The following is a 72089-nucleotide window of genomic DNA, read 5'->3' as shown; positions in this document are numbered from 1 at the left end:
TATTTACCCACCGTCATCTTCATATTTCCTCACGTTTTCTCTCTCGTGGACGCTTCTCCTTCTCCTTGTCATCGTCGGCGACCTTTCCCAGTAAGCCCTTTCTTTCTTTCTTTGTATCGTTGAATCCGTAATTTGCTTCTTTCTCAGTTTTCGATAGCCGTTTCTCCACAACCTCCTGCGCCCATCCCCGAGCTTTGGTATACATCTACCGAGTTGAAGTTTAACGAGGATGAGATCGATCAAATGAAACTCACATACCACTTCCCTTCTGACTATCAAAACGCTATCCCCTTTGCCTACGATCAACCTCATTTACCTCCCGTCGGTTTCTTACCATTTTTTAAAGACCAGTTTTGTGCTAGTCTTCGTTTCCCCGTTCACCTTTCTTCTCAGTCATGTGTAAATACTTCTGTATCTCCCTGCACCAATTAGTGTCAAACTCCTTTAGGTTGCTGTGCGGGGGTAGTCGTGCTGTTTCGTCTGCACGACATCCCTTTAGTGCCTTGGGTCTTCCATTATTTTTATTAACCTAAGCTATCCGAGCCAGAGATCCTTTTATTTCAAGCCCGAGTGGGCTCTGCCCTTTTTGATAAAATATCATCCTCTAATAAGCACAGGAGGGAGCATTATTTTTTTGTTCATTTTCCCGATCAGCCTGACTTCATGACTAGCTGGCAGATGGAAGTGATGAAGCCTCCATCACTTAGCAGATATTGAAGCCGATCGGACTATCTCCAAGAAGCTTCTAGCTTGGTCAGTTAGAAGTATCATATTCATCGGCTGCTGTTGGAGAGTGTCTTATATGTGTTCGAGCTAAGCCTAATTCGAACGTGGCTGCCTCTCCCACTAGGTATGTTCTTTCTTTTCTCAATCTTTGAATCTAACTGATTTTTCCTCCTTTTTTGTAGCTCAAATCATGTTGAGGGCACGTCTGAGTGGCAAGAGCAAGCTTGCAGACGCGGAGATTAATGCCATGGGCGTTGCCGAGCTGCAGAGTCGTGGCTTACAGTCGGTCGACCAATCCGACGATCTGACCTGCGGTGTGGGAGGGAGCCACATGGCGTCCAGTGAGGCCGGAGCAAGTCAGACAGTGGCTAGCGATGCCGCGGCCACCGTAGCTGAACTTCCTCTTGATTGACCTTTAATGTTGTCGATGGCGGTGCCCTTGGAGTTGGCCACCTCTAGCGAGCCTCTAATACAATGATGCAAGAGGCACTGAGGGGAAGCTTCGTCTCATTCGGCAACCTCTACCTTGCATACCCCCACTCGTACCGGCTCGTGTCCTTCCTCCGAGCGGGGTGAGACTTCTTCACCCGCCTTTTCCGAGTAGGGCACCATCACGATTCCTACTTCCATGTCATCCGACTGGACAACTTCACTATCCGGGTTGCTGTTAGGGACTATATGTGCGCCGCTCGTCACGTATATGCCACCACACTCCTCCTTGCCAACCGCCTAGGTATCCACCATCCGGTTTTCCCCCATGCCCAAGTCCACTGACCAAACAAACTCCGAGCCTTCTGGTCTGAACAGCCAGAGATACATAACGACCATCATCCACTTGCCAACTGATGAGTGGCGCCATCTGGACGACGCCGAGCCTCACTCCCCCGAACATCAAATCAGGATTCAAGGACCGCTAGTACAAGTTTTGGGATAATGCTCGAGCCCATGCGATGATCATTTCACTGGGGGAGCTCGTTGATGACCATACCTAGAAGTCCACTAGAGTATGTATATTACCCTTACGTTTACTTGCTTATTTCCCGACCGACACTTACTAACTTATTTCTTCTATAGTTCTAGGTTGAGAGCCTGACTATGTGCTAGAGGCTGGCCTTTCTGGAGCACAAAGTGCAACAGCAGTGTGCCCCAAGCAGCTCTTCCGAGGCCTCCCAGGATTATTTTGAACAACTAACTACAGAGGAGGCTCAGCTAAAGGCCGATCTAGAAAGGAGATCAGAGCAACTCCATGTAGAGAGGAACAAAAATGCTGAGCAGGCCCAACACATCGAGCGGCTCACCAAGCAGGCCAATTCCTTTGAGGCCAAGATCAACTCTGCAAATGCCAAGAAGCTCCGAGCCATCGAGGATTTAGATATCAAGAACAAGAAGGCTCCGGTCTTGATCCAAAATCTCAAGGAGGCGGATGCTGCTCTGGTGATAGAGCGGGATAACCGATCGGTTGAACAAGTGGCAACACAGCTCCAGCTCGACGTCAAAGATGCTGAGCTGGCTTCTTTGAAAGCTAAATTAGAGGCGTTCAGAGCGGCCTTCAAGAAGTACCAAGACGAAGAACCTGGGTGGTAAGAAGTGCTCAGGCACAACTATATCCGATTCGACCCTTTTAAAGATAGGCTCACCGATCGGGCTCTTCGCCTCTTTAACTTTGGCATCGATGTGACCATCCAACAGTTGAAGGGCGACAACTATCTCCCTCTCATGCTGACCAACAGATCATAAACTGAGAGAAGTTGGCAGAGTCGCTGCTGGATGATGTATTGGACTATCTCGAATAACCTTCTTTTTTAGTCTTCCAAACCGCCTTCTGTACACTTTTTGCTAGTTTGTAAAATTTTATAAAGTGTTAAAGAATGCGCTCCCATTCAGCACTTTCCAACATAGGTTGAATGTTCCCCGTGTTCTTCCATGCATTGCTATTATGATCCCGTGAGGCTGTCCAGCATTTCAACCATCTTACAATGTTTTGTGAAAATTTTCTAAGTATAAATCCTTGTGCTTCCGCTTGTCTATATAACTAGTCGCTGAGACGCCTGACTGACCATTTCAGTGTAGGTCGAACGACCTATTTAATTCTCTAATTGATCAAATTAATTGCCACTCAGTAGTAGAACTGGGGTTTATAGTCGCCGCTCGACTACCCAATAACTTTCTTCCTGAGTTTATAGCAGCTGCTTGGCTATTTGTAGTCAACTCTTGAGTTTATAGTCTCCACTCGACTTCAATTGACGTGAACTCTCGGGTTTATAGCCGTCACTCGATTTCATGACTGTCTATCTCATAAGGATTTATAATCGCCGCTCGACTCCTGATCCAGGGTTTATAGTCGCAGCTCGATTTTATTTGGCATAGCCTCTTGGATTTATAGTCGTCACTCGACTATTGATTTATCGACTCCCGAGTTTATAGCCATCACTCGATTGTTGATTTATCAACTCCCAAGTTTAGAGCCGCCACTCGACTATTGATTCATTGACTCCCAAGTTTATAGCCACCGCTTGGCTTTTGATTTAGGATTTATAGTCACCGCTCGATTGTTGATCCAGGTTTATAGTCATCACTCGACTGTTGAATTCATCGACTCAAGGGTTTATAGTTGCCACTCGACTATTGATTCATAGACTCAAGGGTTTATAGTCACCGCTCGACTTTATTTAGCGTAGCCTCTTAGGTTTATAGCCACTGCTCGACTGTTGATTTATCGACTCCCGAGTTTATAGTCGTCGCTTAGCTTTTGATCCAGGATTTATAGTCGTCGCTCGACTGTTGAATTCGTCGACTCAAGGGTTTAGACTTGCCGCTCAACTGTTGATTCGTAGACTCAAGGGTTTATAGTTGTCGCTCGACTGTTGAATTCATCAACTCAAGGGTTTATAGTCGCCGCTCGACTGTTGATCCAGGGTTTATAGTCGTCGTTCGATTTTTAATCCAGGGTTTATAGTCGCCGCTCGACTTTTAACTTGACCGAACAACACAAGAGTCTGGGACACTTGGGTTTTTTATTCATTGTCTCCCTGCACTTACATTATATATGTTTACACAAGTGTATCTAAATTCAATCACACACCTCTCACCCGACCCTATAGGGCTGGAGATGGTTTGCGCTCTAGGGCCGCTCGAGCCTTCTCTCATCTTTATCTTGCAGATAGATAGTAGACTCCCGAGCAGAGCTTCTGAATGACTTTGTAGGGTCCTCCCCATGGGGATTCTAATTTGGCGACATCCTCGACCGACTTCACTCTTTCCACACTAGATCACCAACTTGGAACAACCTTGGGATTACCCTTCGGTCGTAGCTCTACTTCATGCGCTACCTGTACGCCATGAGTTGGACAGCTGCTTTATCCTGTATTTCATCTACCATGTTGAGCTCTATGAGTCTTCGGTCAATATTTTCGTCGTTGTAGAGCTGCACCCAGTCGGAATCTACTCCCACCTCTACAGGTACAACTACTTCACCACCATATACTAGATGGAATGGAGTTTTGCCAATTGCCTCTCTGGGTGTGGTACGATGAGCCCACAATACGTTGGGAGTTCGTCGACTGAGCTGCCTCCCGCGTGACCTAGTCGAGCCTATAAGCCTCCGAGGATTTCCTTGTTGGCGACTTCTGCCTAGTCGTTACTTTGGGGGTAGGCCACTGACGTGAAATCTTGCAAGATGTTATAGCCCTCACACCATTCCTTGAGCTTCCGCCCGGCGAACTTCCTTCCATTATTTAAGACAAGCTAGCGAGGGATGCAGAACTGACACAAGATGTTTTGCCATATAAATTTGATAATAATGTGCTTAGTTATCTTGGCTAGCGGCTTGGCCTCCATCCATTTTGAGAAGTAATCTACTACCACAAGTAGAAATCTTCATTGCCCAATCGTTATGGAAAACAGTCTGACGATGTCCATGCCTCATTGGTCAAATGGGCAGGCCGACATGGTGGATGGTTTTATCTCTTCGGTGGGTCGATACGAGATGTTATGATACCTCTAGTATGATAAGCAAGTGACCATCACTCGAGCAGTGTCATCTTGTAATGTGGCCCAAAAGTACCCAGCCAGCAAGATCTTACGGGACAGCAATTTGCCGTCTGGATGACTACCACAGGAACCTTGATGAACCTCTTGCAAAATGTACTCTATATCCTTCGATCCGACACACTTGAGCAGTGGACTTGAGAAAGCTCTTTTATATAGCTAGTCTCCTATTAGGGTGAATCGTCTAACCCTCTTTTTTAGTAATTGAGCTTCCTCTCGATCGACGGGAGTCATGCCTGATCGGAGGAATTCTATCAAAGGCATCCTCTAGTCACTCGGGAAGTTTATTCCAACCATCCTGTCAATTTGTGCCACCAGTAAGACTTGTTCGACCGACTGATCAATGACGATCTGCGATAATGAACTAGCTAACTTAGCTAACTCGTCCATGGCCTGGTTGTTCGACTGGGGGATCTTCTGTATAACCACTTCTTGAAAACTTACCTTCAACTTCTCAAAAGCTTCGACATATAGCTTGAGCCGGGCATTACTTATCTCGAACGTGGCCAATAGTTGCTGAGCTGCCAACTTAGAATCTGAGTGGATGAGGACTCTTATGGTTCTTATACGCCGAGCTGCCTGCAAACCAGCTATCAAGACCTTATATTCGGCTTCGTTATTTGTAGCCTGATAATCTTGCAGTATGAACAATTGCATCCTGCCCTCCTGCGGTGATATCAAGAGGATGCCGATCCCGCTACCTTGTCGAGTGGATGAACCATCTACATATATCTTCCAAGTCACGTTCGGCTCGATGTTCTGGATCTTAGTGACTAAATCAGCTAAGGCCTAGGTCTTGATCGCCATCTACAATTGATACTGAATGACAAACTCATTCAGCTAGGTGATCCATTTGATTAGTCATTCGGATGCTTCTGAGTTAAGGAGAACTCTTCCTAGTGCACTGTTGGTCATCACCACAATTAGATGTGAGAGAAAGTATAGACGAAGCTTCTGAGCAGCGAGTACTAGTGCGTATGCTAATTTTTCGAGACTGGTGTAGTAGAATTTAGCATCTTTTAATATATGACTTAGAAAATACATTGGCTATTGATCAAAGAGGTTCTATCATATCAACGTCGAGCCAATCGCATGCTCCGTGGATGACAAATAAATCCAGAGTGGCTCGTTGATATTGGGTTTTCCCAATATAGGTAGGGAGGTAAGGTACTTCTTAAGCTCCTCCAGCGCCTTGCCATACTCCGCGTCCCACTGGAACTTCATCATGCGGCGCAGTACGTTGAAGAATGGATGACTCCGGTTGGATGACTTGGAGATGAATCTTGATAGTGTGGTGATCCGTCTGGTTAGCCATTGAGCCTCCTTCAGGTTTCGTGATGGGGGCATATCTTGCAACGCCTTCACCTTGCTCGGATTCGCCTCGATCCTCCATTCAGTGACAATATATCCACTCTTTGCTCCAACTAGGCACTTGTTCAGATTCAGCTTGATTCCATATATCCTCAGAGTTCGGCAGGTTTCTTCGATATCCGCACAAAGGTCAGCATCTCAGAGAGATTTTATCAAGATGTCCTTGACATATACTTCTATGTTACGATTGATCTGCCATCGGAACACCTTATTCATCAATCTTTAATAAGTGGCACTGTGTTCTTCAGTCCGAATAGCATAACGTTGTAGCAGTAGATCCCGTCGACCATAATGAAGCTGACCTTCTGTTGATTTTCACGGGCGAGCGACACTTGGTGGTAGCCTTGGTATGTGTTGAACCTGCATATCAGCTCACAACCCGCCGTGGAGTCCACCATTTGATCTATCTGGGGCAGATGATAGAAGTCGTTTGGGCAGGCTTTGTTTAGATCGTAAGTCAATGCAGACTCGCCACTTGTTGCCCGGCTTGGAGACCAACATGACGTTGGCCAACCAACTCAAAAATTGTACCTCACAGATGTGACTACCTTCCAGCAACTTTTATATCTCTACTCGAATAATATGATTCTGCTCCGAATTAAAGTCCCTCTTCCTCTGTTTCACCGGCTGAGCGTCCAGTCATACATGAAGCTCATGCTGAGCCACACTTGGCGAGATGTCTAGGAGCTCGTGTGTCGACCAAGTAAACACATCATGATTTTACCTAAGGCAAGTGACCAGTTTTCCCTTTTTCTCATCTGTCAGGTCGGCGACGACAAATGTAGTGGCTTCCGATCGGTTGGGATGGATTTGAACCTCTTCCTTTTCTTCATAGATCAGCGTGGGAGGTTCTTCCATGATGGTGTTCACCTCCAAATGCTAAATCTTTCGCGTGGCCCTCACCTCTATTTTGACCATCTCAACGTAGCACTACTGAGTGGCCATCTGATTTCCCTTGACTTCACCTACCTCATTGTCTATCGAGAACTTTATTTTTTGGCAAAAGGTAGACACCACCGCTCGAATCTTGTTTAGGGTCAGTCTAGCCAATATAACATTGTAGGTGGGCGGCGCATCCACCACAATAAAATTTGAGGTCCTGGTCCTCTTAAGAGGCTCCTCTCTGAGCGATATGGCCAATCGAGCCTGGCTGATTGGCAACACTTTGTTTCTTGTAAACATATAAAATATGGTCGTCATGGGCTACAGTTCACTCTTATCGATTTGTAGCTGGTTAAATGTCTTCTTAAAGATTATATTCATCGAGCTACCTGTATTAATAAAAGTTCGGTGAATAGAATAGTTAGCTATTACCGCCCGAATGATCAAGGCATCATCATGATGGATCTCCACTCTCTCTAGGTCTCAAGGGCCAAAACTGATCTCTGGTCCCTCAGCCTTCTCTTTGCTGCATCCCATAGCATGTATGTCACGCCCCAGAGGAGTCCCTGTCCGAGAAAATTTCGGCAGCATCTCCCCTGTACGGTGGACAATCTGAAACTTTTCTACATCTCACAAATACCTCAGCCACAGGCGGCTGGAATAATAACAACAAAATAAAACATCACCACGCAGTTATATATAATCTATTCAGCCTCTGGCTGTCACAACCACGCAGTTAAGATAATTAAACAGTAAAATAATACTCTGACTCCACTACACTCGTAAAGCTCAAATCCGACGAACTCACCTCTTCTGCCCTCCAGGCAGGCATGTAGTAGAATAAAAACCAAATCCAAATCCATCGATATAATAAAATCTATACCATGTCCATAAGTAAATAAATCCAGAACATAACAAGTTCAAACAGTCTAGAACAAAAAAGGGAACCAAACGAAAACCAATCACATCCTCGAGGTCTGCAGGGACCAGCAACGGGAACTCTCTCCTGACAGCATCAACCTGAAAATATCAACAATGGAGGCGAGGTGAGTCCAACACTCAGCAGGTACAATTGATATGCAAAGTAAAGAAACAACACCTAGCACTAATCATGCGTACAGTCTCCTGATAAGAAAGATAAAAATGCATCTGAAGTAACAGGAGAATACTGTACTAACCAGGTCCTGAGTATAAGGTCAAACAGTCCGAGTGGTATAGGAATACTGTATGCATGTCAAATATAGGTATCCAAACAATATGCAGCATAAAAATGCAGCAAGCACAAACACAAGCAATAAATGCATCATGATGCCAATGATGCGCCCTGGTCACCCCGACGCCATCGATCATCTCACACACAATAGTGAGGCCGAGTGGGTAGGGCTGTGACAACTGTGCACTCTGTCGTCACTACTCCCGATGGACCGAGTGGACGGGATGCTGTCGGAGTACACCTATCCTCCTACCCCAAATCATAAATGGGGGAGCGTAATGCTCTCAACTCCCGGTACACGATGACGGGGAGGAATCCCTGCCGGATAACACGTTGTGTCACACTACCCATGAGCGGACCAACGGTGCCTAACAGAGTCCCTGCTGCAACACACTCTGCCTGAATCGACCACTAACCCATGAGTGGTGGTGTGTGCAGATCCATATAACTGGCGATGTGCTCAACAATAATGGAGCGGACTATCGCATAGCATGCAATCATGCAAATGATGCATGGTAATAACCATATAAACATCCTGACCTAATCCATATATATAGAAAAGTGCACCCTAGGTCAACGAATCATATCGAATCAAAGGTACACACAAGGTATAAAAACCTAGGTCCTGAACATGGTGAAGCATGGTATATCACTACCCCTATAAGCATGTATAAACAGGTAAAGTATACATGAGATGCAAAACCAATCAATCAATCAAGCATATACCAAGATTTGGGTAGTGATTAACCGAAACAGATAAGAAACACAATTAATGCAACATGTTAATTTCATTACTAAGCATATCAAAGACAAAAAAAGTCAAAAGTACCCGCCTCCGAAAATAGAAAGGTCCAATCTCACTCCGAGATACTCGTCTCGTGTCAAAGTCCTGTATCCAACATAATGTCTAGTTTAGCTAATTCTATCATACAACAATTAGCCAAACTAAATTCTAATCCAATTAAATAATAAGTTCATCCTTAATTCCAATATCAACCCATAAACCTATTTCATATCCATCATCATAATAATCCAATTCCAACCTAATTCAATGTATTTACCAATCTAACAATCCTCTACATCATGCATCAAATCCCTAAATCTTACCTCAATTCATAGTCAAAGCTGATTGCTACAGGATGAAGTAGCTGCTGGAAACCCTCCACTGAGGTGATCAAACACCTAACAAAATGTATAAAATCAGATCCCAATTTCACACTAGCAGCTTACCCTTGACCGAAAATGGAAGAAACCCACCGTATAGGGGTGAACCAGGGTATCAACAACGACTTTGGGTCGAATCTGATGGCCCACGACAGTGCTAGGGCTCGGCTGTACTGGCTTCGTGCGGAAAGTGGGAACTCGGCCGGCGGCAGATTAGGGCAGAGAGGAACAGCCGGCGCTAAACTCGGTTGCCGGCACAAAGCTCCAAAGAGGGAAAGAGCCTCGGCACTGGGTGGTCGGCGCTGAGGCTCAGCACTATATGGTGGTCGACTTCAGTGCCAGGACACGGAAGAACACAAGAAATGGTACTCGGGTGCCAGCGATCGGGGATGGCCGGCGCTACTCGAGTGGCTGGCGACAGCACTCAGATGGCGACGGAAGAAGGGATAAAGGGTCGGCACAGGAAAGGCAGCCGGCTGTCGGCGCTAGGCTGAGGAGGAGCGGCGGTGCTACTCGGGTCGGCGGTGCTTAAATCGCAAGGAAGGGGGAAGAAACCGTGCGGCGTCGGTTAGGGCTCGAGAGGAGAAGAGAGGCGCGCGAGGTATTTTGGCGAGGAAAAGAAGAAAAAAACAAATAAAGAAAATAAAGAAAAACAAAAGAAAAAAAAGAATTTATAAAATAAACAATTCCTCGCTTAAATGGGTAGCCTAAACAGGCTTTCCCGGATCCCAAATCTTATCCCCGTTAACTCGTCCATACGAGCTTAGAAAAATTCCCGAAAAATTTCCAAAAATTCCGGAAAATTCCCTTATTAATATTCGCCTATTTTCCGGTATTTTACATTCTCCCCCACTAATAAAAATTTGGTCCCCAAATTTCATTATCTACCCTCAGCAAGTACTAACAACAGACAGAAAGTAAAAATGCTGAACGGTAAACTAAATCACATACCTCAAATGAAAAGATGGGGATATCGAGCTCGGATAATATCCTCGAGCTCCCAAGTAGCCTCCTCGTCCGAATGATGCTGCCATCCGACTTTAACCAGTCGAATAGTCTTGTTCCGCAACTGACGCTCTCTCCGGTCGAGAATCCGTACCGGAACCTCCTCATATGTAATATCAGGCTGAACTGGAACCGGAATATCTGCCAGCACATGTGTCGGATCAGGTACGTATCTCCTCAGCATCGATACGTGAAATACATCGTGAACGCCTGACAGGGACGGTGGTAGTGCCAATCGGTAAGCTACCGCTCCGATCCTCTCCAAGATCTCGAAAGGACCAATGTACCGCGGAGCTAGCTTACCTCTGAGGCCAAATCTCTTCACCCCTTTCGTGGGTGAAACTCGCAGAAATACATGGTCGCCCACAGAGAACTCTAGTGGTCTACGTCTCCGATCAGCGTAACTCTTCTGGCGGTCCTGCGCCTCTGACATCCTCCGTCTGATAGTACGGACCAACTCTGCATCCTGCTGAACTCTATGAGGTCCCAACAGCTGGGCCTCTCCAACCTCATCCCAAAGGACGGGTGTCCGACAAGGTCTACCATACAACGCCTCAAACGGTGCCATCTGGATAGCCGAATGGAAGCTGTTGTTGTAGGCAAACTCTACCAACGGCAGATGGTCCTCCCAACTGCCTCCGAAATCCATAACACATGACCTCAGCAGGTCCTCTAAAGTCTGAATGGTCCGCTCTGACTGTCCATCTGTCTGTGGATGGAAAGCTGTACTGAAACGGAGCTGTGTGCCCAAGGCCTGCTGCAGACTCTGCCAGAAACGAGACGTGAACCGTGGATCTCTATCCGAAATGATACTCAATGGAACACCATGTAGTCTGATAATCTCTCGGCAATACAGATCTGCCAATCGATCCAGGGAATCAGTCCTCCGAATCGTTAAGAAGTGCGCGGATTTGGTTAATCGATCTACGATTACCCAAATCGCGTCATGGCCTCGTCGTGTCCTCGGCAAACCCACCACAAAGTCCATAGTGATGTGATCCCACTTTCACTCAGGAATAGGAATCCGCTGAAGTAATCCTGCAGGTCTCTGGTGCTCAGCCTTCACCTGCTGACAAACAAGACATCTAGCTACGAAATCCGTGATGTCTTTCTTCATGCCGTTCCACCAATAGGAACGCCTCAAGTCTCGATACATACGGTCCCGCTGGATGGATCGCAAATCGAGAACGGTGCGCCTCAGCTCCTGTAAGACCGGATGAGACCGAGGTACGCATAATCGCCTCGGAAGTATATGATACCCTCCTCGTCTCGTGTAAACTCGGTCTGATGCCCGGAAGCTAATGAACTGTAAATGCCGATCACCAGCCTGGGCCTCTCCCTCGTCCCGATCGACGATCGAGCAACCATGGTAACAAGAATACCGCCTGCTCCCTCGCCTCCTGTGTCTAACTCAAAAACTCAATCATATCCGAATCAAACCGGGCAAGCCAAAGTCCTCCGACTTCGCCGAGTGCATCTGCAACCACATTAGCTTTCCCGTGGTAGCTAATGGTACAATCGTAGTCCTTCAGGAACTCCACCCATCTCCTCCGTCGGAGATTAAGCTCCTTCTGAGTGAAAATATATTTGAGACTCTTATGATCGGTGAGAATCTCAAATGTGATACCATATAAATGATGACGCCAAAGCTTCAGAGCAAAGATGATGGCAACTAACTCCAAGTCATGAACTGGTAGTTCTTCTCATGCTCCTTCAGCTGACGAGAAGCATAAGAGACTACTCTGCCGTGCTGCATCAGAACAGTGCCCAAACCCTGAAGAGATGCGTCGGTGTAAAGTACAAATCCATCCTCTCCAGAAGGTAAAACCAAAACTGGAGCCGACACTAATCTCCGCTTCAGCTCCTGAAAGCTGATCTCGCAATCCTCGGACCATATGAACTTCACGCCTTTCCTGGTAAGACGTGTCAGCGGCATAGCAATACGCGAGAAGCCCTCGACAAAACGTCGGTAATATCCGGCCAATCCCAGAAAACTGCGGATCTCCTGAACTGACTTCGGCTGCTCCCAACCGGTGATAGCCTCGATCTTCTGAGGATCAACTGAAATACCTCTGCTAGAAACCACGTGTCCTAGAAACCCAACTGAGGATAGCCAGAATGCACACTTGCTGAACTTCGCGTACAGCTGATGTCGTCGAAGAATCTCCAAGACTGTGCGAAGATGCTGTGCATGCTCCTCCTCGGAACGAGAGTAGACCAATATGTCATCAATGAAAACGATAACAAACTGATCCAGATACTCCAGAAAGATGCGGTTCATCAAGTCCATAAACACCGCTGGAGCATTGGTAAGCCCAAATGGCATTACCAAAAACTCATAATGACCGTATCTGGTACGGAAAGCTGTCTTCTGGATATCAGAATCTCTGACTCTCAACTGATGATATCCAGATCGCAGATCAATCTTAGAATACACTGATGTACCTCGAGCTGATCAAACAAATCCTCGATCCGCGGTAATGGATATTTATTTCTGATGGTAACTGCATTCAGCTGCCTGTAGTCAATACACAACCTCATAGTACCATCCTTTTTCTTGACAAACAGAACTGGAGAACCCCATGGTGAAACACTAGGGCGAATAAATCCCTTGTCTAAAAGCTCATGGAGTTGAACCTTCAGCTCGTTCAACTCTTTCGGTGCCATACGATACGGAGCTTTCGATGTCAGCGCGGTTCCCGGAATCAGCTCAATAGCGAACTCCACTGGCCTTCTGGGAGGCAAACCTGGCAGCTCCTCTGGAAATACATCTGGGTACTCCCGGACAACAGGAACGTCGGAGAGCTGCGAACTACTACTGTCCTCAGTACTGATCAACGACAACAGAAAACCATGACAGCCGTGAGACAGCAGCTTCTGCGCCTGAATCGCCGAAATAATCGAGATGTCGTCGTCTCTGATGCCAGTGAAACTCCACGAGGGTTGGTTCGGAGGCTGGAAGGTGACCACCCTCGTCTGGCAATCAACGGTAGCATGATATATTGACAGCCAATCCATGCCAAGTATGACATCAAACTCGACCATCTCCAATACTAGAAGATCTACCGTAAGTATCATGTTGCCAAAGTCTAATGGGCAACCTCTGATCTCCTGGGTGACATCTAAAGTATCACCGGATGGTAGGGAGACAGTCAATCGCCGCAACCTAACAGTAGGTAATCTACCAATCTCCCGCATAAAGGTACGGGATATAAAAGAGTGCGAATTACCAGTATCAATCAAAATATCAGCAGTAAATGCATAAATGGAAATCGTACCGCGGAAAACGGATCCGTCGGCCCGCTGAGCATCCTCTCTGGTAATCGCATGAACACGACCAGTCTCTGGCGGAGGAGGAGGTGGTAATGCTGCCAGCGGCTGCTGCGGCTGGGCAGAAGCCTGCCACTGAGGCGCTGCTGGACTATGTGCCAGATAAGACTGAGAGGATGGTGACTGATACTGTGCAGCTGGCTGGGACTGAGTCTGATACTGCCCCTGAGTCGGATAATAAGGTCCTGGAGCAAAACTCTGGGGTGCTACAGAAGCACTGGAGTACTCCTGTCCAAGCATGCCAAATGCTGCTGCTGAGGGAGCTGCTCCCTGCTGACGCTGTGAAGATTGGGCTTTCTGCCCTCCTCGATATGCCCCTGACTGACTAGACTGTCCCCTCTGACCTGACCCTCCGGAAGCCGTGTGCTGAGCCTTCAGCTGACAATCTCGGCTCTGGTGCCCCGGCAGTTTGCAATAAAAGCAAACTGACTGTCCCAGAGAGCAAGCTGGGGTGAGGTGATCTCTGGATCCACATCTGAAACAATGAGTATCACCGGAAGGTGGTTGCCGGTTCTGCTGAGAAAACCGGGAACGTCCTGAAGAAGACCGCCCTGATTTCTGAGGCCTACGAGACGCCCCAGAAGTACCCTGACCTGACTGTCTGCGACTACTCTGAGGCTGTCCTGTCGCCTGAGTCTGCTGGACCTGCCCTGATGTCTGACCCGTATGCTTTCTTTTCCTGTCCGGATATGCTGTCTGCCGAGCTAACTCTATCATCAAAGCTCGATTCAATGCATCAGAGTAAGATGAAATCCCTAATCCGGCAAGCTGTACATGCAGATAACCATCCAATCCCTGTATAAACTGCATCATGCGAGTTCTGTCCTCCGCAACTAACTCTGGACAAAACTGAGCCAACCGGAGGAATTCAGTATTATACTCGGTCACTGAGCGATTATTCTGCCTTAGACTCATAAAATCCTGTCGGCGAGCCATCTGATAGGACAGTGGAAAGAAACGGCTCTCAAAAGCCTCTCTGAATCTGGTCCATGTGACGTTGCGCTCACCAATAATAAAACGCTGAGTAACCCACCAGGCATTAGCTTCATCCCGTAAATGGTAAGCAGCCAGCTCTGCTTTCTCCCACTCGGAGCAAGCCATATAGAAGAAAGTCTGCTCCATAGTCTCTATCCATGACAGAGCCATACTCGGATCGAGATCTCCGCGGAAAAGAGTGAAACGAGTCTTCATCGACTCAGCCAGTGCTGGAATCCTAGCTCGTGCAGCGACAATATCAGTGAGCTGTGTCGGGACGGCTGCAGGAACTGGCGGAAACACTGGAGCTGATACTACAGGTGGTACCGCGGAATAAACCGGAGGAGGAACTCCCGGTGCTGCTGTATATACTGGAGCATAAGCCGTCGGTGGTACTGACTGGGGAACAAAAGTGGTGGCAGCTGGAGGTACGGTAGGTAATGGTACCGGATATGGTGCAGCTGCTGCTACTGTAGGCACTGGGGGCACAGGTGCCACTGGTGTCGGGTACACTGTAGGTCCAAGTGGCGGTGGTGCCGAGTACGTCGTAGGCTGCTCTGGAGCAAATGTCGGGTACGCCAATGGTACACCTGATGGTACCGTAAATACGGTAGGAGTGGATACCATCGGTGCGGCCAAAGTAGGTATCTCTACAGGAGCTATCGGGATTTGAGAGCCCGATGCTCCCGCTGCATCCTGAGTCTGTCCCTGACTGACAGGCTCACTAACAGTGGGCATCTCTGGCATATCCAGAGATCCCGTGGTCCTCGCACGTGGTCGTCCAGCACCACGTCTCGTAGCAATACGAGTAGATCGTCTCATATCTGTTAAATTAAATTACAAATATCAATACCAATATAACAATCATAAAATAACAACATACCTATTTGCCGTCTGGAGATGTTCCGTCCCCAGTCCCCAATTTGACCTCAAAATTCCGAACGTACATATCGCGGAAATCCAAATAAACGAAAATCCAAACATAACCATATCGAAAATCAAAATGCCCGCTTGACTGCAAACCGCTAACCCAAATATCCGTAATACCAACAACGTATCCGATAAATCTTAGAACACCAAAAGGTGTATTATATTCCGCCCGATACTAAATAAATTGGTATCAGATAACCCGAAAATCTAAAATACGAAACAAAAGATCGTAAACGTGCTCCGATACCACTAAATTGTCACGCCCTAGAGGAGTCCCTGTCCGAGAAAATTTCGAAGATCTCCCCTGTGACAATCAAACTTTCTACATCTCATAAATACCTCAGCCACAGGCGCTGGAATAATAACAACAAAATAAAACATCACCACGCAGCTATATATAATCTATTCAGCTCCTGTCACAAACACGCAGTTAAGATAATTAAACAAAAATAATACTCGACTCGAAATCCACCCTACTCCTCAAAATCGACGAACTCACCTCTTCTGCCGTCCAGGCGGGCATGTAGTAGAATAAAAACCAAATCCAAATCCATCGATATAATAAAATCTATACCATGTCCATAAGTAAATAAATCCAGAACATAACAAGTTCAAACAGTCTAGAATAGAAAAGGGAACCAAACGAAAAACTAATCACATCCTCGAGGTCTGCAGGGACCAGCAACTGGAACTCTCTCCTGACAGCATCAACCTGAAAATATCAACAATGGAGGCGGGGTGAGTCCAACACTCAGCAGGTACAATTGATATGCAAAGTAAAGAAACAACACCTAGCACTAATCATGCGTACAGTTTCCTGATAAGAAAGATAAAATGCATCCAAGTAAACAGGAGAATGTCAGATTAACTAGGTCCCGAGTATAAGGTCAAACAACCGAGTGGTATAGGAATCAGATGCATGTCAAATATAGGTATCCAAAAATATGCAGGCATATAAATGCAGCAAGCACAAACACAGCAATAAATGCATCATGCATATGATGCCAATGATGCGTCCTGGTCACCGACGCCACGATCATCTCACACACAATAGTGAGGCCGAGTGGGTAGGACTATGACTCTGTTGTCACTACTCCCGATGAGTGACCGAGTGGACGGATGTCCGAGTACACCTATCCTCCTACCCCAAATCATAAATGGGGAGCGCAATGCTCTCACTCCAAGATGGGGAGGAATCCCTGCCGGATAACACGTTGTGTCACACTACCCATGAGCGGACCAACGGTGCCTAACAGAGTCCCTGCTGCAACACACTCTGCCTGAATCGACCACTAACCCATGAGTGGTGGTGTGTGCAGATCCATGTAACTAGCGATGTGCTCAACAATAATGGAGCGGACTATCGCACAGCATGCAATCATGCAAATGATGCATGGCAATAACCATATAAACATCCTGACCTAATCCATATATATAGAAAAGTGCACCCTAGGTCAACGAATCATATCGAATCAAAGGTACACACAAGGTATAAAAACCTAGGTCCTGAACATGGTGAAGCATGGTATATCACTACCCCTATAAGCATGTATAAACAGGTAAAGTATACATGAGTTGCAAAACCAATCAATCAATCAAGCATATACCAAGATTTGGGTAGTGATTAACTGAAACAGATAAGAAACACAATTAATGCAACATGTTAATTTCATTACTAAGCATATCAAAGACAAAAAAAAGTCAAAAGTACCCGCCTCCGAAAATAGAAAGGTCCAATCTGACTCCGAGATACTCGTCTCGTGTCAAAGTCCTGTATCCAACATAATGTCTAGTTTATCTAATTCTATCATACAACAATTAGCCAAACTAAATTCTAATCCAATTAAATAATAAGTTCATCCTTAATTCCAATATCAACCCATAAACCTATTTCATATCCATCATCATAATAATCCAATTCCAACCTAATTCAATGTATTTACCAATCTAACAATCCTCTACATCATGCATCAAATCCCTAAATCTTACCTCAATTCACAGTCAAAGCTGATTGCTACAGGATGAAGTAGCTGCTGGAAACCCTCCACTGAGGTGATCAAACACCTAACAAAATGTATAAAATCAGATCCCAATTTCACACTAGCAGCTTACCCTTGACCGGAAATGGAAGAAACCCACCGTATAGGGGTGAACCAGGGTATCAACAACGACTTTGGGTCGAATCTGATGGCCCACGACAGTGCTAGGGCTCGGCTGTACTGGCTTCGTGCGGAAAGTGGGAACTCGGCCGGCGGCAGATTAGGGCAGAGAGGAACAACCGGCGCTAAACTCGGTTCCCGGCACAAAGCTCCAAAGAGGGAAAGAGCCTCGGCACTGGGTGGTTGGCGCTGAGGCTCAGCACTGTATGGTGGTCGACTTCAGTGCCAGGACACGGAAGAACACAAGAAATGGTACTCAGGTGCCAGCGATCGGGGATGGCCGGCGCTACTCGAGTGGCTGGCGACAGCACTCAGATGGCGACGGAAGAAGGGATAAAGGGTCGGCACAGGAAAGGCAGCCGGCTGTCGGCGCTAGGCTGAGGAGGAGCGGCGGTGCTACTCGGGTCGGCGGTGATTAAATCGCAAGGAAGGGGGAAGAAACCGTGCGGCGTCGGTTAGGGCTCGAGAGGAGAAGAGAAGCGCGCATGGGGAGAAGAGGAAAAAATAAAGAAAATAAAGAAAAACAAAAGAAAAAAAAGAATTTATAAAATAAACAATTCCTCGCTTAAATGGGTAGCCTAAACAGGTTTTCCCGGATCCCAAATCTTATCCCCGTTAACTCGTCCATACGAGCTCCGAAAAATTCCCGAAAAATTTCCAAAAATTCCGAAAAATTCTCTTATTAATATTCGCCTATTTTCCGGTATTTTACAATGTATCTCCAGCCATCGGGCATGCAACTTCCTAGCTCTATTGGAATCACTGTTGGTTAGCCCCCGGTGATCACTCCAATTTCGCCCCGGCGTTGCTTCAGTTTTCCTCCACCCGAGCTGAGGGCCTGGTCCACTCAATAGAAGCTTAGGTGGGACTTATGTTATTTCTCCATTGAGGTTGACACTGATATCGCTCGATCTCCATTCTTTCTTCTTTCTACCGCTCGCTTGATCGGTGATGCCGATTGGGAGATAGTGACTGATGGTGATAGCCTGGCGGTACTGGTCGACTGGAAATTGGTCTCAAATCATAGTAGTCTCGGGTGTTATGCATCGTCGATTAATGGAATGAGCAAAACAACGACGTCCAAGTCCTGCCTTTTGCTGCTTTCGGCAGACCTGCTACTACATGCTACACGGAATGGGCTTGGGGCTCCTGGTGTGGCTGTGCTACTCCCGCTCGAGGCCTTTTGGTGGCTGATGATTGGTGGTCGACCACTGCTTAGGGGGCAACATGTTTGGAGGGTACTTCTTTCCTTCGTGCCACCTGGGCTTCCTCCACGTTTATGTATTTGGTGGCACACTTGAGCAAGTGATCGAAGTCTTTTGGCTGCTTTCGGATGAGTGAACAGAAGAACTCCCCTTTAGTGAGCTCCTGAGAGAAGGCACTTACCAATATATCCAAGGAGACCAATGGAATATCCATGACCACCTGATTTTACCACTTGATGTACGCCCTCAGTACCTCCGTAGGCCCTTACTTTACTGTGAACAAATTAACACTCATCTTTTGGCGATGGTGATTACTAGCAAAATGATGCAGGAATGCCGCTCGGAAGTCCTTGAAGTTGTGAATCAATCCGATCGACCACCGCCTGAACCATCATTGCACCGATCCAGAGAGAGTAGTGAGGAAGACTCGACATTTCACTCCATCGGTGTACTGATAGGGTGTGGCTATGTTGTCAAATCTGATCATATTGGTTGTTCCATTGTATTCCCCAATCGTCAATGGGGTATAGTGCCGCGGCAATGGGTCATCCATAATCCCTTGAGAGAATTGCCCATTGATTTGTTCGGGCAAATCATCAACTTGAGGTGTCTTTCCCTTCCATTCATCCCGGACAGGTGCGTAATCCAAGGACGACCCTAGCTCTCTCTCCACTCAGTCTTGTTCCTTTGAAGGAGTATGGAACAGTGTCCGATGGAAGGAGATTGGTGCATTGGGCGCATCCTCGTATATGCTAGTCGGCTTCTTATTCTCCCCCTAAATGGATTCGAATTCCGTTCAGTCTCTATATCCAGCTTGTTGTCCTACTGCTGATGCCGTGGGTTTATGTACCTAGCGCTCAACCATCGCTTGTTGTTGTTGTTGCTCCACCATCTTGGTCACCCGGGCTTGAATCAACATATCCAGCTCCTCCTTTGTCAAAGTCACCATCGTGAGTCATCCAACGCCCTCCATCTCCATGTATCGGATATAGGCTACTTTCCCACAAACGACGCCAATATGATCATATCCAAAAATCATGAAGAAGGCTAGCTGGGGATGTGGCTCCTCGGTTGACTGCGTTAAGACTCCACTCCGCTCTCCGGCGTTAGCCCTCTGACGCTCAAGTCAATCATCGAAACAGTAGAAGATGAAGCAATGTAGTAGCGAAAGCACAAGCGTGAATAGTGAATAACACATATCTCCGCCGGTGTATGGAGTGCTACTATAGGCAATGTGCATGCCTCTCGAGGAATGGGCACATTCTCCCAACCATCCCATGAAAGGACATGTCAGGAAAGTGCCTCTAAAACTATACCTTAATAGGGCGTGCAAATCTTTGACATGATAGTAGAAGCTTTCATCGTACGATTCGCTTATTGACCATGCCATGCTGTCAGCAACATTATTTCCTAGAGGGATTCTAAGAGATATGGAAATGGTCCAACTATTCGATCGAGCAGGGTAGTCGTTCAGCCAGGACTCCTCTGCTCGGTCAACCTCAGCCGTTCTTCTTCGTAATCCCTTAGCACAGTAGATTGTTTCCGCCCGACCGGACAAGCGCTCTGGTCACTCCTGGCCAGACATAATGAGCATCTGATGCTCTTTCCATAGTGCTCCTGGACAGACGGACACTCTGCTCAGACAAGTCACCAGGCCGATCAGACACTTCCTACCTAATCGGTAGTTAGACTAGATTTCCGCTTGGCCCTTTTTGGTGGAACTGTTAGCCATTGCTAACCACCATTGATCACCATGATTTTGACTTCCACATCAGCTACTGTGTTAGCATTTGACCCACGCTGGGTGGGCCCCCTTTATCATCGCATCATCGAAGAAGCAGCCTTCATTCTCCTTTTTGGCAATAAAAGCACCTCCAATAGCACAAGGAGTCAACTTCTTCATTATTATTTTTAAACAAGAAGCCATCATGATATGTGGAAAAAGGCGATTCACTCACCCCTTGTTCCCCACCAACCCGTCCCTAGGTTAACATGGAAGAGGTAAATCACAGGTGGCTACTAACCATTAGTGCAAGTGGCCAAGGCATGGGGAAAAACTCATGTAAAATGATAAACCCAGTTAGTCTCATTAACTTTCTATGGGGGTGACCGGCCTGACCCCACGGAAGTTTTCCATTGACCATCAGGGTAAATCGGGAAGCGTGCATGGCGGCCATCCCAGAAGTCCACTATCCTTTGGTTGCTCTCCCCATTTGGAGGAAAAATTCTTACAAATATGCCATAATTAGGGATCAAACTACGAGTGCTTGGGAGACAACCTGGATGTCCTATTACTGTACCATAGCCCCCAGGACAACATCATAGTTTTTGCAATTGCAAGTCTTCTTCATTATCAATCGTAATCACCGATTATATTTTCTTTTTCCTCCTTTATGTCTGGAATTTTAACAATGCAAATCACTCCACAAATTTACTCTGGAATACTTTTATCCGATGAATCTTCAACTACGGGGTGTATCTAGATACTGGAGCAACTATATATGCCACACTAGACTATCACATCATTGCAGAAATATTATCCTACTATAGCTCAGATACGACACAAGTAAACGATAGGTTAGGTTTGCAAATTGTTAATCATGGAAACATACAATTTCAACCATGTAATCAAATTTTTTACATGTGTAATATCTTTCATGTTCCTTCTATTATGAAAAATTTACTTTCTGCACATTAATTTAGTCTTGATAACAATGTCTTCTTTGAATTTCATTCTAATTATTGCCTTGTAAAAGATAGAACCACGTACACTACTTTGCTTCATGGCGAGGTTAAAAATGGTCTCTCCTATCTTCAATATCCTTTTGTTAAAGCTTTTGTTGGTGAATGAATAAATAAACTAGTTTGACATGCTTGACATGGTCATCCTTCTCTTCATATTGTTCAAAGAATCATAAGTCAATTTGGTTTGCCTACTTCATATATCTCATCACATCATTTATGTAAAACATGCTTAGAAGCAAAGGGTCATAAGTTACCTTTTTCCTAATCTAATCATGTATCTAATTTTCCTCTTGAAATAATGTATTCTGATATTTGGGGTCCTATTATGTCTGATATTATGTTACTTTCATTGGTCATTTTATCTAATGAAACGTAAATATGATTTACTTAACATATTTTGCCATTTTCAACTCCAAGTTGAACGTTTCTTTGGTTGTAAAATACTTGTTTTTCATTCTAATTGGAGTGGTGAGTATTAAGCTCTTCATTGTCATCTTGTTTCTTGTGGAATTATTTATCAAGTCTCTTGTTCTCAACCCTTGAGAAAAATGATTTTGTTGAGAGAAAACATCTACATATAGTGGAAACAACTTTAACTCTTTTAATTATGCATCAATTCCTCATAAATTCTAAGATGAAGCTATTAACATTGCAGTTTACCTCATAAATTGCCTTCGAGATCCATTTCTTAATTAAAAGTGTCCACTAGAGAAACTTTATAATTGATCTCCTGATTATACTTGTCTTCGAGTTTTTGGTTGCACATGTTATCCGTGGTTACTTCCTACTCTAAACATAAATTAGGCTCTCGTTTATTACAATATGTTTTCTTTGGTTATAACAATTTGTATCATGGGTATTGTTGCTTACATATACTAACCAAGAAAATTTATATTTCCTAACATGTTATTTTTATGAGTCTCTGTTCCCTTTTTTAGTAATTTCCTCAACCTCTCCTCCAAAGACTGGTGACACATATTTGGTACCACCCAACATTACCATAAACATGCAACATTTGTCTCTCCTCTTGAGGAATGATACTAATACAAGAGATAATGGTAATTTGGATCTAGCTCCATCTCCGTCAATCTTTGAGTTGGAGATAAATGTATATAGAGGGAGATAAATGTCTCTCCTCTCCTTTTGGTTCTTCCAAAAAAAAAAAGGATAGATTCACTACTATAACGACCCTCCTAGTGTTGGCCCCATGGATATAGAGGGAGATAAATGTAGATACATATGAGTTAGGTGTATGGTGGGGTAAATCTCAGGTTATCATTTTCTAAAAATTAACCCATGGTCATTACTCCAAAGATGTTATGTGCCCACTGCTTGCGCTATGCCCTGAGGCCTTGGTTCTTCTAATACATCATCCAATCATGAGAATAATCTGCTTCCATCTTTGGATATGCCTCATGACGCATCTTTTCATTCTCAGCCTAGCTCCTCGCCTTCTTCAACAAGTGATTCTGATGAAGATGCTCCTTGGTGGATACCTCTCTTAAGTGATATCTATGCATGATGCCCGCCAATGGCCACCCGTTACTCCCTTCCATTGGCTCTAGTGGTCTGGTCTCTTCAAAATCTATTGAACCAAGTGCTTTACATAGATTGTTATAGATCCAAATTGGTCTGCTATGATGACTACATAATTTGATGCTCTCCTGCACAATAAGACTTGGTGCTTAGTTCCTCGCACTACCTCTATGAACGTTGTGGGTTCCCAATTGGTCTTTTGTATCAAGTATCATGTTGATGACTCTTTTGAATGATATAAAGTTCATCTTGAGGAAAAAGGATTCAATGAATGGTTAGGTATTTGTTGGTGTAATTTCCCATGGATCAAGGTTGACCAGGTTGACTAAGCTTGAGTTGACTCAACCTTGAGTCTTGATGTTTGACAATATATGGAGATTGTAGGTGCAATTATCTATTTGGAGAGATTGGTCAAGGTTGACTAATTTAATGTGAAAAGAGTCAAGTAGGTCAAGGTTGACTGGATACTTGACTAAGAAGTCCTAACTGGAGGTTAGGTAAGGACAAGTCCAACAAGAAGGTTGGCAGAAGATGGAAATCCAAGTGGGTCAGTGTTGACCAGACACTTTGTGTGAAAAGTCCTGATGAGTGAAGCTAGACAGTTGCGAAAGCTCTAGTGAGTGAAGCTAGGTAGTTGGAAAATCTTGGTGAGTGAAACCAGGTGGAAGTCCTAGTGAGTGAAGCTAGGTAGTTAAGAAGTCATGGTGAGTGAAGCCAGGTAGTGGAAATCCATGTGGATTAAGGTTGACCAGACATCTGGTGTTTGAAAGTCCAAGTGGGTCATGGAGGACCAGACACTTAGCATAAGACGATAAGTCCAAGTGGGTCAAGGTTGACCAGACACTTGGCATGAGGAAAAAAAATCCAAGTGGATCGAAGGATTGACCAGACACTTGGTGATGAAGTTCTAGTAGGTTAGGCTGACCAGATGCTAGGCATAGGGGAGTTCTAACAGGTCATGATTGACCGGATGTTGGGATTGAGACCCTAGACTTCAGTTAGTCAAGTTAGGGTGGGTCAATTGATCACTTGATTGATTGAACCAGAGCCTAGTTGATCAATTGGGAGAGTTTAGCAAGTAATGATAGTCCAATCAATCAGTCGATCAATTGGGGTTGTGCCAATCATGATTGATTAGAGGCCACTCACGTGAAGAGCATAGTGTGCTCCCCAATCGATCAGCCGATCGATTGAGATACTCTAATTGATTAGTCGATCGATCGGGGTTGATTCTCTCACAATGACGTGAGGAAGCTAGAATCGATTCTGGGGTCTTCTGTGAAGGCACAAAAGGTTGCTGGATCAATCAATTAATTGATCCAGCTACTTCCAATCAATTAGTCGATCTATTGGGATATGCCCGTTGCATAGGTTGCGACTTTTGGATGGCTGAGATTGCTCAGATCTTATGTGGCAATGATTGGAAGTAAGCCAATTGATTGGGAGCCATAGATCAGGGAGTATGAAGGCGATAGTGAGGTTCAAACGCAGGACTGCAAACACATGATTCTCTCCATTTCTTCATGCTCATCATCGTCGATTCTTGAACGATCTTGGGGACAAGTGTTGCTACACTTCCAAGAGTCAAGAGGAATTCTCAAGCTACACGAGATCAAGCAAGAAGAGGTTTTATTTGTATTTATGTACATGTACTTCTTGTTGTGAGTTGTGTGCTTGTGTGAGTGTTATACGAGGTTTCTCCACCTTTAGTTGTTCCGAGAAGGAGGGTTTACATAATGGAGAGTGTGCTCAGTGTGTGGATCCTTGGATTAGTCACTTCTTCTTGAGGTGGATACCAAGTAAATCTACTTGTTAGCATTAAGATCTTGCTTCGAGTATTTTCGCTGCAAAAGATCTTCATCGACGAAGTGAGCGAGCTATTCACCCGCTTCTAGCTCCGAAGTGACCCAATGGTATTGACTTTAATAATACATTCAGTCCAATTATTAAGATTACAACTATCATATTATTACTATCTATAGCTGATAGCTCCAACTGGTTGATACACCAATTAGAGGTTTCTAATGCCTTTCTTCATGGTCATCTTGAGAAACCTGTGTTTATAGAGTAGCCGCCTGGGTTTATTCATTCATACCTTTCAACACATGTTTGTTAGTTGAAGAAATCCTTATATGGTCTTTGACAAGCCCCTTGTCCATGGTTTCATTGTCTCTTTACTTGGTTACACACTCAAGAGTTCTCTGATTCAAAAACTGACTCCTCTTTATTTTATAAGTGTGATAGTGGCTCTATGTTTTTTCTTCTTATTTATGTGGATGATATTCTTCTATCCGAAAATGATCAAGAAGGCATCACTACTCTACTTCATCTTCTTAATCAGGAATTCCCTATTAGAGATCTTGACATGACTCATTTTTTTCTGGGTATTGAGCTTTTCTCAAATTATGATGCTTGTCTCCTTTCACAGAGCAAATACATTGCTGAAATTCTCCAACGACTAAAATGGATGGTGCATATCTTATTTCTACACTGATTGTTACACTACAAAAAAACCTTGATTTAGAGATGAAATTTAGCAATGAAAATTTTTTATGCCAAATCTACAACAAATTTTATGACAAAACAAAAAATCGTTGCTAATTAGTAACAAAAGAGTTTCATTGCAAATTAGTAATAAATAATATTTTATCATAAAATTCATTGCTAATTAGTGATGAAATTTGATATTCGTCACAGAGTTTGTGATGAATTCCATATTCATTACAAATTTTGTAATAAAAATGATATTCATATTAGTATTATCCCTAGTACCAATAATGAGATAATTGTAAAGGGACTCCTTTTATATCACATTTCATTATTAATAAAAGGTAAAGTTGGTTATTATATTTATTTCAGTTCAGTGCCAAATGAATAAGTATAATGATGTCCTAGGGTAATAGGTTCTAATCTATAATATATATCAATTGGCTAAATTGATAGTGAGATATTATAGATATACATAGAATACTACTCTTAATTATTCCTAGCTAAGCATTAATATACAAGGACAATATTAATGCGTTGAGACTATTATGTAAGTCAACGGATGACTTAATTTCACAAGTCATGGATATGAGATATCAGGTTGACACATGAGTATATATTAAAGAATATATACTGAATGACCTGCCATGAGAATATTTTATGGATCGTTATATGAGTTTCATGAATATTCTCATATGACTATTGGTATGAATAGTCCTTAGATCTGAAGTCACTATAGTTTCCTACATAAGACGTATACGTTGGTATCAGCAAACGTCACCTGTAACAGGGTGGACTATAAAGCCGATCATTGGATATACAATAACTTATGCGGAGAGATGTGAGTGATGTATATGAGATATATCCCTTCCATATGACAAAAGTGATATCTGTGGGTCTCTTGATTAGTAGGACACAAGAAACCATAATCATGCTCAAATGAGTCAATATGAGATATTGAACTTATTTGATTGAATGTGTCTACTTACAGATCAAGAAACACAAAGATTGATAAGAGGATGACACAATCTATGCCTCATTGTTCAATCTAGATATCAAGGATAGAAGGACCAAGTCATACAAGATAATAGACATAGAAAGGTTTTGTTGGATCTCGACATTCTCACCACTTGGGTAGCAATGATTCCTTACTAGATGCCACTCATTACTTATGTATCTAAATATTGATTTGGATATATTGCCAATGTTACGAGAACCTATTGGATCACACATAAAGAACAAGTAGATTTGGAGATGTATTCATATGATAGATCATTGGATTAAGTCTAATCCGAATTGAACTTATTGAGTTAGACTCAATTTGATCCAATTATTGGATTGAGTCTAATTTAAACTAGACTCATTCAGTCAATTTAAATTAATGAAATGGTGATTCATTGAATTCGAAATTGAATGAGAATCAATAAGTGGGTGAATTTGAATTCACCAAGGAAGATGAAAGGCCTTTTAAATGATTTGATCATGTAAAAGAAGGAGACTAAAAGGCTCTTTATGGAAGATGAAAATCCTCTTCATGAAAAATGACAGAGTCAATTCATGAAGAAGATGAAAGATCAAAGGACCTTTTGTATTCCATGAGAGTACAAAAGGGTGATTTTCGACCATTGAATGGGGTGTTCATTGTGTTCATCTTCTCTTCTCTTATCCATTGTCGAAACCTCCTTTCTTGGTTGCTAGCACAACCTTAGGTGGCTTCCTTCTCCACTTCGTGAGTTTGTGAGACAAACAAAGGCTTGTTCGTGTGGATACCATAGAGGTGCAACCACTTGATTGTGCTGAGATCTGCATCTAAAGAAATGTTGCTGTCAGGATTGCGAAGGGCACGTTGCAAAGGTATATCTCTCAATAAACACTTAGTATATGATAGTTTTCCCTTTGCATGGATCTTCTAGAGATTATCTAGTAAATTTTTCACTACGCTTTTTGCGTGTTTAGCGCACTAGATCCCTACAATTCGTTGCAAAACTTGCAACGAATTTAGAATTCATTGCAAAAGCTTACAAAATATATGTAATTGATGCAACCAATTATGCAACGAATCCATGGATTCATCGTAGATTGTTAAAAAAATTTAAAATAAAAATAAATGTGTTGCCAATTCTATGACACAGTTTTTTTTCAATTCTATGACAAATCATAGTATACGATGAATCCCTGGATTCGTAGCCAAATCAGTGACAAATCCTAAGATTCATCGCAGAATTAAAAAAAAATTAAAAATAATAAATGTGTCTAATATCGGTTGAGGGACCTAGAGAGTTTGAAATAACATAAAATTAGTTCATATATATTTGTCTAGTTCTCCTAATTATATAAATTCCTCCAAACATCAATTAGACCCAATAGATTGAGATCAGTGATTTTCTGAATATGAATTAGATTTTTTAGACATATTTGTGTTCAAAAATCATTTATCTCATTAGATTGGGTCAAATTAATATTTGAGAGGATTTATATAATTAAAAGATTTGTACGAATACATAGGAATTAATTTCATGTCATTTAGAACTCTCTAAGTCCCTCAACTGATTTTGAAGATATTTATTTTTTTTTAAAAAAATGTTTTTTCAAGTCTACAATAAATCCAAGGATTTGTCACAGATTTAGTGACGAATCCAGGAATTTGTCGTAGAATTGACGACGAATCCTAGGATTCATCGCAAAATTGAAAAAATAATAATAAAATAAATTTGTCCAAAATCGGTTGAGGAACCTAAAGATCATGGAATGACATAAAATCAGTTCTTATATATTCATATAAATATCCTGATTAGATAAATATCCTCAAACATTAATTTGACCCAATATATTAATCAGGATATTTATATATTAGTTACTTCATTTGATTCCAACCTCAGTATCAAGTCCATTAACACATAAATCATTAGCTACTAAATTTTAATTGATGAATCCAGTGAGTTGTCGTTGTTGTTAAACATTAGAATTCAGCTTGAACCTCATAAGTTTCCAAATTTAACACTTGAAAGAATTTGTTTTCCTTGAATCACACATAGTTGAGAATTGAGGAAGCCAAAGTTCATTGCTAAAAACTCTATTAAACATATTGATCAGAATGATTTTTACTTCTCTGTTTGTCTTTAAGGATATTATTTGGATTCCATCTCATCTTAAACATCCAAACAGATTCTGAAATTCTATTTCTTTACATCCATTTTGATTTCTAATCTCCTTGGTACTTCAGATCAAGCTTTAATCTTTAATCCCTCTAGATTGTTTCATTTAACATTCAATCTAATCTAGCTTGTCCTAAATTCTGTATAGTGAAGAATTTTCAGCTTATTTTAGCTATGCTATTTCTGTTTTGTTTCCCTTTTAGCTTCAAGACTCAGACTTTCAGTGGCTTTTTTTTATTTGCAACTTGTAGCTATTTATTGATTAGATGGGCCATTGTCCCATTTCAAATGAACAACAAGTTCAAACAACTTCCAATTCCATCAGTATTTTTTTTAAACAAGCTTTAGCAAACTTGCCTTCATTGCCACTTTTTTTCTGTGCAAAGTGACTACCTTTGTCTTAATCACTGCCTTCTAAAGCTTGTAATTCATTTTAATATGCTTCTTGAATGGACTAGTACTTCTCTAATTAAGATCCCAATCCTATTTCCTTCCTTTTAATGCCACAACTCACTCACTTTGAAGTTCCAGTTTATGAAATTTCCTTCGCTATTCCATTATTTCAGTAATTGTGAGCTTCTTAAATTCAGATATATAGTTCATGGAGGTCATGTAAAGACAACATACCATTTGTTACTGAAAGTACAAGAACTCCACTTGAGTTTTTCAATGACTTAGTGCTGCTCCAAATATTTTGGTACACATTTGATACACAAATTTCACAACCTCTTCACTACCCTTTTCCACTTCAACTTCAAATGTTTCACATGTTTATCAAGTAAACTTCCTTACCTTTATGATCATTCCCAAATCTTCCCTTCTACACATGTTCCCAATGTTTTGAGTGGGGTTACACTCTGAATTTTCCCGTATAGAATTCCATATATGCAGTGTCCAATTCCAACAACTCAGCTTGCTCATTAAAGGATTAAGATTTCTATTCCAAAGTCCTTAATTCCTCTCTTTTATGACATGGAACTTAAATCATAGCTCTAACTACTCCCCTTCGACTTCTTGGACTAGCCAAATTCTTTTAACTCATTAACAACAAAATGTATTTTACACTTTTCAGAGTTTTTGTTCACAATTCCAATTTCCAAAATTATAACTCATTTCAGCTTACTCATTAAGGGACTAAACTCAGAGAATGATTTAATTTAACACTGCATACTCAGGGCTTAAATCCATAACCTTGTTGTTCAGAAAACAATGTCCACAATTGGCACAAAAATTGGTAACTTGACACAAAAATAAGCATTGCTTACTACTTGACTTCCACCTCTTGAGCTATTGCACTCCCGAAATACATCAAATCTACCTTGTACCATTTAAATCCCCAAAGTTAAGATTCACTTCCAACTCAGCTATAAACATTTATAGCGTTCACTTACTCCTTAGCAATTACCACTAAGAACTTTCCAATAAATATTTTCAATCAAGATTCTCTTGCAACCATTCAACAAAACTCTAGGAGCTTCCCCCACACTTAACCTTTACCCATCTTGGCCAAATAATTCACCATATAACATTCAAAGTATCTACATCCAAAAGATTAAGAAATGAGAGAATATAAAATGATATGATGATTAACAAGAATATTAGCAAGAAACATGTGGGGGAAAATGAAATAACCTTCATAAGCATGATTCAATTTATGAAATTGTGGTTCTGAAAGAATCAAAGTAAGTTTTAGAGTAACAATGACCACTAGTGCTTCACACAATTAAGGATTATTCCTCACTAGGCATGGAATTTAATCATCTCAATTTATCAATCTAGAATCCATCACTAAGTAATAACCTTATGCAATTCAAGAATCCATTCATGACAATAAGTTCTAAAACTTAACAATCAAATTTAACTAGCATTCAACATCTCTAAAATGATATAAAGAAATGCCAAGGGGTTCATTTTATTTCTAAAAGAGAAAATGACTATTTACAAAACCAACAAGATAACTCAAAAAATCAACAAGTTTGCTAAAGTAAACTAAGAGATTATTCATGCATCAAAGTAATGACATGGTATCTACAATGATAAATAAAAAGTGGAATGGAACAAACTCCCTTGAATATCTGGTGGTCAAATACGGTTCAGTAATAGGAGCCAATACAGAAGTGGAGTGGACCTAATGGTGGTGAGCCTCCTCTTCATGTGATCAATATTGTCAAGTTCAGCTCCCCCCATCATCGAAGCCTCAAGTGGATCCATGGATACTAAATACATATCTTGGTCTTACCTGAAATAATGATACAAATAAAATCACCATGTACAAGAAGCTTAAAATATCAAACACATGGATACATAAAACAAATAAGTACCAAGGCACCAAACAAAATAGCAAAATAATCCTAAGATCACCAAAATCTGCTAACGCTCCCCAACAATGACGCCAAAATTTGATATGTCCAAATTGAATGTCAAATGTGGACTTATCAAATTAACAGTTTATTATTCAATGACCCCGTAACTACACAAAGATGTTGTGCTAAAGAGCCTAGAGTTTAATCTCTCGAGGAAACTAATAGTAGAATGGTAATCTAGGATTGTTTGTTATTCATATTTTTTTGGAGATTTTTAATATGAAAATGGGGGTTTGGATTTTGATTCTAAACCTAACAAATTAAAAAAAAAAACAAGTAGGAAACTAATCTAATGCTTGAATGAAATCCAAGTGCCAACAATTAATTTGCAACACATTGTCACTCTACGCTATGGATTTCACCATCAACACAATTAAACTAAGGAATGAAATAGTAAGACACGAATGAAATCTTATCTAAAGCAATGAATAGGCTAAGAAAAGAAAGAGCAAGACATATAAGAAATTTAACTATGGAATTAAATTCACTAAACATCAAACTAAATATGTTCTAAGCTACACAATTAGTAAATAAAATGAACCAATCTAAACTCGCAACCAATTACACAAACGTCATACTCTTGCCGTAACACAAGAGGCCGGAGATGAGAACACCTAACTCTGGTCGTCGGAGAAGAAGAACATGTAACTTCTAAACTTTGGAATCAGTCTGAAGCTTGCAATTTTTACCACAGAGACCTCTCCAATGATGAATAAAAGAACAGATCGAAATTGAAGTTGCAAGACTAGAATATGCACATCTAAATTTCTCCTCTAAAGGGGGATCTGATGATAAGTGAAAGGAGGTCGGAAGGGACTAGTGACACCAGAGGAATGCCTCCAATGATCACTGCTATGAGGAGGAGCCACTGGAATGAAGGAATGTTGCCAAATAGGGTGGAAACAGAAATCTCGGACAACAACACACTCACTGTCGAAACCTCCCATTGACGAGCTTCCAGCTAGTCGGAAGATGGTCCAGTAGCTACCTTGAAGCTCCCTTACTAACGTCATCGCTTGAGAATTTGATCATAGATGAAATCGGGAGTTGCGGGTGAAGAAACGTGCAATGAATAGTGACCCCAGCCACTGTTCATCCATGAGAAGTTTGGGTTTTAAACCTTCTTTTGAACCATGTTCAATTGTAGGATTGGGTTTGGTTCAAGTGAGGTTTTAGCGATTTGTTGAGGGGGGGGGGGTTGACTTGGATTAAGCTTGAGAGATAAACTTCTTGTGGTGGGTTGAATCAATTTGGATGAGCTTCTTCTTTAAGTTGGTTAAACCAAACTTGTTTTTGCCTTGGTCATGTTTGAATTTGGATCCACTTAAATGTCCTACAAGACCAAATGCAAATCATGAAAAATAATATCATGAATTAAGAAAAGAAATATAATTTAGCTCAAACCAATTCTCAATTTGTAAACAATCTAAAATGTATCAATTAAAAAATGCAATTAGCTCAAACTCATCAAATATCAAGCAAAAGGATGTATTAAATAAATGAGTTATCAATCCAACAAAATTAAACAAAGGAAAATCTCACTAAAGCTGTCGGGCAATTGAGTTCAGATGGGGCTCAATTCAAACATGTATAGCACCCCCTCGGCCATCAACTTGTGGATGTGATATTTCAAACCAGTTAGCTGAGTGGAGGCTTCTAGGATGACTGGTTCCCATCTATATTTGCTTAACTCCAGAGGTTGGGCAACTCCATTTTTCATCTGATCGGGAAAGTAAAAGATTGGTCCAGTCGGAGGAAAAAATAGTAGAACTTCCAACCTTTATTAGACTAGGCATTTTATCAAAAATATTGCGCCCACTCGGGCTTGGACAAGGAAGATGCACGACTTAGATTTTTTCGGATAATAAAAATAATGGAAGATGCATGGGTGTAAAGGGACTTGGTACAGTCGAAAAAAGACTATAACTCCACACAGTAACCTCATGGAGTTAGGCGCTAGTTGTTGCAAAGGGATGTGGAAGTAAGAGCAAATTTCAGAAAAGAAGGGATGTAGAGGGAAACGGAGGCCAGCCATGAATTGGTCCTTAAAGAAAGTGACAAAGTCAACTGGAGGAAGGTTGAGGTGTTCGTGGCCCAAGGGGATTACAAGGTGATAGGAAGGAGGAATATGATTGGAGAGGCGCATCTCATCTATCTCATCACCATTAAAATTGGAGGTGACAGAGATGTACCAGAGCCCGTTGGTAATGGGTGGATCGGAAGCCATGGGAGAGGAGGAAAGATAAAGAAGGGATAAAGAAAAATAGACTTACATGAGGAGTAGGAGCTTGAAAGATCGTCGGCGATAAGCAAATAGAAAGCAAGGGAGCGAAGAAGAAGAAGATAGAGAAGAAGCATGAGAATGACAAAATGGCGTCATTTGCAGCAAACCTTAAAAACTCTAGTGGGAATGCCGAAGAGCCATTTGATCAAGAGCCTGGGAAAGCGAGATTTAATTTGGGTCGTTGAAATTGAATAGGTAGCTGTCACATCAAATCTTAACAGTCTCCTATCACATCAAATATTCTGTGGCACAAATATGCGACACATGGTAACAAATAATAGGGTGCATTTATGAGAGATGGGAGGTAATCCGCAGGCTTATGATGAAAAATCATGATCAGCATGTCGTGCATTATTGGTAAGTGATTCACTCGGTTTCCAGGATACTAGGGTGAGATCATCTTAGGTCAAGTGGCATTACAAGGAGCATTCGATCGGTAAACAAAGAATGCAAAAATAGGTGACTACCAAGTTTTTCATCAACTTAAGCTGAACGACAGTTCTGTCGAGAAATAAGAGAATCTTAAACATTGGCCACAAAGATATAACACCTGTACGGGGTGAGTAAACACCCGATTGGAGGTCGAGAAGCATAAACAATACCAGAGTCTATGTCAGTCGGACTTGTAGCCTCCTTCGACTAGACTTGAATGAGAGGCTTGTGATACGACTATTAAGTGGAGGCCTCTGAGTTGGATTAAAGTCAAGAGGATCAGATGACAAGGTGGCCAAAGTCAAGGAAGGGTTAACCTTTAAAGTCAACATAAATGATGACTTAGGCTGGGAGATAACCGACTGGGCTATCAAGCTGACTGAACTGAGGGTCTGGTCGGGCGCTCATCCACACAACGTTCATGGAGCTTTGAGATAATTAAGCCGGCACCCTGCTAAGCCAGCCTTATCTCTGATTCAGAAATAGCACGGTGAGTCAACTCGATAGAGTGGTCTAGCCGATCAAACCTTACATTCGATCGGACAAGCTAGGCACTCAGTCTATTTAAGCTTTCTAACTCAACTGAAGAAGCCAAGTGAAGGCCGAGTCGCCTACCGGATTCATCAAAGTTGACCAGGTACCCCTCGAGAGGGATGGTCAATCAGACTATTCCAACGACTCAGTTAGTTGGCCAAAGTAGATTATTGTGGGCCTTGTAGCCCATAAACCTCGTATTACATTTTGGCATTTTGCACTATAGAGGATAGAGAATATTTTGCATATAATATGCACATTCGAAGCTTCCACCCTGTCAATCATAGAGATTACGGGTCCATTTTGGGAAAGATGTCAAAATCTCTTTATGGTCTAACCTTTTTGGGAAATTCTTTGAGATTCGTGTATATATATCACAGGGTACTTCATCTGCAGACCTAGGTATGCGATGTTATATTCTTTAGACACACTTGTAGCTACTGTACATTCCACTATTCATCTACTCGATCACTGACTTGAGTATCGGAGGGTCAATGTCGGGGACCCCTTTCCTGGCAGGGTAGCTAATGCTCTTTGTGACACGCAGGATAGCTTGGAGTCTTTCTTTGGTCAATATCAGAGTCATGTTCTTAGTCAGCCACCTTCATCGATTTTGAACAAGATCAAAAGTATGTATTTATTTTCTCTTTACTTTTCTCCATGCACTTTGTCTTTATGTGGCAAAATTGATTTGCTAGCCCCCAGCTCTCTCTCCAACTCGACCCTATATCAACACGAAGGAGGTAAATCACGAGACGCTACTAGCCATTAATAAAGTGGTCAAGGCATGGGAAAGACATGCTCGAACGTGCCAAATTTCGACCCCCAATGACTTAATATAATAACATCTCATGCTTCAACCATCACACCACCCTAGGAGAGTATGCGCTTTGTCTTTATGTTTCAACAAAAAATACTCTATTAACATGCACCGTTTGCAAATTATAGACGTATAATCATACATATTAATCTTCTCTTGGTTTGAAGATATCTTAATAATAAATTATCTGACCGTGTTTTGGAGGGGAAAAAATGAATAATTCATGTTCTTGATTATTCAGATTTGAAACACAGTTAGATTTGAAAATAATCTATCTAAAACATTAGCGGCGTCCAGGTGGCATCAATTCTTCAGCAAACGCCCCAAAATTTGCCGTCAAAAAATTGGATTGTGTATCCAAATGATAGTTCGGCGACTATGTTTGCATTCCCCGTTCGACATTCTGATCCGATAGTGGTGGGAGCGACATCAAGGGCTGGCCTTCCTCGTTTAATTCCATCACATTTTCTAACGGTAGCGCCGACGACTGTGGATGCCTCTCTTATTCAACATTCTGATTGGACAATGGCGATAGGAACATCAAGGGTTTGTCTTCCTTGTTAAATTCCGTTGTGTTTTCTAACAGTAGCGCCAACGGCTGTGGTTGCATCTCCTGTACAACATTCTTATTTGTGTCTCCCAACGATAGGGCAGGGTCGGCAGACAGTTGTATTTGTAACCCTGTTGGAAAAAGAATTATTGGAGAAGAAATAAAAGAAATTATGGGAGAAAATAATGTAGAAGAGGAGGAGAATCTCTACGTGTAAGAGAAGGAGAATAAAACAAAAACTCAACTTACTTCATTCATTGGAAAAAGGTATATATTTATAGGTTTATTGGACAAGCACTAGATTTTTTTTATTCTATCTCCATGAAACTCTTATTCTTATCATGATTGCCACCTCATCAAATTCTATCCTATTACAAACTTTCATCAAGAATTTCCACCTCATCATTCTATCTTCACAAATTTTTATCAACAACGTTTATCTCTAAAAATAAAGTTTAATTTCCAACACCTCCTCTTGAACTTGATTTTGTGACTCGAAGAAAATATTGCATCTTGATGAAGTCTTCAAATTTGAGAGACTTAGTAAAAATATTAGCAACTTGATCTTGAGACTTTATGTATTCCACTTGCACCTCTTTTCTTGTAATGCACTCTCTGATATAGTGATAACGCGCATCGATGTGCTTGCTTCTATCATGGAAAATTAGATTCTTTGCTAGTGCTATTGTAGACTTGTTATCAACTCGAATCTTGGTTGTCTCTCCTTGTGGTAAACATAGCTCATTCAATAAATTTCTAAGCTAAATATCATGACAAACACACAAGGTCGCAACCACGTATTCCGCTTCACAAGTAGAAAGTGTAACAATAGGTTGTTTCTTTAACATCCAAGTGAAAGTTGTATCTCCCATAAAAAACACAAATCCCGTAGTGCTCTTTCTATCATCCATATCTCCACCCCAATCACGGTCGCTATATCCTTCAAGTTTGAACTGGTTAGATATTGAATAAAGCAATCCAAAATCTATCGTACCTTTGATATAACGCAAAATTCTCTTAGCGATCTTAAGGTGGGTGGTAGTTGGATCTTCCATGTAGCGGCTAACAAATCCAACAACATAAAAGATATCAGGCCTTGTGCACATCAAGTATCATAAACTTCCAACCAAGCTTTTGAAAAATATTGGATCAACTTTTTCTCCATCATACTTTAATAGCCTAACTCCACATTCTACTGGGGTATTTATAGACTTACTGTTATCCATCTTGAACTTCTTTAATATCTCTCTTGCATAACCTACTGGTGAGATGAAGATTCCATTTTCCCTTTGGTTCACTTCGATGCCCAAATAGTATGCCATGAGCCCAATATCAGTCATCTCAAACTCCTTAGTCATTGCTTCTTTGAATTCTCTAAACATACTTGAATAACTTCCTGTGAAGATCAAGCCATCAACATATAGGCATATAATCAAAACATCTTTATCCTTACTCTGAATGTATAGTGCATGTTCATAGGGACATTTGATGAAGCCTTTATCTTGCAAGTACTTGTCTATCTGGCAATTCCATACCCTTGGTGCCTGCTTTAGCCTGTAGAGAGTCTTCTTCAATTTTAGAACTTTGTCTTCTTGTCCTTTGACTTCATAACTTGATGGTTGCCGAATATAAACTTCTTCTTCGAGAATTCAATTTAAAAAAATAGATTTTATATCTATTTGATGTATTCTCCATTGATTTTGGGTCGTTAAAGTAATGATTAATCTAACAGTTTCTAATCGAGCAACAAGAGTGAATACCTCATCATAGTCAATGCCAAATCTTTGACTGTAGCCTTTTTCCACCAATCTTGCTTTGTATCTTTCGACTTCTCCTTTGGCATTCTTCTTTATTTTGTACACCCATATCACACCAATCACCTTATGTCCATCAGGAAGTGGAGTTAACTCCCATGTACCATTCTTATTGATCGCATTGATTTTGTCATCCATCGCATCTTTATACTTTTTTCTCTTTATAAGAAATGTAGATCTGCTACATTAACGACCCCCCTAGTGTCGACCCATGGATATAGAGGGAGGTACATGCAGGTACACAGACGTCAGGCACATGGTGGGGTAAACCCCAAGTTGACAGTTCTTGAGAATCAACCCCTGACCATTATGCCAGAGATGCCATGCGCCACCGTCTGTGCTATGCCCTGGGGGCACTTTTTTCTCTTTATAATTTCTTGGAAATCTATAGGTTCACAATCCTCAAAGAGACAAAATAGAGTAATATTATCTTGATTTTTAGTTATCTCAAAAATTTCCCGTAAGCTTCTAAAGCGTGGTACTCTTTCACTTAAATTTTCACTTGAAGTTGATGTAGATAAATTTTCTTGAGTACTTGATGTTGGTGTTACCAATAGAGTAGTAGACTCCTCTCTTGTTTGCTTCACATCTTCTTCTTCAAAGTATGGGAAAAAGTTGTAATCTTCACTTTGAGATTCCCAATTCCATTCTTCTTCTTCATTAAATACAACATCTCGACTGATGATTGTCTTCCTAGTATCTGGATTGTATAACTTATACCTTTTTGAGTTAGTATCATAACCAATAAAAATAAACTTTTTACTTTTATCATCCAGTTTGTTTCTTGCTTCATCAAGCACATGAACGTGAGCTATACTCCCAAAAACTCTTAGATGAAGAATCCCAGGTTTCCTTCCACTCCATGCTTCTTGTGGTATCTTGCCCCACACACTCCTTGTTGGTGATCGGTTGGATAAGTATACTACACATGCAACCGCTTCTGCCCACAGTTCCTTTGGTAGCCTCTTGCTTTTGAGAATGCCCCTTGCCTTGTCAAGGATGGTTCGATTCTTTCTTTCCACTACTCCATTTTGTTGAGGGGATCTTGGAACTGTCAAGGGTCGTCGTATTCTGTTGGCTCCACAAAATACTTGAAACTCCTTTGAGGTAAATTGTCCTCCTCGATCAGAATGCATAGCTTTGATCTCGAAATCACTCTCCTTTTCTACGGTAGCTTTAAATTTATTGAATATACTGAAGACCTCCGATTTTTGCTTCAAGAAGTATATTCAAGTTTTCCGAGAAAAGTCATCTATGAAAAGAATGAAATAATTGTTGGATCGAGAATTTGCTAGAAGGGGGGGTGAATAGCGGTTTAAAAATTATTATAAAGTACGCAGCGGAAATAGTGAAAACACAACGCTCACACAAGCAATCTTTTACTTGGTTCGGAGCCTATGTCGACTCCTACTCCAAGGCCCGCACTCGTTGAGTTCTTTCGTTGAGCAATCCACTAGCAATTCATAAAATATTACAAATTTGAGTACAAATGCTATTAAGGAAATAATACCGACAATAATTAGAAAAAGAGGAAACAGTAGCACTTTGTCGGAGAAGCGTCACAGGAGCACAGAAGCGCAGATCGTGAGTTGTGTCTTTGCTTCAGCCTTCACCCTCCTTATATAGGAGGTTCGAGGCACTCGGATCCCTTCAGGGCGCCCTGAATGTGACGTAGCCAAGACAGCCAAGGTGCTCCACGTGGCGAGGCTCGTTTGGGGATAAAACTTGCTTTCGGGTGCCCGAACCTGTTCCGGGTGCTCGGACCCATGTTTTCCAGCAAAACTCCTTCCTACAAAAAAATGTTAGTCTAAGGCAAGTATAAGTTATATCCTGCAAAATAGAATGTTAGCACAATTTATAGATAAGCAGAATAGTAATTAGATTCCGTCTCCTGGGGACTGGAATTTAGTCACGATCTCAATCTAGATTTCTGAAATGGATCTAAGTTGGATCGATGCCTAATGTTCCCTTCCCAGGAACGCTTCCTCATAGTTACTCCCCTCCAGTGACTTACCTTCACTTACCTGCCAGACGTCCGGTCAGCCCGTTGACCCGTCTGGACTTCATGCCAGCTATCAGGTCAACCCGTCGACCTAGCTGGACTTCTTACCAAATGTCCGGTCATCCCATCGACCCGTTTAGACTTCTTGCTAGCTATCTGGTCGGCCCGTCGACCTAGCTGGGCTTCGTGCCAAATATCAGGTCAGCTCGTCGACCTGTCTGGGCTTCTTCTGCACACTCGATCAAAGTGTTAAATAACAATGAAACTAACTTAACCTATTTTATCATTCATCAAAACTTGAGTTAGACCGTTAGTGTTAACCACATCAACAATAATTACTCTTACCAAGTGAACATGGTTTTATTGGGCCGCAAACATCCGTGTGTATAAGTTCAAGTGGCTTTGAGCTCTTGAATTTGACTTCTTTGGAAATCCTCTTCTAAATTGCTTCCCACGTAGACATGCTTCACATAATTGATCAGAATGTTTGAAGCAGTGTAGTCCTCTTACCATCTCCTTCTTTGAAAGAAATTCTAGTCCTTCAAAATTGAGATGCCCAAATTGAAGATGTCATTGCCAAGTGATGTCTTTATAACAAGCTTTGAGACAATTGACAATATCATTTTGAATATTAATCAAGAACATTCTATTTCTTGACATAGACACTTTAGTAATTAAACAACCAATATCATCTTTCAAAATAAGCATATTATCTTTTAGATGAATATCATATCATTTTTCCAAGAGTTGTCCTAAGCTTAAAATGTTACTCTTCATATTTGGCACAAAGAAAACATTTGAGATAAATTTATGCTTTCCATTCTTCAAACAGATGAGAATGCTACCTTTGCCTTTCACTTCAATCTTTGTTTCATCTCTGAAGGATACATTACCACCAACTGATTCATCAAGCTCTATGAACATGTTCCTTTTCCCACATATATGGTTGCTTGTACCAGTGTCGAGATACCATATTGTATCTACACCTCTTTCATTATCATTATATGCTAGCAGTAGGGTGTCATCTTCTTCTTTCCTTTCTTCCATATAGTTTGCTCTTTCATATACTTTGTTCTTAGGCAATCTGCATTCTTTAGCATAATGCCCAAATTTGTCACAATTGTAGCACTTAACTTGAGATTCATCATACCTCGAGTTTGTGTACCCTCTTCTACGTCCTCTTGTTGAATGCTCTCCTCTTTCATTATTGTTGTTGAAAACCCATTACTTCTTCTAGTTTCTTACCATTTCTCTTTAGTTTATTAGAAATGATAGAGACTCTAGAAAAGTAATCGGATACCAATTCTCCTTCCTTCTACGAAGAGCATCAAATTAACTTCTTAATGTTTGAAGTCGTACCTTTTCTTCTCCTTGATATGAGACTTGGAGCTTTTCCCATGCTTGTTTGGCCGAAGTAGCACTTGAGATTTTCTCAAAACCATCCTCATCTAAAGCTTGATAAATTAGGAAGAGAGACTTCTTGTCTCTCTTTCTTAAATCTCTTAGACTGTCTTTTTCAGTCGAAGATAGTGTCGAGTCATCATGCGGTTCAACGTAGTCTTTTTCTATAATCTCCCAAACATCATGAGCTCCAAGAAGTGTCTTCATTTTGATACTCCAATTATCATAATTACTCGCCTTGAGTACTGGAACTTGGAAGGGAACCATACCTTCATTAGACATAGCTCTGATACCACTTTGTTGGAAAAAGGATTATTGGAGAAGAAATAAAAGAAATTATGGGAGAAAATAATGTGAAAGAGAAGAAGAATCTCTACGTGGAAGAGAAGGAGAATAAAATAAAAACTCAACTTACTTCATTCATTGAAAAAAGATATATATTTATAGGCTTATTGGTTAAGCACTAGACTTTTTTTTATTCTATCTACACAAAACTCTTATTCTTATCATGATTGTCACCTCATCAAATTATATCCTATCACAAACTTTCATTAAGAAATACCACCTTATCATTCTATCTTCAAAATTTTTATCAACAGCTTTTATCTCTATAAATAAAGTTTAATTCCCAACAGACCCCTGTTCAACATTATGCTAATCCAATAGTGCCAGGAATGATGCCAAGCAATGGTGGATCCAGGAATTCAAGTATAGAGGGGCAATCGTGATCTGAGTGCGTCCAATTTTTTTTTTTTAAAATAGTTAATAAATTACATGTAATTAAAAAATATTTTTTAAATGACTTGGCATATAGGAGAAAAAGGTACAATATTATGAAAAAATCCGTACAATAATATTAAAGCAATCTACTAACTAATACATGACAATTGCATTTTTCGAGACTCCATGTTCTAAAAAGGGTACAAAATTGGCTCATTTTCGACAGTATTAAAAAAATCTTTCTCGATATATATTATCAAATTGTCATTCATCCATTCATCTCCAATCTTGTTTCGCAAATCTGTTTTGACAATATTCAATGCCGAAAACACCCTTTCAACGGTTGCAGTAGCAACTGGAAGAAGTAAGGCTAGCTCAATCATCCGATAAATCAAAGGAAACACACGGTTCTTTATTGTTTCAATCATTTTCTTTGCAAGATCTCCCAAATCTGAAATGCCTTCAAACCGTTCATCTGATATGACGTCATCAGTATATGTTTCAAACTCTTGTTCAACCAACATATGCTCATTCCAAGAAAAATCATCCTCATAAAAATGAGCCAGACGCACTAACTTCTGTACATCAAATCTAGAGAATGAGTTCCTAGGGTCAAGGCATGACATATAAATCAGTAAATCTGTAGTTGTTTCAAAGAAATGACTATTCGTCTCCTGTAGAATAATATTGATAACATGTAATTTAAAAACCAAAAAATAAAAGTAAAAATTAATAAATATGATATTGTTTAAAAGAATTTAATTGACTGTAAATAAAAAAATTTATGAAGATACCTCACAAAAGATTTCAACATGACAGTAGTGATAAAAATTAACATTTTTTCCATCTCTCTTCAAACGACTACGCTTGTTGATAGTATCTGTCATATCAATTATTTCAATGGAATGAGTGTTACAAAATTTCTTCACATCCTCGAGTAAAATGCCCCATCCAAAATCTCTCAACTTTTGCAATTTGCCTTTCACATTATTGATCAAACGCATCGCATTCACAATATTTTAATCTTTGACTTGTAGAACTATTGTCAAATGATTTGTGATTACCAATATACGTTTCATCAATAGTAGAATAAATACAAATTCATACCTCTCTATTCTTTCAACTAAAGTTCTACTTGAACCCTTAAAAGAATGATCACCATCATCAATCAAATTTTGAAGAACCTCTATAACAAATGGCCACATTTGTTCAATACGACATAAAGTTGAATGATGAGACCCCCATCGTGTATCTTCAGGTCTAGCTAGACTAGTTTCTTGGTTTAGTCCTCTACCAGAACTAATCTCTCATCTTTCAAGAAGTTTAACTTTTCTGTCATGTTCAAGTTATCGAAGTTTGTCGGCCCTTTTGCAAGATGATGCAAATGTGTTCACAATTGAACCAACAATCCACATGAAATCAAAAACATATTGATTTGCTTGAGCAACAACTACAAACACTAGCTGGAGTTGATGAGCAAAACAATGAACATACCTTGCATACGGATTTTCTTTCATTATAAGTGAATTTAAGCCATTAAATTCTCCAGACATATTTGAAGCACCATCATATCCTTGACCCCACAATCTCGCCACTGACAAACCATACTTAGCAAATAAAGAGTCAATTGCCTCCTTCAAACAAGCAGTTGTAGTTGTTTCAACATGAACTATAGTCATAAACCGTTCAATCACCTCTCCATGTTTGTTCACATATCTAATAACAACTGTCATTTTCTCTTTCACTGAACAATCACGAGCCTCATCAAGTAGTAAAGTGAACCACCTATCTCCAAGATCAGCTAGAATAGTATTTATGGTCTCAACTGCATAAGCATTCACCAATTGTGTTTGAATTTTTTGGGGCAATCATTTGATTATTTCCAGGTGCATTCATTCTAACAACTACTGCAACTTCTGGACACTCTGAGCTATACCATTTGAGCAATTCTAAAAAATTGCCTCTATTGGATGATGTCGAAGACTCATTATATCCCCGAAAAGGTAATCCTTGTAACAACAAAAATCGAATTACTTTTAAAATGACAGTCAGACGTTTGCGATAAGCAACTTCAATCTCCTGTTTCCCTGATAAAAGTAAATACTCCACACTTTGTCTTTGATTCTTGACACTCTCAAACTGTATTCTTGCCTCATTGTGCGCATTACCAACTCCACCTACATGCTCATTGAATTTTTCAATTGCTTTTTTCCAATTTAAGAAACCAGATCTCGTAAACACATCATCTTCTCCAAACTCTATATTACTAGGTCTAAAAAGATAACACCAGAAATAAAAGGTTGCATCCTTTGAAACACTAAACTCCAACCAATCACAGTCTTTAAACCAAATGTCTCTAAAATATCTATTATCTTTATCCATTTTTTTTCTTGGAAAATTATGGCCTCGAGGTTGACAAGGGCCCATAACAACATATTCTTTTCGAATACAATCTCTAACACCAACATCATACTCTTCAATTAGTTTTCGTAAACCAGGATCAGCAACAATTTCTACTTCACTACTCAAATTTCTAATATTTTCAAATAAAATTTGCGGAGGAGGAGGAGGTGGTGGTAGTTGTGGTGCAGGAGTAGACTCTTCATCAGGAATATTAGACGATTCAATTGAACTCCTAGGCCTCTTTGCAAAATATTTTAATATTTTCTACGAATTATAATATATGGGAACAAATTATCAGCATAAAATATTATTTTACTAAACTTAATGTGAACAATTTAACAATAACACGATTAAATTATTTAGCATCATTCATCGACACAATTCTTTAAAAAAACAAAATTAATTTAGCATAAATTATCAACATTCACAAATCACAATTAACAAACAACTAATAACAAAAACTAAATACATATTATGAGTTTATACAAAAACTAAATTACAAATTATCCAACAATCAAATATACAAAATCTAAATTTTAAATTACCCAACAATCAAATATACAATGAACCAAACATTTAAACAATTAAAATTTTCAATTATTAATTATATAAGGCAATAATTATTAATAAATCATACATTATAATTAGGAAACAATCAAAAAAATTAAATTAAAATAAAATAAAATAAAGCCCACTTACCTGAAGGCTGAAGCTAGGCAGCGCGTGTGGCCGGTAGGAGAGCTCCGAGTCTGGGACCAGTAGCAGCTAGGAGGCAGCGGGCCGACGGCGGCACAATAGGCTGCTGGGCGATGGCAGGCAATTTTGTCCACCGACTCCCTAGCATCGGGCGACAGGGTTTAGCCGGAGATCTTACTTGTCAGCAAGAGCCACTGGTCAGCACTCAACAGGAGGTGGGCGGCGGTACAACGACAAAAAGGTAATTTCACGGGCTCATGGCTTCACCTTTGGTCGGTAGAAAGAAAAAAAAAGGCAATTACGTTTTCTTCGTGAGTGGCGGAATGTAAAAGGAGGTGCGAGAAAAAAAAATAAACCTAATTTATGTATGTAAACTTAGGCTCAAAGTTAAGAAAACAAAACTTTCTTCATTTTGTTTTCTCCGGCAACTGCTGGTTTTTCTTTCTTCGACGGTTGCGAAGTGCGAAGAGTTTCTTATGACCTCCAATTTTTTTTTTCTCGTTCCGCTGGTATGGAACGCCTCCCCCCTGGTGGATCCACCTTTAACGCCAAGCACTGGTGGTCATTCTCGTTAAATTCCATTGTGTTTGACAATGAAAGAGTCGACGCCCAGAATTTGTAGAAATTAATAGGTAGAGGAGAGAAATAACATAAAGCTTTTTGATGATCTTATTACTAAAGCCAATAGGCTTATTTATATAAATTGTCTAACACAATAATGGAAAGATTAAATAAGGCATACAATCATAATAATTATAAACATAGTAATGTAATAGACTTGGAAATATTATTTTTCCTATTTAATTCATGTCGATCTTGATTGTGTGCCAAATATAATAAATCCCAATTGATTGAAATCAATTAAAGATTATTTCCATTAATGTCATTACCTCTCAACAAACTCAATGGGAGTGCCTGAACGTTGAGTTTGAGTGCTAACTTGGTGAAACCTTGTCTAGATAATGACTTAGTAAATATATCAACAATTTGATCTTCCGTAGAGATATAAGAAACCGAAAGTTGTCGAGTCACTACACGCTCGCGAATAAAATAAAAATCAATCTCTACATGCTTGGTACGAGCATGAAAAATTGAATTTGCCACAAGATAAGTTGCTCCAATATTATCACACCATATTTTAGGCGTAGCAGTTGGGAAAAGTGTAATTCTAAAAGAAGAGATTGTAGCCAAATAATTTCTGACGTTGCATTAGTGATAGCTTTATATTCAGCTTCAGTACTCGAGCGAGAGACTGTAGGTTGCTTCTTTGAAAGTCAGGAAACAAGATTTCGCTCAAGAAATATAGTATATCCACTAGTAGAACGTCTATCTTCGGGAGATCCAGTCTAATCCGTATCACTATAGGCAATCAACTCTCATGAAGACTGACAATATAAAAGAAGACCATATAGAATAGTGCCTTTGAGATATAGAAGAATTCGCTTAACACCTTCCCAATGATGTTCAGTAGGAGCATGCATAAATTGACAGACACGATTCACAGCGAAAGGAATATTAGGTTGTGTAATTGTGATATATTGTAGGGCACCAACAATACTATGGTAGATCTGGGGGTCAAACATCGAAGAGGAGGATGAAGGTGCAGTGAAACCACCCTCAATAATTAGTGTGAAGATAGGACATGCACCATCCATTTTAGGTCGTTGTAGGAGCCCAGTAATGTATTTGCTCTGAGAGAGAAGACAACCTTCAGAATGTGAGAGAAACTCTATGCCAAGGAAAAAACGAGCATTGCTAAGATCCCGAATAGGAAACTCTTGACAAAGAAGATGTAGTAAAGTAGTAATGCCGTTTTGATCACTACTAGTTATTAATATATCATCCACATAAATCAGAACAAATATTGAAAATTCCTCATGTCATTTGTAGAATAGGAAAGAGTCTGTTTTTGAGCCAAAAAATCCTTGAGTATGAAGCTAAGTAGATAGATGATGAAACCATGCACAATGTGCTTGTTGAAGACCATATATAGATTTCTGAAGTTGACACACATGTGTTGAAAGTTGCGGATGGATGAATCAAGGAGGTTGCTCTATATAAACAGTTTCTTCAAGGTGCCTATGAAGGAAAGCATTGGAAACATCTAATTGGCGTATTGGCTAATTGGAGCTTACAGCTATAGATAGTAGCAATCTGATAGTTGTAATTTTGACGTATGGACTAAAAGTATCATTGGAGTCAATACCTGGTTGTTGATTAAAGCCTTTGCAACAAGGCGAGCTTTGTAACGTTCAATAAAACCATCTACACGATACTTAATTCGATAAACTCATTTAGAGCCCACAATATTCATAGATGGGGTATGAGGGACTAAGCGTCAGGTTGCATTACGAAGAAGAGCATCAAATTCTGTAGCCATCGCAGCACTCCAATTTGGATCTTTTACTGCCTGTGTAAAACTAGAAGGTTCAACAAAATTTGAAGAAGCAGTAAGAGCACGTGGAAGAGGATAACGAGTGGAAACTGGTTGACATCGTGCATAAATATCGCTTAGAGGAAGCATCCGTTGAGGAATATCATCATCAGAGCTACTCGGAGATGAGTGGTCAGACGGATGAGAATCAGAACTAGAGAGTAGATCACCACTAGCCGTCGAGTCTACAGGAACTTATGGAGATGGAGCAGGACCCAAGATACCATCCCCATTTGTACTTTCAATATGTGGGGCTTCTAGTATGTTGCTTGGTGATATTAGATAGTTGCCTTGATTATCCGAAGGAGGATCTGAGGTAGCAACTGCAAATGGAAATAGAGATTTATGAAAAGTAATATGTCTAGAAATATATATCCGATCGGTCAAAATATGGAGGCAACGGTACCCATGATGCAAATTGCTATAACCAAGGAAAACACATTGTAAAGAGCGAGGGTTTAACTTGTGCTTAGAGTAGGGTCGTAGCCAAAGATAATATGCGCAACCAAAGATATGAAAGAAGGAGTAATCTGAAGACAATTATAAAGTCTTTCCAAGTGACACTTATTTTGAAGTAGTGGAGTGGGTAAAAGATTGATAAGGTAGACCGCGGTTTGGACAGCATCATCCCAAAATTTAAGAGAAACCAAGGCATGATTAAGAAGAGCTAAGGCAGTTTCAACCACATGATGATGTTTCTCTCGGTGGATCCATTTTGTGCAGGAGTGTGGGGACAAGAGATTCGATGGATGATGCCAGAGGACGTAAGATAACGATGAAGAGCTTGATACTCTCCAACCCAATTAGAATGAAGGGAGAGGATTTTACGATCAAAATAGCGCTCAACCTATTTTTAAAAGCGACAAAAAAATATAAAAGAGATCAGACTTTCTTTTCATAGGAAAACCCAAGTAAACTTACATTATTGTCAATAAAAATAACATAATAAAGAAAACCTTGATTAGATAGAATAAGAGCAGGACCCCATACATCAGAGTGAATAATTTCTAAAGGAAAATTAAAAGTGTGAGAAGAAGACACAAAAGGTAATTTATGAGATTTTGCTTTCATGCAAGTTTCACATAAATGAGACTAGGAGGCAAAAGAAATTGATAAACCATACTGGTTAATGATATTCTGAACAACATGTAGAGACGAATGACTAAGACGTATGTGCCAAGAGAATTTATTAGTGCGTTCTCCAACAAATGTATTAGTATAGGTGGGTTGAAGATGATAAAAATCGTCTTTAATATTTCCTCGAAGTAGAATATTTCCTGTTGTGGGATCCTTCACAAGACAATGATGAGGATGAAATTCAAAGAACACATTATTATCAAGAGCAAACTGACGGACGGAAAGTAATTTTTAGTAATAGAAGGAACATGAATAGTGTTGCGCATGCGAAAAGTACGACCTCATGAGTGAAAAGATGTACTTTCAATGTGAGTAATTTGTAAACCTGAGCCATTACCTATATGTACCATGTCGGGTCCATCATAAGGTGAAGCTTCTGTGATAATATTATATTCCGGTGTAACATGATGAGTTGCTCCAGAATCCGGATGCCAACCTGGATTCTTAAGAGTCGATGAAACTATAGTAGGAGAGATAGAATGTGAGAATGCTCCAGAATGAGATGATTGAGCTGTAGAATGCAAAGAAGGTGGTGATCGATTTGAACATGCATATTCTCCTTGTGATATAGTTGGTTACCCCAATGTTGTAGGACCACTAGCAAAATTTGAGTCAAATCTTTTAGGACATTGAATTTCAATATGTCCAACTCTGAGACAAATTTGACATCTTCTCTGAATATAAGACTAATCAAATCTTCTAGAGCAATGAAGACCAATATGACCAACTATGTGACAAATTTGACATCGGTCTAAACCTTGATATCGTTAAGTATCATATATCGAAAAATAAATAATTGACTTTGACGAAAAGGATGAAAAGTAGTGGTGATGGAATCCCGGATTGTCAGTGCCGAAATCGATAGTAAAGGAAGTCTGCAAAGCTCGGAGGCGACGGCAGCGCAAGAAAAAGAAATATTTTGTTTTTTTTCATTTTTTTTTCTCTCGGCTCTTTCTCTCTCTGTTTGTCTTTTTTTTTTTTTCCCTTTTTTCGCTCTTTCTTCTATTTTTTTTTACTTTTTTTTCTGCCTTTTTTTTCGTTTTTTTTTTTTGCCTTTTTTTCTTTTTTTTTTCTCTCACGTTTTTTGTTCTGTTTTTTTTTTTCACTGCAAGTTTCAGAAAAGGAGGTAAAAAAAAATAAAATAAAAATAAAACAGATAAATACTTATCGAAAGTTTCCGAGGTTGTCGTACTGTAGTCGATAATATCAAATCAATATATAGAAACTCCCTTTGGTGGCAATAAAGAGGACTGGTTGTGGAGTCCTCCTTAGACGGAGGTTGTACAAGGTGGATTCCTTTTCGTGAGGGACATGAGGAAGAAGAAACAAGGAGTGGATTAATAGAGGAAACCATGGAAGAAAGTAGAAAAGGAAATAGAAAGAAGAAATAGGTGTAAAGATCATATATCTGATATCATGTAGAAGTTAATAGGTAGATGAGAGAAATAACATAAATTTTTTTATGATCTTATTACTAAAGTAATAAGATTATTTATATAAATTGTCCAACATAATAATGGAAAGATTAAATAAGACATACAATCACAATAATTATAAACATAGTAACATAATATATTTGAAAATATTATTCTTCCTATTTAATTCATGTCAATCTTGATTGTATATCAAATATAATAAATATTTTAATCAATTAAAGATTATTTCTATTATTATCATTAGAATTGAATGGTGGACGATACTCAGCTATGATCGACAGAGGAGGAGGAGGGATTGTCATCATCACTGGATAAACGGCACCTACTGGTTGCGGAAGATGAGTGGGGACGACGGGATAATTGGGATAGCCTACAGGAACCAGATACGTCGCCCGCGGCGGAAACTGTTGCGGTAACGAAGAAGTCTGACTCTTGTGCCTTTTGGGTTGTGGTTGGTGAAGGTCAGATTGTCCGTTGGCGGCTTGTTGCACCTCCGGAGGGTAGACGTTGAGGCCGGTCTGTTGGCATCGACTGACGTAGTAAAACCAGTAGTGCATGACTTGGTTCTCCGATCTGCCCTCCATCTGTGCCATAACAACAAAATCAATAATTAAAAGATGAAAGCAAAAAACGGATAGTGCCGATCAGAGATTAATAATGAGGATCGTTCGATCGACGTACTTCGGCGGCGATGCGATTCCACTTGTTGCCGAGGGCCGCATGGAGGCGGCAGAGGTGGATCTCCTCGTCGCGTGAGAAGGCGATGCCGTCGTCCTTGAGGCCGGGGCGGAGGCTGTTAAGCCACCGAAACCGGCAGCTCTGGCCGGTGCGCGCCAGCCCGGTGCTCTTCGGCACCGCATCCCATTTTCCCACGCCGTGAGCCCGGACGTGCGCCGCCAGCACAGCGTCTTCCTCCGCCGTCCACGACCTTCTCTTCCTAGTTTTCTGCGGCCGCATTCCTTCCCTGCCTCCTTCCGCCGGCGAGGTGCCCGGTTCTTGCGCACCGTATGCTCCTCCCGCCGCCTCCATCGAGGGCGGAATATTTCGTATAGGAAGGCAGAAGAGTAGGTAAAAGAGCGCACAGAGTTTCTATTTATTTATTTAAGACTAACAGAAAAAGTTGTTGAGAAATATTCGGCAAAATATTTCTGAAATCTAAGATATTTCGGTAAAATATTAGCATCAATATTTAATGTTTCTCTTAAGTTAGTTTAAGATTAGGGAGGTAATTGAGTCGAGCTAATCGAATTCTTGAATATTAGTTAAGATTAAGTGTGTAATTGAGTCGAGCTAATCAAATTCTTGAATATTTAATTTTGATTTTTTTTATAATCGATTCGAGTTCGAATTTTATTTAACGAATATATTTACACCTAATGAGTTTATTCTAATTTTTATTGAGTCTAAACGAACTTAATAAATATAAATTTAAATATTCATTAAAAACTAAATTATATATTTAAAAAAAATTATAATATTCGTATTAAAATTTATAATTTTATTTTAATAAATAAATTTAATATATTTATCTATATTTTTTATTAGTAAAATGTAAAATTTATAAATTTAATATCAAAATTATTATATTTTATTTAAAAATTGATTCACTAGTTTACTAATGAACATATTTACGAGTTATTTTTATTGAATTGAGTTTCGAATAGTCCTGAGTGACTTGATTTATTTATATTCCTAATTAAAATATTTAATTATTCTATTTTTAATTAATGAGAATATTTTATTATTCTTTTACTTAGTTTATTTAAATTATGATAGCACTGTTAACAAATTTAATGAAAAAATTAAATATTTCGTCTCATATTAGAAACCGAATTTATTTAAGTATATCAAATAAGTGATTAATAAAAGATATGAAATTAAGATAAATATATATATTAAATGAAGATAGGAAGATAAAAAGTTGACTTGAATAGCAGCAACTCATGTTCTCGATTATTCAGATTTGAAACACAGTCAGATTTGAAAAGAATCTATCAACCATGTATCAACATGGAAAAAATCTATTTAAAACATTGGCGGCGGCCAGGTGGCTTCAATTCTTCAGTAAAAGCCCCAAAATTCGTCGAAAAATTTGGGTGCGTATCCAAACGATAGTGCCGGCCACTGTGGCTGCATTCCCTGTTCGACATTCTGATCACACAGCGGTGAGAGCGACGACAAGGGCTGGCCTTCCTCGTTTAATTCCGTCGCGTTTTCTAACGGAAGCGCCAGCCACTGTGGCTGCCTCTCCTGTTCAACATTCTGATCGGGAAATGGCGGGAGCGACGTCGAGGGTTGGCCTTCCTCGTTAAATTCAGTTGCGTTTTCCATTGGTAGCGCCGGCGGCTGGGGCTGACTCCCCGGAGCAACATTCTGATTGGACATTGGCGGGAGCGACGTCAGGGGCTGGCCTTCGTTTTTAAATTCAGTTGCGTTTTCCATTGGTAGCGCCGGCGGCTGGGGCTGACTCCCCTGTTCGACATTCTGATTCGACTGCGGTAGGAGCGGCGGCAAGAGTTGGTCTTCCTCGTTAATTTCAGTCACGTTTTCCGACGATAGCGCCGGCGGCTGTGATCGCATCTCCTGTTCAACATTCTGATTGGAATGTGGCAGGAGCGACGCTAAGCCCTGGTCATTCTCGTTAAATTCCGTTGTGTTTCCCAATGGTAGCGCCAGCGGATGTGGCTGCATCCCCTGTACAACATTCTGATTCGACAATGACAGGACCTGCTCCCAGAATTGGGTGGTGGGCGATGCCTCAGCCATGACCGGGAGAGGAGGAAGAGGAGTAGGAGGAAGAGCGATGGCCATCGTCACAGGATAAACGGCACCGAGTGGTTGCGGCAGATGAGTGGGGACGACGGGATAATTTGGATAGCCGACGGGATGCAGATATTGCGGCGGCGGCGGAAGCTGTTGCGGCAACGAAGAAGTCTGATTCTTGTGCCTTTTGGGTTGTGGTTGGTGGAGGGAAGGTTGTCCGTCGGCGGCTTGTTGCACCTCCGGAGGGTACACGTTGAGGCCGGCCCGTTGGCATCGACTGACGTAGCAAAACCAGTAGTGCATGACTTCGTTCTCCGATCTGCCCTCCATCTGCGCCATAACAACAAAATCAATAACTAAAAGAGGGAAAAGAAAAAAACAGAGTGTGCCGATCGGAGATAAGTATTGAGGATCGTTCGATCGACATACTTCGGCGGCGATGCGAGACCACTTGTTGCCGAGCGCCGCATGGAGGCGGCAGAGGTGGATCTCCTCATCGCGTGAGAAGGCGATGCCGTCGTCCTTGAGGCCGGGGCGGAGTCTGTTAAGCCACCGAAACCGGCAGCTCTGGCCGGTGCGTGCCAGCCCGGTGCTCTGCGGCACCGCATCCCATTTCCCCACGCCGTGAGCCTGGACGTGCGCCGCCAGCACAGCGTCTTCCTCCGCCGTCCACGATCTTCTCTTCCTAGTTTTCTGCGGCCGCGCTCCTTCCGTGCCTCCTTCTGCTGGTGACGTGCGCAGTTCTTGCGCACTGTGTACTCTTCCCTCGGGATCCATCGAGGGCGGAATATTACACTTAATACGTAATTCGTATAGAAAGGCAGAAGAGTAGGTAAAAGAGTGCACAGAGTTTCTATTTATAGAAGGCTAACAGAAAAAGTTGTTGAGAAATATTCGACAAAATATTTCGGATAAATAATATAATATCTTGCGTGTTCATGTGTATGCATTGTTACTGGAATTGTCCAGGGGAGAAAATAAAACATAAAATTATATGGCTAGGTTTAATTTGTTTATAAATAAACATTGAACGGCTCGGATGACTAAATAAATTAGGATAAAATTATTTCAAAACGGGACAATCAAATTAGGTATTTTTATACGATGTATATGAATATTTTAGAGGTTGAGTTCAATTTATGAATGTTAACTATTGTATTAGTTTGAACGTTAATATATTTTATCTTTTTAAAAGTATAGATCCTCATATAACATATTTATTATATTAATATCTCTCATTTATTAATGTATATTCGTATTCATTTTAATATTAACGTCTAATTTTGTTAATCTCATTGTTTATTGATTTACCTTTATTTTTTTTTTAAAAAAATTGCTCATTGACAGGTGATACGGAAGGTAATTAGAGGATGTCTGAGATGATAGTCAAAATCAACATAGAGTTGCTCTCCGATTCCATGAAGCGCCCAGCTCTAGGCCATCCTTGACTCGACACCACAATGAGCTCTGTGTCATCCCTCACTCGACATCACAGTTGGCTTTGTGTCGCTCCCAACTCGATATCACTCCTAGTCTCGTGCAGTCATCGACTACAAGTCAACAGAAAATGGTTCCTCGACTCTATTCAATTCCCGACCTTGGATCGTCCCCAACTCAATGACATTCCCGACTTCGGATCGTCCCTGGCTTCATGCAATCTTCATCTCTGTACCGTTCCCGACTCTGCAAGCGAGGCATGGAATCATTGTCCGCAGAAGATATGGACAACGTAGTCATTTCCTTTGAAGAATGTGGGAAAACATAGCCATTTATTCCAAGAAACATGGGTAACATAAGAGGAAATATCAGAACACGTGGAGAATGTAAGAGCACAACTACAACCCTATAAAAGTTCATCTGCTCCCGCAGGTGCAAGTACACATATGCACACTTAGACTTCTAGAAACCCTAAATTACAGTTCTCCTTCTTCAGTCTCCCCTACCGGAGAGTTACTTGAGCATCGGAGTAGTTGTACTGAGGAATCCCCCGGTCGTCATTCTAACCCTCTCTTCCTTATTTTCTTCCGTTCAGACTTTGGCCAATCCCTTCACTAGTCCCTGTTGTTCCTTAGTGATCAATGACAAAGTTAAAATCAATGCTAGCTGACCGGTGGCTCGTTTATCGGCGGTCTCATGCAGGATCAAATTGGCATCGTATGTGGGAACACTGAGTTAAGACTTGAAATGAGACGTTGAGATGAATGACACCAGAAGATCCAACATTGTTGCCATGGCAACAGATGATTTCAATAAGCTAGTTATTGCCACGGTATAGGCGATGTTGCAAGGACAGTCCCAGTTGCCACCACTAGTACCCAACTCTCCACCATTTGAAATGTTGCCTTGATCGACTGAAGCGCCACAAGTACATAATCAAAATTCGACTCAACCAACTGAAATGCCCCAAGCTACAATCCCCACTCTAGTCAGGACATCAGCCGTGGGGCATCATCCTTGGAATCCTCCAAAGAGACCCCACATCGAGGTCCTTTAAGGGGAAAGATTCTTGCTCCTAGTGGCATGAAGGTCATTCAAGGCCCTCCATTTTCAAAAAAACATCCTTCAAGATGAATTATCGTGACACTTCTGGGCGCTACAAATTGGAGAATACATGTCACAACTAACCCCGAAGACCACATATGTAAATTTAAAAATGTCTCTATGTTACATCAATATACAGATGCCATCAAATATTAAGTCTTCCTGCCGACTTTGCCAAGTTCAACGTAAAGATAGTTCAATCGTCTTCCCACTTCCTCTATCCGGACAGTCAAAGAATTCAAGACTGTGTTCATGTAACACTTTTTCTCCAGCTAGAGGTATTATAAAACTCCACATGACCTGTTGTCCTCAAGAAAAAGAGAAGCACCCTTGGAAGAATATTTACAGCGGTTCAATTGGGTGATCATGAATGTTCCCTTGGTTACCTCTAAGATGCAAGTCAGTGCCTTTTCACAAGGCCTGATATATGCAGATTTCTTTATATCTTAATGAAGCCCCCAAACGATTTTGATAGTTTGCAAGTTCAGACAATAAATATGTTCAGCTGGAGGAAGGCTAATCTATAAAGAGAAAGGAAGCACTGACTCTGATTTCCGCCCCTACTCAACTGGACTACAAAGCTTCCCCTCTTTCTAATGGAATTAGGAGCTTGTGAATCAAAGAGGGGAAAAATTAGTGGAGATGGTGGAAATTGCCCCGACCTCTACATTTGAGTCAAGTCGAGAGTCTCCCAAAGTGGATTGTTATTATGCCTTTCATCATTAGGAGACCCATTCCGCACGAGAGTAACAACAATATGCAAGGGAGTTATGATGAGTGGCTGAACAAAGGAAAGCTAATTGGAATCGACTGAATAAAAGGTCTCCTAAGCCTTATTGATGCCCTCACCACCATGATCGTGATGCCGCTACTGATCATCATTCGGATCGACTATCTCACTCGCCCTCTAGAAATCCCCAAGGCTCATCCCGATATCATAGAGAGACAGGTCGAGAGAAGGATAAAGAGGAAAAAAAGCAAAGGAAAGATTGATCCCCGAGGAATTGTCCTTTGATTTTATGAGGTCCAATGGATGGAAATTCCACTAAGATTGGAAAGGTCCATGGTCTAAGATTGGAGAGTTATGGAATCAATATTAGTTGGGTGAAAGGAAGGGGTCCCTCAATAAGCTTTGGGCCCAGAGATTTGGAGGGAGTAGAGGCTTCTCATAATGATGTCCTGATGATCTCATCGCCAATTACACTGTAAAAAGTGTGTTCATAGATACGGACAGTTCAGTTAACATCAAGTTAAAAAAAAGCCTTTGACCAAATGCAACTTGATAAGGAAGGGCTTCACCCCATACACACCTCCTTGTACGAATTCACAGGATATGAAGTGCAGTCGTTTAGCTAGATTGATGTCTCCCTTTCGTTGAGGAAGAACTACTAATGAAGACTTGATCTACACCCTTCATTATTGTAAATATGACTTTAACCTACAATGTCATACTAGGGAGATTGACACTGAGTACTTTCTAACTAATAGTCTCTACTTTCCACCAAAAAATTAATTTTCCTATGGGAGACTGAGTCGGAGAGGTGAAAAAGGACTGGTTGGTGGCTAGAAAATGCTATGTTGATATAATCAGGACCTTTTAACGTAAGGGACATCTAGCTTAAGATACCTCAATACAAGTTGCTCAAGAGATGTCAGTGTCTCCATTGATAGAGGGCACAAATCCATCCTGACCTGCAAGAAGGAACCACTCGAGTAGCTATAGATCTCATTAGAACTTAAACAAAACTTGATCACATGTCTCTCGTGCAACCATGATATCTTTGCCTAGTCGTCTAAAGAAGTCTCAAACGTATCCCCAATTATGATGGCCCATCAGTTGAATACACTACCAGATGTTCGGTCGGTTTGACAAAAGAAACAAATTTTTTTCCTAAGCAAGACCAAGTGATCCAAGTATAAATTAACAAGCTAATGGAGGTAGGGGACATCTACGAAGTCCAATTCTCAACTTAGATTGCCAATGTGGTACTAGTGGCTAAGCTAGGTAACAAATGGAGTGTCTGTATCAACTTTCGCGACCTCAACAAGACCTTCCCAAAGGATTGTTATTCTCTCCCCTGCATTGATCAATTGGTAGATTCTACTTTTGACTATGAATTTATATGTATATTGGATGCTTATCAAGGATATTATCAAATTTCCTTGACTATTGAAGATTAAGAAAATGTCAGTTTCATCACCTCTAATGGGACTTTTTGTTATACAATCATATCATTTGGCTTAAAAAATGCAAGGGCAACTTATCAATGGCTTACGAATATGGTTTTCAAGAATAAAATTCAGAGGAACATTGAGGTCTATGTTTGATGACATCTTAATCAAGACTGCTTGGTCTGAGAATATAATCTCAAATGTTGAATAAACGTGTCATACTTTAAGGTAATATGGGCTCAAGTTCAATTCTAATAAGTGTCTATTTGGAGTTAAGAGTGGAATTTTTTCAAATACATCATAACTGAGCGAGAAATTGAAGTGAATCCCGACAAGATCCAGACACTCCATAATATGCCTCCTCCCTGCAATCTTAGATAAGCACATCAACTGGTTGGCCGCATCACGATACTTTTTCGATTCATCTCCCACTCCACCGATCGAAGTCTATCCTTCTTAATTTAAGGTGTTGAAGAAGGCTTCTGGGTTTAAGTGGGATGAAAATGTGACAAGGACTTCACTGAATTGAAGGAATATATGTCCCATTTACCTATCCTCTCAAAGCCGATGGTGGGCAAGGTGCTATGGGTCTACCTGTCAGCATCTAAGGGAGCAGTCGTCACGGTCTTGCTGAGTCACCTCTTGAAGGACGCCAAGAGTAGGTACACCAATCTATTTTCTAAGTCACCTCTTGAAGGATGTTAAGAGTAGGTACACCAATATAGAGAAATAAACTCTCATATTGGCCCTCATCGCTTGTTGACTGAGACATATTTTCTATATCACTTGATCATAGTCCTCACTGACAACACTCTCAATTAAGTGTTAATAAATCTAGAAGTCTCTGGGAAGCTGATCAAATGAACCACTGAACTAAGCAAATATGATATTCAGTATCAGTCGAGAACCACCATTGAAACTCAAGTATTAACAGATTTCCTAACTGAAGTTCCCGACAAGGAAGCTTAAGGAACATGGAAAATTGTGTGAATGACTCATCCTCTCAGCTGAGTAACAATGTTGGGATATTATTAATATCTTATTGGGAAGATATTTAGTATCAGTTGAGAACCACTATCAAAGTTCAAGCATTGACGAATTTCCTAATTGAAGTTCTCGACCAAGAAGCTTAAGGAACATGGAAAATTTATGTGGACGGCTCAGTCACTCAGCAGAGCAGCAATGTCGGGATATTATTAATATCTTCTCGGGAAGACGTACTCCAACTCTCTATCCGGGTCAACTTTCAAGCATCCAATAATGAAGTCGAGTATGGAACCTTGCTCGCAGGACTTCGAGCAACCAAGTGGGTCAGGACTTCTCGAGTAATTATCCATTCAGACTCTCAATTGTGGCTCAATAGTTAGAAGGAAGTTTTGAGATTAAGAATGATTGTTTGCAGCACTACGTAAAAATTTTGAGAAGTTGAAAGCTAACTTCCAAGAGGTCACTCTACAAAACTTTCCTTGAGTGGATAATCAAAAGGTAAACGAATTGGCCAAACTAGCGAGCACACTGGAGACTTGGAATTTGGAAAACTCGGTGTCTCAAATTCTATTGGATGCTCAAATCGATCAAGTACATAGTCTGGATAAGCTTGCTGACTGGAGGACACTTTTCACCGCTTTCCTCTAACAAGGGACTTTACCCACCAATTTGGAGCAAGACTGAATACTCAAAAGATGAGCTCCCTGATTCACTCTCATGGGAGATCAATTATATTGACGAGTCTTCTCACAATCCTTCTTCAAGTGTCTTAGTATCGATGACGCAGACTGTCATGTGAGAAATCCATAAAGGTACTGTTAGTTGGATATTTTTTGTCAACTCTATAAGCGGACACATCTTGATTTGTTGCCTCCTATGTTCATTGCCAAAAATACTAGAACCTCTCTCATTGTCCAACTGAGTTTTTGAAGACATCTACCTTCTCCTACCCCTTTGATTAGTGGTGTATGGATATTGAAAGTTCCTTCTCGATTGGGTCCTAATAGAAGATTTTTTTTTTCTTGTAACCATAGTCTGCTTCTCCAAATGGGTGGAAGAGGAAGCCTTGCTTGGATAAAAGAAGACAACATCAAGAAACTCCTATGGCATAATACTGTCTGTCAATACGGTCTACTTCTCAAGCTCGTCTCTGATAACAATCAATAATTTCAGGGCCATAAACTCTAGAAATGGTGTGAAGAATTCAATATCTAACAAGGTTTCACTTGGTGGCCTATCTGTAGAGTAATGGGCAGATAGAGGTAGTTAACTAGGAGATAGTTAGGGGACTCAAAATTAAATTGGACCATGTTAAAGGCAGTTGACTAGATGAGTTGCCAAGAATTCTCTAGTCATATTGAACTACTTCTTGGGAAAGAAAGAGATGGCTCCCTTCCACCTCGTTTATGGTAGAGAAGTAGTTGACCCGATAGAAATCGGTGAAGAATCTACTCAGAGAAACACCTATGGACAAGACAACTCTGATCAATAACTCCTTGACCTCGACTTGATCACAGAGACTAGGAAAAAGTAGCTACCCAACTCGTCATGTACCGACAGAGAATGTGCTGGAACTACAACAAACGAGTTATTTCTCATGCTTTTAAAGTCAAATATTTGGTCTGAAAGAAGATCAAATTTGTTGGAGACGTCAACAAACTAGATCCGTAATGGGGAGGCCCTTGTCTAGTGATTCACAAGCTTAGCTTGAGGGCATACTACTTGAAAGATATGAACGATAATAAACTTGACCGACCATGGAGTGCTAATCACTTGAAGTCACATCATTCCTAAGCAGTTCATGTATCCTTTATCTCTCACGCAATATTAAAATTTTATATCTTCCCTTTTATCAATGAAAAAGAATTTTGGTTAAATTTGTGTTCTCTCCTAAACTCCCCTGATTCGGATATGATAGGAGTTGAGATCAAAAAATCAATGATATCAACCTCCCTTTTATATAAGGGTCAAGTACATATCGTATCTCCACAAATAATGTCCATTTCAAGGCCCAAACTCTCCCAACTCGGGCATAGTCAAGGTCAAGATTCAATGCTTGATGATATTAACCTCCCATTTGTATAAGGGTTGAGCACATATCATATATCTATCAACATTGTTCTTTTAATGGCCCAAACTCCCCTGAATCAAACATATTAGGGGTCAAGAGTTAAGGCTCTACAATATCAACCTCCCCTTCATATAAAAGTCAAAAACATATTATATCTCCATTGGCTATGTCCTTTTCAGGGCTCAAACCTCTCGACTTAGATATAGTCGGGGTTCAGATCCAAGGCTCGACAATATTAACCTCCTCTTCATATAAAGGTTGAGCATATATTGTATCTCCATCGATTATGCCCTTTTTAGGAACGAAACTCTCTCGACTCAAACATAGTTGGGGTAAAGATCCAAAGTTCAATGATATTAACCTCCCTTTGTACAAGAGTCAATCACATATCTTATTTCCATCGACTATATCCTTTTCAAAGCTTAAACTCCCCCAATTCAGACATAGTAAAAGTTGAGATCCAAAGCTTGACGATCTCAACCTCCCCTTCATACAAGGGTCAAACACTTATTATATTTCTATTGACCAAGTCCTTTTTATGGCCCAAACTCTCTCGACTCGAACATAATTGGGTCAAGATCAAAGGCTTGATGATGTCAATCTCCACTTCATATAAGGGGCAAGTGCATATCGTATATCTATCGGTAAACGTCTATTTCTGAACTCAAACTCTCCCAATTCGAACATATTTAGGGTTGAGATCCAAAGTTTGATATCAATCTTCCCTCCATACAAGGGTCAAGCATATATCAACCTCCTCCCTTAATCAAGATTGAGTGAGATTTTTTTGACTCTGTTAGCACTAATCAGATCTTTGCTCAAGAAGTTATAATATCTAGAAGTCGAGAAATGGAGTACAGAATTCCAACAAGTTTTTTTTTACAGCAAGATGATAATTACAATCAACAGCTAATAAAGAGAGAATTACAACCATTTGTCACCAAAAGGAGAGTGAGGAGATATTAAGCTTAATAAGCTAATGTCTTCCGTTCTCTAGGAGTTGCATAATTGCGCCTTCCATTCTATACTACATTTACTTATGTCCAAACTTTAGTATGACTATTCATGATTTTATAAAACATATTCAAATCCACATCCAAGCAAAAGGGCGTCGACAATTTCAAGGAGATAATCTTCAATTAGATATTATCTTCTTAGGAAAAATAATGAACCATATGCATAATCACTTTAAAATCTCTGTGACAGATATGATTGAAGTGCATACACTTTTTAAAACTAAGAGAATACACTTCAGAAACCTTAGCAGGTTTAGAATGGAACATCAATTTATAAAACCATGACACCACTTTAAAACCTACTATGTCACTTATGTATAAAGATAGTAATAATCAACTTTCTGTGAGATTTTCTGGCTATCAACCAACGCCCATGATACCTGAAATAGAAACAGAAGAAGAATTAGTACCTCATGTAATTTTAATGCATCAATCAATTATTGTCTAGACACAATTAGAAAAACAAATAAAACTACTTAAGATGTTAGGAAAGAAACATTTACAGCTTGTAACACAACATAAACCCTTAGGAGCAACCAATTTTATGAATCCAGCTGAATCATCAACCACTTCTAGGCCCTATGAGGTAAGATTACCTAAAATCACTATGAAAACTATGGACTATGTAACGCCCGCCCCCCTGCTAGTGGAGGCGGAGTTACTTTCTACATACATAACATACGTACATGAATTTCAAAAACAACGGAAGTAATCATTTTTCATTTAAATCACAACTAATCATACGAGCATGCTTAGCATAGTTATGAACTTAAAGAGTCATAATATCCATTTCTAACATAAGCATAAGTAAAGTGATCATGCAAGACATCAACATAAATCAAGCATAGTTCATATCAATCCTAAATCAACGTAAACAGGTCTTTCTTTCTTAGCCAAGCCATCACCACACACATCTCCTTTCCCTCCTGTTGCTCCTTTAGTTTATCCATCCTTTACCTTTATCTGTGGTACAAGGAAAGTAACTATAAGCACACAAGGCTTAGTGAGATTCTTTCCTACTCACAAAAAAAACATGTCATAGTAAAATCATACAACATATAGCATGGACACATAAAACATCTAACCAACATACCATGCAAGAGTATCATATCACATTTTAACATAGCATAAAAGAGAACATCGTATCATACCATATCATAGCAGAAAAGAACATCATGTCATATCATATAATAAAAGAAACATCATGTCATATCATGTCATAACATAATTGAAAGCATCATGTCATATCATATCATAACGTAAAGGTAAGCATCATGGCATATCATATCATAGCATAAAGAACATCATATCATAGCATAAAGAACATCATATCATATCATAACATAAAAGAAACATCATGTAATGTCATATCATAACGTAAAAGAAAGCATCATGACCTATCACATCATAGCATAATCCTATATGCAATGCAAAATGTCCTTTAAAACATGGGTAATATCATGTGCAAGATGCTTTTAAAAACAAAACATATCATATAATACTTGAATATAATATCATCATGAGGGCCCGACTTATACCACATACATACATAAATGCGCGCAATCCCTAGGACAGGGTAACTAGCCCCGAACCTACTAGGAATCTAGGTCCGTACTACGACCGTCGACCTAGGGGCGTACTAAGGAGCCCATCCCTTTACTAGACTCGTTCATAGTCCGTCGGTCTAGGGGCGCTTATGGAGCTCACCCTTGGTACAAGCCCTACAAAGTAAAATAACATGTCATATAATCATAGTATATCATGTTCATGTCATTCATAGCATATGATGTTCATGTCATTCATAATTCATCATGTTCATGTCATTCATAACTTAACTTAGCATGAAGAGTGCTCTTAGTCCCACTTGATAGGGAAGCAACTCTTAGGCCTTTGACTTAGCATATCATAAAGAGTGCTCTTAGTCCCAACAAATAGGGAAGCAACTCTTAGGCCTTTCACTTAGCATATCATAAACATACGTTCTTGAGCATATAGCACATCATAGGAGACATTTCAAATGCATGATTCATAAGCATACATAGATGAACATACATCATATCATGGGAACATAATCATGCATGGAACATAAGTTAACATCTCCTAATTCATATCATGGCATGTGAAGCACATAAAGAGTCATAATTGGGTCTCAATCATCAACCTATCATTGGTGGCCGAAACATGCAAGGAATCACCTAGGTTGAAAGCAACATACAAGCATATGAACCCTAAACCAATTTCATGACATTTATCATAAGGAACATTATGAGCATATTTAGTTTAGGTTCTAAGTTTTCTAGGTCTACAAATCATGTGTAGCCGAAACATGCAAAGCCTAAACCTAGGTTACTACCAATAGCATATAGACATGTGAATCCTAAACCAGTTTCATATCATTTATCATAAGGAACATCATGAGCATATTTAGTTTAGGTTCTAAGCTTCCTAGGTCTACAAACCATGATGTGGCCGAAAGTCATGAAGTGTGAAACTAAGTTCTAAACCAAAGATAAGCATAAGAATATCATGTTATCTTCATATCATATCATAGGGAAAAACATGAGCATGTTAGGGTTGAGTTTAAGCTTGCCTAGCCCTTTTTAATCCTAACTTGGCTGAAAGTTCAAAGCATGAATACCTAGTTCTAACCAACATGAAATCATAAGTACATCAAGTTATCTTCATACCATATCATGAGGAAGATCATAAGTAAATTGGATTTGTGTTTAAATTTTCTTAGGCTTTTTAAACTTGTCATGGCCGAAACCCTAAGGTGGGGTTCATCTAATTCTAAGTAACATACTAGCATGAAATACCAAGGAAATATTCATATCATGTCATAAGAAAGATCATAAACATGTTAGATTTGAGTTTAAGCTTTCCTAGGCATTTAGTCTCCTCATGGCCAAAACCCTAAGGTGGTTTCATCTCCTTCTAAGTAACATACAAGCATGAAACACCAAGGAAATATTCATATCATGTCATAAGAAAGATCATAAACATGTTAGATTTGAATTTAAACTTTCCTAGGCATTTTGTCTCCTCATGGCCGAAACCTTAAGGAGGTTTCATCTCCTTCTAAGTAACATACAAGCATGAAACACCAAGGAAATATTCATATCATGTCATAATAAAAATCATAAGAATGTTAGATTTGAGTTTAAACTTTCCTAGGCTTTTAAACTTGGCATGGCCGAAAGTTGCAAGAAACTTCCTAGGTTTTTTTTAAGCCATTTAAATTTATGGAAAAAGCATGAGCTACTTGTACCACAGGTGAGGGAATACTCACTTCCTTTCACTTGTTGTTCCTAAAGAGAATGGTACCCTTGTGAGGAGGAAGAAGAGAGCTTCTCCTTCTAGCACTCCCTTTTTCTTCTCTTGCTTGGAAGGGGTAGATCTTGAAGGCTCCTTCTTGTGGATTAGTATTCTTAGGAAGAAAAACCTTAGGTGGATTTTGGAATTAGGAGAGGGAGAGCTTTAGGTTTCGGCAATGGTGAGGAAGAGGAAAAGAAGGAAGAAAAATGAAATCCCTTTCTTTCTTTCCTCTTTATGCTAAGTGGGAGGAAGAAACAAAGATGAACTTTGCCTTCCCTTTCTCCTTAACTCATTTATATCTTTCCCTAATGAGAATATGCCCCCATTCATCCCCTTAATTCTTCTAATCCTATCTCCTCTTTCATCCTCACGAAAATGGAAGGAAGAAGAAGAGAAAGACAATTGTCTTTTGCTTGTTCTTAATCAAGAGAAGGAGGAAGAAATCTACTTGATATTTTCTTGTTTCCTTCTCTTAACCATATTCTTACTTTATCTAAAATTTCCATCCCCCTCTCAACAATAATTCATGATGGCCTAGTGGTCATTCCATAACTCCTAAAGGTTGCCATTTAATTAAAAGGTTCAAGGTTCAATCCTTGACCTCACCTCTTTTCTTTTTTTATATCTTTTTGGTTCTATCTCCCTTTTTATTCTACAAAAACAAAGGATACTCACATATGTATAACTACTAGTTTTCGTGGGTGTTACAGTACCCCATACCTCATAGAAAGTTCGTCCTCGAACTTAAAATAGCTCCGGATACTTCTGTTTCATATCATCCTCTCGTTCCTAAGTGGCTTTTTCGAACCGTTGATTTTGCCACAGGACCTTTACTAAGGGAACTTCTTTGTTCCTTAGCCTTTTGACATCTCAATCCAATATCTAAACCGATCGGCTCTCATAGGTTAGGTCCTCTTGCACTTGTACTGTCCATGGTTCGATCACTTGGTTCGTGCTCGGAATATATTTCTTTAGCATCGAAACGTGGAACACGTTGTGGATGGCTGACATCTTTTGAGGTAGCTCTATTTCATAAGCTACCTTGCCAATTCTTTTCAGAACTTGATATGGCCCCACATAGCGTGGGCTTAGCTTCCCCTTCTTACCAAACCACATTACTCCTTTCATAGGAGCTACCTTGAGAAATACTGAGTCTCCGACACTGAATTCCAATGGCCTTCGTCGCTTATCCGCGTAATTCTTCTATCGACTTTGAGCAGTTTCTATTCTTTAGCGGATGTTCTGTATAACACGGGTGGTGTTATCGATGAACTCTGTTTGGAATCCCATCTCTTTCTTTTCACCGCCTTCATACCAGCATATAGGGGATCTACATTTTCTCCCATACAAGGCCTCGTAGGGCGCCATTCCAATAGTAGCCTGGTAACTATTGTTGTAAGCGAATTCTGCTAAGCATTAATATCGACACCAGCTTCCTTTGAAGTCTAAGGAGCAAGCCCGTAACATGTCTTCTAGTACTTGGTTCACCCTTTCTGTTTGTCTATCGATTTGAGGGTGGAAGGCAGTACTGAATAATAGCTTTGTGCCAAGAGCCTTCTGAACACATTCCCAAAAGTGTGAAACAAAGCGACCATCTCTATCTAAAATGATGGTCTTAGGAATCCCATGTAGTCTAATGATTTCCTTGACATATAATTGAGCCAGTTGCTCAATTGAATAAGTCATCCTGATTGCTAGAAAATGGGCGGATTTGGTTAATCTATCCACGATTACCTATATAGCGTCATAGCCGTTTGTTGTCTTAGGTAATCCTGAAATATAGTCCATAGAGATATCTTCCCATTTCCATTCCGGAATTTGGATAGACTGCAGTAATCCTCCAGGCATCTGGTGTTCTGTTTTAACCCTCTGACAGGTCAGGCAGGTACTGATGTACTGAGCCACATCTCTTTTCATACCGGACCACCAGAATTTCTTTTTCAAATCTTGGTACATTTTGGTGGATCCCGGATGCATTGCATAGGGCGTTGAATGGACTTCTTCTAGTATCTTCTTTCGCAATTCCGGGTCGTCGGGAACACATAAACGATCCTTGAGGTATAATATTCCACTGTCAGCGATACGGAATCCGTCATTCTTTCCCTCTAACACTTCTTGCTTTATCCGCTGGATGCTTAGGTCACGAGTTTGCTTCTCCAATACATCATCGAATAGCGTCGGTGCTATAGTCAAGGTAGAGAGTTGTCCGGTCACGTCTTCAGCCCCGTAGCACAAATTTTCTCTGGGTTCTCCAATGAACTCAAATATTGGTTCAGCTTCAAGTCGGAAAATCACTTTTCTTTTACGGCACTCGATTGAAGCGCCGTACTTGCTCAGGAAATCGATGCCTAATATACTGTCATAATCTTGCATGTCAAGCACTATCAAGTCACAGTAGAGTTCTCTATCTGCGATTCTGATAGGTGCGGCTCGCAACATATGAGTAGATGGCATTACTTCTCCTGAGGGTAGGGTTGTTAAGAATTTGCCATTTAAAGCTTGTGGTGGTATCTCTAACTTCTTCATAAAGGGTGTAGAGACGAACGAGTGCGTCGCCCCAGTATCAAATAATACATTAGTATATTTACTGAAAATAGGCAGCTGACCTGTGACAACTGTAGAGGCACTCGCCACATCATCTTTGGTAAGAGAGAAAACCCTAGCGTTCGTCGTAGCTGGCAGGGCTTCCAATCTCCCTTGGCTAATCGGAGTTCCTTCAATGGCAGCCTGCATCAAGTGTAGCTGTGAGGGGGTACTCCTTCTCTGGTTATTCTGCTAAGATGGTGTCTGGGACTGGGTAGGGCAGTCTCTGGCCATATGTCCTTCCCGTCCGCAGCTGTAACACTTCCTCGTACCCTTGTGGCATACTCCGGAATGCTGCTTCCCACAAAAGGTGCACTGAGGGTACTTAGGTTGTTTGCTGGTCCTCCTTTAGTGTTGTTCCATTGTCTCCTTTTTCCATTAGAGTTTCCTTTCCAGCCCGTTTTGGTACCCTGAGATTTCTATCCTTCCGTCTGTGCCTGATTCTTATTCTCATTCATTGCTTTCTGATAATGCTCGGTGATCAGGGCACTACTGACCAGTTTTTCTGTAGTCTGTGGTCTATTAATTCCACCGACCACATTCAGTGCTATCTCAGGTCGGAGCATCTTCAGCATCAGTCTAACCCTTTCTCTTTCCGTGCTGACTAACTCTGGGCAGAGGCGTGCGAGACAATTGAAGCGCTTCACTACTTCGTTTACTGATAAGTCACCTTGCCGGAACTCGGTGAATTCGTCGTAATGCTGGTTCGTCACTTGCATATGGAAGAATTCTTCGAAGAACTCTGTCTCGAAGTCCGTCCAGTTCATCAGATTAACTTGTCTCTTAGCCTTAACTCTTTCCCACCACATTCTTGCGTCTTCGGAAAAAACAGAAAGACACGCATTTGATCTTTTCCGATATGGGCCAGTCTAGCAATTCCACTATACTTTCCACCGTCTTGAACTAGGCCTGGGCGCCCCATGGCTCACAAGTACCCGAGAAGTTCTCCGGCTTCAACCTTAGCCACTGTATCAAGTAGGTCTCCTGTCGGACCACTGGGGCAGGGGCTACTGGGGTTACTGGTGCAGCTATTGGTATGACGGGCACTGCATTCTGATTTCCTTGCTGATTCATTAGAGCATTGATCACTTGTTGTTGTTCCATGATCTGACGCTGGAGATCTGTGACTACCTGGGTCAGATCTGGTGGGGTCACTGTCTCATCGACCCTGTTACCGCGTCTTCTAGCCATATCTATTTATAAATAACAATAAGACTAACATAAGTCTAGAGTCATCCCTACTTATATTCGTGCATATTAAATGTCGCTTATCATACATAAAGGAAATCCATATTAGTCATACTTAGGTTTATAGACACTAAAACATTTCTTATCATGCATAAATAACATAGAGTAAGTACAGGAAGTCTTACTTGGAGCGGCAGGATGGAGGCTTGATGTGTGTGTAGCGGGAAGGCTAACTTGGCTCTGATACCAACCTATAACGCCCGCCCCCTGCTAGTGGAGGCGGGGTTACTTTCTACATACATAACATACGTACATGAATTTCAAAAACAACGGAAGTAATCATTTTTCATTTAAATCACAACTAATCATACGAGCATGCTTAGCATAGTTATGAACTTAAAGAGTCATAATATCCATTTCTAACATAAGCATAAGTAAAGTGATCATGCAAGACATCAACATAAATCAAGCATAGTTCATATCAATCCTAAATCAACGTAAGCAGGTATTTCTTTCTTAGCCAAGCCACCAACACACACATCTCCTGCCCCTTCTGCTGCTCCTTTAGTTTATCCATCCTTTACCTTTATTAGTGGTACAAGGAAAGAAACTATAAGCACACAAGGCTTAGTGAGATTCTTTCCTACTCACAAAAAAAACATGTCATAGCAAAATCATACAACATATAGCATGGACACATAAAACATCTAACCAACATACCATGCAAGAGTATCATATCACATTTTAACATAGCATAAAAGAGAACATCGTATCATACCATATCATAGCAGAAAAGAACATCATGTCATATCATATCATAAAAGAAACATCATGTCATATCATGCCATAACATAATTGAAAGCATCATGTCATATCATATCATAACGTAAAGGTAAGCATCATGACATATCATATCATAGCATAAAGAACATCATATCATAGCATAAAGAACATCATATCATATCATAACATAAAAGAAACATCATGTCATGTCATATCATAACGTAAAAGAAAGCATCATGACCTATCACATCATAGCATAATCCTATATGCAATGCAAAATGTCCTTTAAAACATGGGTAATATCATGTGCAAGATGCTTTTAAAAATAAAACATATCATATAATACTTGAACATAATATCATCATGAGGTTCTGGCTTGTACCACATACATACATAAATGTGCGCAATCCCTAGGACAGGGTAGAGCCCAGAACCTACTAGGGATCTAGGTCCGTACTACGACCGTCGACCTAGGGGCGTACTAAGGAGCCCATCCCTTTACTAGACCCGTTCATAGTCCGTCGGCCTAGGGGCGCTTATGGAGCCCACCCTTGGTACAAGTCATACAAAGTAAAATAACATGTCATATAATCAAAGTATATCATGTTCATGTCATTCATAGCATATGATGTTCATGTCATTCATAATTCATCATGTTCATGTCATTCATAACTTAACTTAGCATGAAGAGTGCTCTTAGTCCCACTTGATAGGGAAGCAACTCTTAGGCCTTTGACTTAGCATATCATAAAGAGTGCTCTTAGTCCCAACAAATAGGGAAGCAACTCTTAGGCCTTTCACTTAGCATATTATAAACATACGTACTTGAGCATATAGCACATCATAGGAGACATTTCAAATGCATGATTCATAAGCATACATAGATGAACATATATCATATCATGGGAACATAATCATGCATGGAACATAAGTTAACATCTCCTAATTCATATCATGGCATGTGAAGCACATAAAGAGTCATAATTGGGTCTCAATCATCAACCTATCATTGGTGGCCGAAACATGTAAGGAATCACCTAGGTTGAAAGCAACATACAAGCATATGAACCCTAAACCAATTTCATGACATTTATCATAAGGAACATTATGAGCATATTTAGTTTAGGTTCTAAGCTTTCTAGGTCTACAAATCATGTGTAGCCGAAACATGCAAAGCCTAAACCTAGGTTACCAATAGCATATAGACATGTGAACCCTAAACCAATTTCATATCATTTATCATAAGGAACATCATGAGCATATTTAGTTTAGGTTCTAAGCTTCCTAGGTTTACAAACCATGATGTGGCCGAAAGTCATGAAGTGTGAAACTAAGTTCTAAACCAAAGATAAGCATAAGAATATCATGTTATCTTCATATCATATCATAGGGAAAAACATGAACATGTTAGGGTTGAGTTTAAGCTTGCCTAGCCCTTTTTAATCCTAACTTGGCCGAAAGTTCAAAGCATGAATACCTAGTTCTAACCAACATGAAATCATAAGTACATCAAGTTATCTTCATACCATATCATGAGGAAGATCATAAGTAAATTGGATTTGTGTTTAAATTTTCCTAGGCTTTTTAAACTTGTCATGGCCGAAACCCTAAGGTGGGGTTCATCTAATTCTAAGTAACATACTAGCATGAAATACCAAGGAAATATTCATATCATGTCATAAGAAAGATCATAAACATGTTAGATTTGAGTTTAAGCTTTCCTAGGCATTTAGTCTCCTCATGGCCGAAACCCTAAGGTGGTTTCATCTCCTTCTAAGTAACATACAAGCATGAAACACCAAGGAAATATTCATATCATGTCATAAGAAAGATCATAAACATGTTAGATTTGAATTTAAACTTTCCTAGGCATTTAGTCTCCTCATGGCCTAAACCTTAAGGTGGTTTCATCTCCTTCTAAGTAACATACAAGCATGAAACACCAAGGAAATATTCATATCATGTCATAAGAAAGATCATAAGCATGTTAGATTTGAGTTTAAACTTTCCTAGGCTTTTAAACTTGGCATGACCGAAAGTTGCAAGAAACTTCGTAGGTTTTTTTTTACCATTTAAATTTATGGAAAAAGCATGAGCTACTTGTACCACAGGTGAGGGAATACTCACTTCCTTTCGCTTGTTGTTCCTAAAGAGAATGGTACCCTTGTGAGGAGGAAGAAGAGAGCTTCTCCTTCTAGCACTCCCTTTTTCTTCTCTTGCTTGGAAGGGGTAGATCTTGAAGGCTCCTTCTTGTGGATTAGTATTCTTAGGAAGAAAAACCTTAGGTGGATTTCAGAATTAGGTGAGGGAGAGCTTTAGGTTTTGGCAATGGTGAGGAAGAGGAAAAGAAGAAAGAAAAATGAAATCCCTTTCTTTCTTCCCTCTTTATGCTAAGTGGGAGGAAGAAACAAAGATGAGCTTTGCATTCCCTTTCTCCTTAACTCATTTATATCTTTCCCTAATGAGAATATGTCCCCATTCATCCCCTTAATTCTTCTAATCCTATCTCCTCCATCCTCACGAAAATGGAAGGAAGAAGAAGAGAAAGACAATTGTCTTTTGCTTGTTCTTAATCAAGAGAAGGAGGAAGAAAGCTACTTGATATTTTCTTATTTCCTTCTCTTAACCATATTCTTACTTTATCTAAAATTTCCATCCCCCTTTCAACAATAATTCATGATGGCCTAGTGGTCATTCCATAACTCTTAAAGGTT

At 40.3% G+C, this 72089-nt stretch overlaps 2 protein-coding genes across 2 annotated transcripts; both read right to left on the bottom strand.

Moving 5' to 3' along the window:
- Positions 1–50171: 50171 nt before the first annotated feature.
- On the bottom strand, positions 50172–50985 carry LOC122011170 (transcription factor MYB120-like). The gene is made up of 2 exons (XM_042567589.1): positions 50638–50985; positions 50172–50540 (listed from the first exon to the last, which is right to left on the bottom strand). The coding sequence occupies exons 1-2, from the start codon at positions 50983–50985 to the stop codon at positions 50172–50174; spliced, it is 717 nt and encodes a 238-aa protein (XP_042423523.1).
- Positions 50986–52017: 1032 nt separating this feature from the next.
- On the bottom strand, positions 52018–53496 carry LOC122011169 (transcription factor MYB41-like). Its single transcript, XM_042567588.1, has 2 exons — positions 53149–53496; positions 52018–53049 (listed from the first exon to the last, which is right to left on the bottom strand). Exons 1-2 carry the CDS (start codon positions 53494–53496, stop codon positions 52018–52020), a joined length of 1380 nt encoding a protein of 459 aa, XP_042423522.1.
- Between the last annotated feature and the right edge of the window lie 18593 nt (positions 53497–72089).

This window comes from Zingiber officinale, chromosome 8A (genome assembly GCF_018446385.1).
Source record: "Zingiber officinale cultivar Zhangliang chromosome 8A, Zo_v1.1, whole genome shotgun sequence".
NCBI lineage: Eukaryota > Viridiplantae > Streptophyta > Magnoliopsida > Zingiberales > Zingiberaceae > Zingiber > Zingiber officinale.
The sequence above is the reverse complement of the archived record's forward strand: the minus strand, read 5'-3'. Positions and strand labels throughout refer to the sequence as shown.

Bases quoted from the DNA above. Each gene is read 5' to 3' on its own strand.
- LOC122011170 (XM_042567589.1), bottom strand. From the start codon at position 50,985: ATGGAGGCGGCGGGAGGAGCATACGGTGCGCAAGAACCGGGCACCTCG. The intron at 50,541-50,637 runs GTACGTCGATCG...GTTATGGCACAG, and splicing joins GGAATCGCATCGCCGCCGAA to ATGGAGGGCAGATCGGAGAA.
- LOC122011169 (XM_042567588.1), bottom strand. From the start codon at position 53,496: ATGGATCCCGAGGGAAGAGTACACAGTGCGCAAGAACTGCGCACGTCA. The intron at 53,050-53,148 runs GTATGTCGATCG...GTTATGGCGCAG, and splicing joins GGTCTCGCATCGCCGCCGAA to ATGGAGGGCAGATCGGAGAA.